This window comes from Diospyros lotus, chromosome 12, assembly GCF_014633365.1.
Source record: "Diospyros lotus cultivar Yz01 chromosome 12, ASM1463336v1, whole genome shotgun sequence".
NCBI classification, from domain to species: domain Eukaryota; kingdom Viridiplantae; phylum Streptophyta; class Magnoliopsida; order Ericales; family Ebenaceae; genus Diospyros; species Diospyros lotus.
The window spans coordinates 18856317-18928405 of NC_068349.1; the positions used below are offsets into that span (position 1 = coordinate 18856317).

General features: G+C 35.5%; 3 protein-coding genes and 1 non-coding gene across 5 annotated transcripts; 2 read left to right on the top strand and 2 right to left on the bottom strand.

Annotated features, from left to right (window-relative positions):
- Positions 1 to 4141: 4141 nt before the first annotated feature.
- Positions 4142 to 8487, bottom strand: LOC127787281 (probable WRKY transcription factor 56). 2 transcript variants are annotated; one of them, XM_052315250.1, is made up of 2 exons: positions 8026 to 8487; positions 4142 to 4437 (listed from the first exon to the last, which is right to left on the bottom strand). In XM_052315250.1, the coding sequence occupies exons 1-2, from the start codon at positions 8451 to 8453 to the stop codon at positions 4248 to 4250; spliced, it is 618 nt and encodes a 205-aa protein (XP_052171210.1). In that variant the 5' UTR covers positions 8454 to 8487; the 3' UTR covers positions 4142 to 4247. The 2 variants fall into 2 exon arrangements, with proteins under 2 accessions (XP_052171210.1, XP_052171208.1); XM_052315248.1 differs by having other exon boundaries at positions 4142 to 4440.
- A 9802-nt stretch (positions 8488 to 18289) lies between these two features.
- Positions 18290 to 29024, top strand: LOC127787545 (endoglucanase-like). Its single transcript, XM_052315602.1, has 9 exons — positions 18290 to 18324; positions 26404 to 26557; positions 26986 to 27198; positions 27312 to 27512; positions 27629 to 27706; positions 27831 to 27983; positions 28068 to 28173; positions 28282 to 28448; positions 28635 to 29024. The coding sequence occupies exons 1-9, from the start codon at positions 18290 to 18292 to the stop codon at positions 29022 to 29024; spliced, it is 1497 nt and encodes a 498-aa protein (XP_052171562.1).
- LOC127787738 (small nucleolar RNA snoR111) lies at positions 20651 to 20768 on the top strand. Its single transcript, XR_008020203.1, has one exon. It is a non-coding gene; the product is annotated as a small nucleolar RNA snoR111 (small nucleolar RNA).
- Positions 29025 to 30745: 1721 nt separating the features above from the next.
- LOC127814201 (serine/threonine-protein phosphatase PP1) lies at positions 30746 to 58298 on the bottom strand. Its single transcript, XM_052355543.1, has 4 exons — positions 57798 to 58298; positions 32297 to 32856; positions 31581 to 31781; positions 30746 to 31152 (listed from the first exon to the last, which is right to left on the bottom strand). The coding sequence occupies exons 1-4, from the start codon at positions 57973 to 57975 to the stop codon at positions 31138 to 31140; spliced, it is 954 nt and encodes a 317-aa protein (XP_052211503.1). The 5' UTR covers positions 57976 to 58298; the 3' UTR covers positions 30746 to 31137.
- Positions 58299 to 72089: the final 13791 nt, after the last annotated feature.

Consider the following 72089-nt stretch of genomic DNA (forward strand, 5'->3'; position numbering starts at 1 on the left):
GGCATGTGACATGTTATGTTTCGATGTGTTTTCACGTAGATGCATTGACATGTTATGTTGAGATGCATACATACATAAACGTTACCATCCATTATGCATTGCATATGTTTGAGAGTACGAACAAGCAACGTAGGCTCAAGCCTGAATGAAAGTTGTTACGTCAGCTCAGGCCAGTATGAATGTTGTTAAGATCTTGTCGGCTCAAACGGTCAAATGGTAAAGGACATTGTTGCATTTTTCACTCACGCATACAAATTTATAAATGTATCCTTAGATAATTCATCATCTAACCCAAGTAATGCCCCTGGAATATTCAAACTTTCCAAATGGAGATTGTAGCGGATACGAAGATGAATGAGGCATGAAATGATACTTAGCAAAGTGTATGATGAATTGAATAATGTTATGTAGCCCATGTATTTAAGTTCTACTGGTTTGTACTCTGAACGTTTTGAAAGTCCATAATGTAAGATATGATTTATGATTGACGATTGAGGAATGATAATATATAACCCTATTTAGGGTTAATATTATTTGAGAACTTATGTTATGTATTAAGTTATGTTGAGAACTTATGTTCCATTGATGAATAGCCTTGTATTGAGGATTAAGTTCGAGAAGCGATGATGTAAGAGTTGATTTATAATTAATATTAAGATGTCAGGTTCGATTCTAGATTCCGCATTTGATGCATATGATGATTCTCTTTTGAGATAAATATATGAAAATTTTGGGATGGAAAAGAACAATTATATGGTTTAGTCATAGTTTTAAATATAAAAAATTTATTATTCCAGAATTGTCTCACTTTATAACATGACCGAGAAAGTGGGGAGTTACAAGTAAAATATTATCTTTGGAACATGTTTCATGAATAAGGCATGCTCACATGCACATTTGACAAATTCAATTTGTGTAAAGTAAGCATCAATCTTGGGATTCCATGTCCTCAATGCTTGTTTAACCCATAAAGGGCATTTTTTAATCGTTATACCTTATCTTCATACCCTTTTTGACTGAATCCAAGATGTTGCTTTATGTAGACTTCTTCTTTAAGATACCCATTCAAGAAAGCTAATTTCACGTCCATTTGGTACATCTTCCACTTTTTCTGGGTTGCTACTGAGATAAACAATCTGATTGTATGAAGCCAAGCTACTAAAGCAAACATTTCATCATAGTTAACTCCATATTTCTGCTTGTAGCCTTTTACTACCAATCTCGCCTTATGCTTCTCAACTTTTCCTTTTGCATTCCTCGTGGTCTTATAGTCCCACTTAACATCTATAGCTTTGTGCCCTTCAAGTAGTGTAGGAAGCTCCCATGTATTGTTTTTGCGAATAGCATGTTCCATTGTTTTCCTCCATTTTGATTCTTGGTAAGCCTTCTCAAATGTCAATGGATCAAAATCTAAAAATAAGTAGAACATTGAATATTTATCATCCAACCCAATTGTCACTACAAAAAAAATGGCATTTAGCGACGGTTTTTTTTTTTTTTTCATTTAACAACGGTTTTAACCGCTGCTAAGTAATTTAGTGATGGTTTTGAAAATCGTCATGAGCATTTAACTGCGATTTTCAGCAACCGTTTGGGTAACTACTGGTAAGTCATATATTTTTGAGACGGCTTTTAAAATATTTAGCGGTAGTTTTGGAATAGCAGCAAAAAATTCTAAAATATTGAATTTTAACCACCGCAAAAATTTCAAAAATTTTAAAATTCAAAAAATTTTGAATTTTTGACAACCCTTGCTCGCTCGCGCCAAGTGACAATGTTGGAAATTAATTTTCCAACCTCCTTCTCCCCTTTCCTGGTTTCGAACCCCAGGACCTCCCCTACGCACATACGCGCACAAAACCATCTAACTAGCAAAGCTTCCTAGTTATATATTTGCGCATATAAATTATATACAAATGGGGTTTTTGTTAAAATGAGCAAAATAAGATGTATCAAGATAAGTTTGGAATGCATTTCGAATTAAGATATGGAATGATCAAGATAAGACTGGAAAGCATTTCAAGATTTCTATCAGAGTGTTTGTTAAATTTTTTGGAATCCATTAATAATTATATTTTTTCTTTTTATGTGTTTGTTAATGCATATGATAAGTACCAAAATAAGAGTTTTTTTACCAAAATATCCCTATTATTAAATTTATGATTAAAATACTATTTTATGATTAATATGAATTGTCAAAAAAATTAAAATTAAAATTAAAATTAATATTTTATTTTATAAATTCATGTTCAAAAATAAATTTAAAAGGAGTTGAAAAGTAGAAATAATTATTATTAGAATTACAATAATTCTACCTAGATAATTAAAAATGGCCAAAACATATTTTCATAATAGATAATAAAATATAAAATTAAATAAAATAATTTAAAAATTGGTGAAATGAATTATATTAGTTAATAAAATATATATAGAGAGAGAGAGAGAAATTTAAATTTTAAAAATCAATTAAATGAACAATGTCATTTAAATTTTAAAAATTATCAAAACATATAACAATTTAAAAATGTATTAAATAATATTAATTATAAGACTTAAATAAATAAGTTTTTTTAATAAATTTAAATCTTTAAAATGCATTAAATGGCATTAACTATCCTACAAGAGGCATATAAGTAATTGAGGCTTATTTTGGAAAAACCAAATAAATTTATCCAATGTGGGAGGTCGGATAAATTTATCTTGAAAGAGAGAGATAAGAGGTCACGTGAGGTTTTTTTCAGAAATGGTCAGATAAATTTAACAAACATGTTAGAAAGACCAAACATCCGAAATACTTCCCATATCTAATATTTTCTTCCTCTTATCTTGATTAACAAACACCACCTAATCCAACCACTATTTTCCACAATTATATTTTATATTTTTTAATACAAATTAAACATAAATTAATTGATTATTTTTTGAAAGAATAGTGGAATAAATTAAAAATAAATTAATTTATTTAAATTAAATAAATTAATTGATTAAAAAGAAAAATAAGATTTTATATAATTTTGTTAAATTTCTTTTTTATTTTTTTAATGAATTTTATTTAATTTTAATTTTTAATTATTTATTTTTTCTAAATTTAGCAAAGTTAAAATCGCTGCAAAATTAAAATTTTCAATGAATTTTACGACAATTTTTTTAAATCGCCACAAATGTTATTTAATTTTAATTATAAAATTATTTTTTGAATTTAACTACGATTTTTTGAAAATTGCCACAAAATGAAATTTTTTAGTGAATTTTGCGATGATTTTTTCAAAATCGCTGCAAATGTTAAATTATTTTTATTTTGTAATTATTTAATTATTTTTTAAATTTAGTGGCGGTTTCTCAAAAATTGTTGTAAAATTTAATTTTAATTTTTAATTATTAAATTATTTTCTAAATTTAGCGACGATTTTTAAATTAAATTTTTTAGTGAATTTTGCGGTGATTTGTCAAAATCATCACAAAATGTTAAAAAAAATCATTGCAAAATATCATGTTTTGTGGCCATTTTTAAGACCACCACAAAAAATTAATTTTTTTGTAGTATGTTTGAGTAGTGTCGTAGATATCTTGAATACTCCTTACCTTCCTTGGGTTTGGAGTGCTTGATTCACCAACTTCCATATAATCCTAGACTTGGGCTGGTTATCCATCTTCAGTAAGTTGATCTTTTTGCTTATCTACAATAACTTGGTTCTTCTTTTCAACCTTCTAGTCCCATATTTGCTTCTCATTGAACTCAACATCCCTTGACCATACAACATTTTTAGTAGTGGGGTTGTAAAGCTTGTACCCACTTAATTACATTTGCTTCATAGCCCAAGAAGATGCATTTTTGACTCTTATCTTCTAGTTTTATCCCCTTTTTTTTAGTGTTTTGGCATATGCAGCATTGCCAAAAACTTTGAGACGATCAACTCTGGGTTTCTTCAAACTCCAAGCTTCCTCCAGTGTGATATTTCCAAGGCTTTTGGTGGGAAATTGATTCAGTAGGTACACAATACACGCAGTTGCATCACCCCAAAACTCTTTTGGGACACTTTTTTCTTTTAGCATGCTCTAACACTAAATGTTGGTAGATCTGAGATTTTCCACTCATACTCTCTCAATCACGTTGTGTGTGACACTTGGAATTCTTGGAATTCTTGTAATTAGATCTGAGCTTCTTCTGACACTTGGAATTCTTGCTTGTACATGCAAGTTTAATATTTAACACGAGAGAAAGGTAAGCTATAAACAACGTGTAGAAATTAGGGTTTTAGAAATGGGAAATTAAGGAGGCGAAGTTGGCTGAGGAGAGGAGCCAATGTGTCCATGAGTTTTTGAGAGGGATGGTTGTGGATGCCCTCATACGTTGTCACAACAACACTTGTATCTCTTGATAGCCGTTGGATCTGTTTCTTCACGTTGCATGTATGATACGTGCACCGGTAATAGCTCCTTCTTGGAATTGCAGGGTGCACAAGATATGTTAGGAATTTAAATTGCAAAGATAAAAAAAAATAATAATATAAATCTAATTTGGGTAAATTTTTAGTGCCTTTCCACAGTAAGAACCCCCTCCCCCCCACAAAGGCCTCCACCAAACAAAAGTCTTGATTTATTTGTTCTAGGCAGAGAAATATAAAACAAAATGCTGTTAATGAATTAGGTGAAAAATAATTAGCATTTTGTTCATTAGTCATATCAACCTGACATATAACACCAACTACGTACATCATTAATTGATGTCGACTGCATAAATAGATCTCTAATAATATCACTATTCAAGTTACATTTTGTCTTAGATGTGTGTTTATATATCCATCTTCTTCTCACGTCTACATATATGCATATGTACCCAAGCCATTTTGAATCATAATTCTAACATCTTATTATCACTAGCTACCACTCAATCTTATTAATTATATATGTGGCCTTTTTTTTTTTTATGTTTACTTGTATAATTGCACATTTACTATAACATTCTCATTTCGATTAAGTTTATATTTTACACATGTTGCCACTTAATGTCCTTGTAGCCATCTGATAGTGGTTTTCTTTTTCACCCTAGTTGGGAATAGATAATTTATAACAAAGTTTAGATTTCAAAGATATAGAATTGCATATATATATATATATATATCAATTTTGCCATAATTTCTTTATATTTGAAGCCCCACCTTTTTCTAGCCTCAAGTAGTACTGTTGTAAAAAAAAATTAACTTTTTTTTTTTCAATTTTACAAGTGAAAAACGTAAAGGACCAAACATCTCATGCATGAGAAGTATGAGCTTATAAGTTCAAAACATTTCAAATTCTTTGGTTGTGGATATTTATAGTGTTATTTTTTGTAAGACTCGTTTAAAATTATAACAAATCTAAGAGCACTTCACCTATTTTTCTTTTTTCTTTTTTTTTTTTTGGTTGTCTTCCTTAATCTTTTTTAATAGGTACTTGTTCCATTATATTCATCAAGCTTAAATGTACTTTTTTTACATGATTAGATTATCTTAATTATATTATACGCATGGTATTATCTTTAATAATTATGCTCATTTTTAATTTTATCTTTTTTATATGATTGCATGTCATCTCCATCATACCCATATTTTGTATGTCTTTATGCTTTAATGTCCAACATTACAAGCCATAGGCACAATAAAGTTGGTTTAATTTTATAATTATCTTATAATTTTTTTAACTTCTAACAAAATACTTGTTTTCGGCTTATCAACTTTAACAATTATTAAAATTACCTCCAACCACCATGCATGTGGCTTAGGTCATATGCGTGGAGACCTTTATAGTTTATTTTTGTCCTTAGATATCCTTATTACGTGATTACCTTTCTGTTAAAACGCCTCCTCTATTAATTTTTGACGTAAATGATGTTAATTAAAATCAAATTAAATTAAATTTAACCAATCCTATATTAATCTCTCTTTATTTATAAAAAACAAAAACTTAAAAAAAAAAACAAATCTTGTAAAACATAACATGGCTTCTCTTTTTTTTCAGAAAATAAGGATTGACAGTGGCAAAGGGCATAGACATGCTATTTTTTTTATTATTGTACCTTGGGTTAATATTATAATATTGGTTAAATTTAACTTCATTTCATTTTCAATTACATCATTTATATTAAAGACTAATAAAGAGGGGTATGGGTAAAAAGGGTAAATCACTTAGACTTATAGGGGCAAAAAGGAAAATCATATAGAATTCCCATATAAATAACTCAAATCACAAGGGTATAAGAACAATTTTACCCATATGTAGTGGATGCATGTAGTATGAGATGCCCATTCTACCGCACATTAGTTTTAAAAAGAATATTAGTTAGCGTGAAAACTATTGCATGGTTTTTCAGTGTATAAAAAAAAAAAGGGTAAAATGGACCCAAATAATTCCTATGTGATTGGGGTTATTAAATATGATTCACCTCTATATATGGTTTTAAAATGCTTCTAGGGTCTCTAGGTTTTGTTTTTTTGGCAAAGACACTCCCCACATTATTAACTCCATTAGATTAATGTAAATTATTTAAAAGAAATATTAGTCAAATTAAAATAAATCTTAATTAAATTAAAATAAAATAAAAGAATTGACAGTTGTAACCCATCGTCGGCCGAGGGGGGGGGGGGTTTCTTGTGTGTGTATATAAAAAGAAGAGAGATTAAGAGATGAGAGGAAAAAGAATACAAAGAATAATTGACATGAGAGAAGAAGAAAATGAAGAAAACCCCATGGGTTTGGCCACCAAATCTATTAGTTCACAAAGATTATGTCAAACACTAATAAAGAAGTATTTTGAGTATAAAAAAGTAAATTACAAAGACTTTTTAGGAACAAAAAGGAAAACCATATGGAATCCCCTTGCAAATAATCTAAATCGCAAGCAACTAAGAATAATTTACCCATATGTAGTGGATGTAAGTAGTATTATGATATATTCTTCAAAATCTATGAAAAAACTAATGACATGTGTCGAATGGGCAAAATATTCATTCTATTGCACATTGATCTTTAAAAAGAACATCACTTTAGTGTGAAAACAATTGCACAATTTTTTAATGTATAAAAAAAGGGGGTAAAATGCACCCAGACCCATGTGGTTTAGGTCATTGGCCAATACAACCCCTATATAGTTTTGAAATGCTTCTATTGGTCCCCTTGATTTAGTTTTTTTTAGGAAGACACCCCTCAATTACTAACTCTATTAGATTAATTTAAATTGTTTTTAGTTAGATATTAATTAGTTTAAAATAAACCTTAATTAAATAAAAATAAATTTGTTGGAACCTATCACTAGCAATGAGACTTCCTCCAACAGTGGGTTCTAGGAGCCCATCATTGATGAATGCAACACCCATTGGAACAGCCGTTGCCGGTGGGTTCTAGTACAGATACACCCACACAGGGAGAAAGAAAAAGATGGAGTAGAAGAAGAAGAAGAAGATTAACCGACTGATAGATCTCGCCATCAATGGAGTTCAACACTCTTTTTCTTTCTCCTTGTGTGTGGGTGTGTGTACTAGAATCCATTTGTGACCAACACCTTGTCAATGGGTTTTAGCCCTAGAGCTTGCTGGGGTCCACTAGAACTGTCATTGACGACGGGTTTTAACCAGCAATTTTTTTTTATTTTTTATTTTAATTTAATCCCGGTTTATTTTTTTAACTTAATTAATATTTAATTAAAATAATTTAGATTAATTTAACAGAGAGGGATATCTTCACCAAAAAAACCTAAATCATAAAGATGAATTCAAGTATTTTCAAATCAAAAGAGGTGTCTTAGTTAATAACCCAAACTACATGGAGTGTGGGTGTATTTTAATTATAAAAAAAATAAGCAGAAGAAAACGATTAATGCACGATAGAATATATGGCCATTTCGGCCCATGCATTCAGCTGTCCATCATCGATCGATTTTTAATTAATCAGCATTCATTTTATATATTATTATTATTATTATTATTATTATTATTGTGAGAGCAGTTTGTACGTTAAGAAGCATGCAGAAGAATAATTAATGGTGGGTACCTGGGATGCATGCTATTCTTGACAGCCTTCTGCCCATATTTCCGCCACCGGTAACCGTCGTCAAGAACGTCCTCCGAACTCCGAGTATGAAAGGCCACCCTTGCCGCCTCCGGAACGCTTCTCTTGTTCCTTCCACCACCTGAACCTGATGATGATCTCCCTTTACCTTTCTTATTGCTGCCGCCGGAAGAACTACTATCTCCTACTCCTTGATGATCAATAATATCACTCCTATTCATAGATACATTTAGCGGCAGTTCAGGAATATTCCGACGATGAGGATGATCATGGCCAGTGAGGAGGCTGAACCACTCATCAATAATGTCCTCTCCAACCATCTCAAGGTCTTGCCCAGCTGGTTGGGAAAGCGGTGGAGGAAGGAGCATTGATGAGGTTGGTGGAAGTGAAGGTGCGAAGAGGTAGGGCATATTGTCGGTGGCGGTTTGAGGTGGCGCTGGGACTTCCTCAGCCATGAGCGGTGGCGGCGACGTCTTCAATTAATGTTATTGGAAGAATGTTTGGGGAATTTATGTTTGAGGCTCAAAGGTGGTGGTAGTTGGGAGAAGGTTGGACGGTACATGTTGCCTTGTGGCCATGATATATAAAATCCAACAAAACATCACCAACTTCTGTTCAACTGCCACTGTTCAAGGAGCTTTCTAATAATTTAAACAATGATATTCTATCATTTAGTATCACTTTAATATATCTCTTCCTTTTAAATATCTGGAGATAAAGTGTCTCATGTCATTTTATACAAAATTTCTTATACAGCACTACCTAGCTGGCTAGCTAGCATTAAAAAAAAAAAAAAAATCATGATATGCCTGCACATTAATGTACAAAATATTTTCTAAATGATATAACATCCTTGAGAATTAGTTTACAGATAGAGCTAATTTATCAAAATGGTTATTGGTAATTAACAAGATGGACATGTTGCAGGATTTTGTTCATCCGAATGATTTGGTCGATATAAGAATAAGAAGTGAAAGGCTTGTGTATTGTTAAACAACTATAAGAGTCTTGAATGATTAGGTGGTGATGAGAGATCAGTGTTCTTCTTATCATATATATGTATGGAATATTTTATCCAAATATATTTTTAGTCAAAGTTGTCGATATATATAGATATTGAATTCGTCATGGAAGATGAGAATTTGAGTCCGTTTAGTATTTTGTGCTTATTAAGCACAATATTTTTTTTCTGAAAAAAAAGTAACACGTGTAAAGTGCAATTTTGTTTTCAAATTGTATAGTTGTTTATTAACTTAATAACAATATTGTTGTTTTTTAAATTTTATTCTTTGTAACAAATTAGGTTTTGTATTTTAATTTGGATTATACTAACGACTAACTTTTAATCTTATTATAATTTAGTCTATTGTTAAAAATTTTATTAAAAAATTATAATGTATCAGATATATAAAATAAAAAATAAAGTAACAGCTGTCAGCGACAACCATTGAGGAAGCTTTTGTTTTTAATTGCTCTTCTTGCCTTGAATTATGTTCCTAACCTTTAGGGTAGTCAGTTCGTTCTTCCATTTGGACTTTTGTGTTCACAAATTTCGATAGCTCCCCTTCTCTGATCATAGGCTCTATCTGATTTATCAAGTCTTGACATTTGTCAGTAGAATGACCATAAGTACTATAGAATTGGCAAAAGGCATCCATCTTTCTTCCCATACGCTTGTCAGTCTTCTTGGAGAATTTAATTAGGCTCGATGCTTTAATAGCTGCTAAGATATTGGAACGTGACTCTATGAGTGGGGTGTAATCTTGAACTAGAGATGTAACTAGCCAACTACACCAATTCCAACCATTTTACCTTTGGCATTGTCTCTAAATGTGATAAATCCACCATCTTTAGGAGTGAGATTTATGAATGGATCTCTCTCACCAGTCATGTGTTGTGAACATCCACTATTCATATACCATTTGTTGTCCATTGTGACTTTCATGCACATCTGCACATTTAAAATCACATTTTAGTTTTGGGTACCCATCTATAGACACGTCCCTTGAATTTCACTTCATTTGAATAAGATGTTTTTATGACTTTCAATGCATTTACATGAGATTCATTTACAAAATTTGTGTTTTTAAAATATAAGGACCTCATGGTTTGGACTACCCCTTTAGGTATCCATATTTGCACCTCATTTCTCTTCCTAAGTTGAGGTTTCCACCTAGTTTGTTTCCACTCTCTTTTAGGTATCTTGTACCCTGATTTAGGTTTTGAATTCGTCTTTGAAATTATTGTGGTTAAAGTTTTTTCTATTTCATTATTTTGTACTAATAACTTGTTTTGAGATTTTAGTATTTTATTTTATTCTTGAAATTTGATTACATGATCATTTATCTTATTTTCACTTTCTTTCTTTAATTCTTGTGTTTTTTCTTCTAAATTCTTTATTTCACTTTTTAATTGTTCATTCTCTTCCTTGTGGGATTTCTTAGTGGTTTTTAACTCTTTCTTAAGGGAATAATATTCTCTATAAAAAGAATTTAAAGGTCTCTTGTAGTTCTTCAAACTCCATGTTTTCTCTTTTTAGCCTTGCACACATGTGCTTTTTCTTCATCAAATTGAGATGACTCATTTTTTAGTCATCCGCATCCCATGCAGCAAAGGCATGTTTCTTTGATTTCTTAAACTTCTTCTTTTATACTTTTTTTTCCTTTTTATCTTTCTTTTCTTCCAGGCAATCATATTGTAAATGCTAGATCTTTTTGCATTTGTTACAAGTAGGAGGCAAGCTCTTGCACTCCTTGCCTTTCTTTTTTCATTAGTCTTGCAAGAGTTTTTGTAAGGAGTGCAGTTTAATATTCTTCTTCTTTTTTACTAGATTTTGTTTCTTCGTTTACTTTTAATTAGGTCTAAGGTTTTCTTACCCTTTATGTTTTTATTCATTTTATTTAAAAGCAATTCATGAGTTAGCAAATTTCCTATAAGCTTCTTTTAGGTTTCTTACTTGAGATATTGCAGTCACTAAAACTTGTCAATCCAAAGATCATCTAAGAATATTCTTAACTTATCTACTTCCAAAATTATTTTTCCTAACATTTTTAGGTTGTTTATAATCTTTTAGAACTTACCATTCATTTGACTAATGCTTTCATTTTGATCGAAGTAATTTGAACTCCTCATATTATGACATTAGCAAGTTAATCTTTATACCTTTAACTTGATTCATTCCTTCATAAACTACGTACTTCCAATTTTCTCCATATTTCATGAGATGTAGAACAAACTGATCATTTTTCATATTCATTATATAGAATTGAACAAAAAATTATGTACTTAGTTTTATGATCCATTTGGTATTTTTTAATATCTTATTCATTAGGTGTAAATGTGACACCCGTAACTTACTTGCATGCTTAACAATAATAATAATATTCGAATGAACTTTAAGGTTTAACACAGAAAAACTGGAGAAACCAGACTTTTATAAACTTAAATAAAGTTTCGAACATAATAAAATTCAAAACATGTTTTGTGTAAATATAAAGTTTGACATGGAAAACATGGTTTCAACAGAAGAAAGAAAGACTTCACTAAGATGTTTTATAGCAATAGCATATATAAATATATCCGGACCTTAAAACCAAACTCATACTTCCTTTAAATTAAATAAAAATCCAAGACATGCTTTATGACATACATATTGGAAAAGATCAGAGTTCAGCCCCGAAAAACTTTGTTTCAAAGAAAACTAAAACTTAAATTCTTGAAAATTCTTTTTCAACGAGTCACCATGCTCCACTTCCACGTCCTGATCTCCTCATTCATGATCACCTGTGGGGGGGAACATAAGGGGTGAGATTACGCAAATCTCAGTAAGTACAAGAGAACTATCACACATATTTAAACATGACATGAACTTGCAACATGAACACATATAACATAAGGGGACACGATAGGTTCTACCAACTTGCAGGGGTAAGAACCTCTGTGCGTAGCGCTACTAAACCCCGATCCCATAACTTGCTCTAGAACATGAAACTTGCTTGAAACATAACATGAGGGACCACTTAAACATGATTTATGAGCGTGCTTAAATATCGTAAACAGTTCATAGTGTATTTACCTTAACTTGGTTGGAAAGGACCCAAATTCTCTAATGAGACTATTTTGCTCCTGATTCTATACCAAATTTACTCCTTCCTCTTGCAGAATTTTTCCCCTTACTCTCTATCTCAAAATCCTCTCTTCTGATTCTCTCAACCTTGCCCAAATTCCACCTAAAACTTGTGAACTACCTTAAGGCCTATTTATAGACATTTTCGGCCAATCATGCTTTGCCACATGTCCCATCATCATGAGGCCTCATTATTACCTTTCATGTCAGGCCAATAAATGCTTGTCAAATGTCCTAAAGATAAGGTTTGGAGACTTTTGAAAGCTTTGAGGCTAAGTAAGATTTTATTAGCCAATCATGCGATGCCACCTCAGGGGGGTCATTATGAGGCATCATGTGATCTTATCTTATCTTCCAAATGACCAATGGAAGCTTGCCATGTGTCCTTGAGATTTGTGTCTCCACATGTTTAATTAGATTTTCAACACTTCCATCATTACATCTCACATGGTTTAATTCATTTTTCTACATTTCTATCATTACTCCCACATGGTTAATTGATTTTCTACATTTCCCATCACTACACCTTTAACTAGTTAGCTATATTTGGTTACCTTAACTACTTAGTTTGAGATATTTTGATGAGATATTCTAAGGTTTCAAGAAATGACGCTTTGGCCCGAACTTTCCAGATAATTTTCACTTAGGCCCTTGTAACTTGGTCCCCAGACTATTTTTTAATTGCATTTTAGCCCCTAAAGAAAGGATAAATTATGCTAATACCCCAAGATTTTAGGTAAATTACATTTTTACCCGAACTTCAACATTTATGATTTTTCCCTTGGCTCAGAAACTGAATTTTTGTCTCAAGACTTCCACAATCCATTGAAATGTCCTATTTCTTCAAGTATCCAAATCTAAAAATCTTGAGTATTACATCATATTTCAGTCTATAAATCACGGGTGTTATAGTAAATGTAACAAAACTATCTCTAACAATTCTCCAAAAGTAATAGTCTATTGAAAACAAATAAGACTCCATTCTCATTTTTCTAGTAGGCATAATTTGTGTCATCAAAAAAAGGTGGTCGGGAAGGAGATGGTCATTCAATTATGGATTGGTTAGTGAATGAGGCCATTTGGATCTCTTCTAGGATAAAATTTGAGGTTAAGGACTCAAATATTTTAGAAGTCCACCTTGATACCAATTGTTGGTCCCTTAGGGAATGGTCACTCAAGAGGGGGGTGAATTGAGTGACTAAAGTTTTTACCTAATTTTTAGGGAAAACTCTTGCAAGATGACTTTATATAAAAAATATGTTTGTATAAGTATGTAGATGGGATTATTTGATATTTGATGAGATTATGGCACAAGATATAACAAATAACGAAAAGATGAGACAAGACAAGATTTGTAGTGGTTTGATGTTCCGCACACACTTGCTCCACTCTCCTAAGATCTAACCACCCTTGGGGTTCCACTAAATCTAAACACCAAGGTTTTTACCCTATCTCACCTTGAAAACTAGATACGCACCTAGATTTTTAAGGTTTTTAAACAACCAAACAATGAGTTTAATGAATACATTTTTTTTGTCCACACTTGGACACAAATAAATCAACAAGCAAAGAACTACAATCCAAGGCAATTGAATAGAAATATACAATGAACCTCATTTCATTGGAGAGAATCAGATTTAACTTTGTGAAATCTTCTTCTTCACTTGTCTTATGGCTCGTGATGGTTTGTCAATGTAGCTTTGAGAGCCTTAGATTGATTGAAGTGTGTTTGAAAGCTTTTTTAGAGCTAGATTTATCTTTTGATATTCAGGAGAACAAAACTTGTCTTTATCTCATACTTTTCATATTTATAGGTATCTTTGAAAAACCTACATAACTTTCAAAAATCTAACAATTGGATTAGGACAGTAGACTGTCCTATAGCCATAGTCAATTACCACTTGAACTGGAGTCAACGTCCAAGGAGTAAGAGTTGACTTCCATCAAGTGGGAGTCTACTATCCAAAAAAGTCTCTCACCTAGGTCGACTCTGCATAAACAAGCTTTCTGCTATGTCGACTATGGCTTTGTGTAATATCTCAGTACTTTAAAAAATAATAATTTCTGTATTTGAGATGATTTATTTATGATTTATTGGTGGTTTGTGGGTTCAAGGAATTTAATGGAGAAAAATCAAGTTATTGTGTTTTTAAATGGGAGGTGATTGAGAGTTTTTGAAAATTTTTAGGGTCTAATCTTAATTTCAAAAACTAGGAGTTGAATTAGTATAAAATCAAGTTTTGCACACATATAAGTGATAGGGCTCATAGATGGGTGGTCGCACTCGCTTAGGGTGAGTTCTCAGCCAGCAGCTTTGTGGATTCGAAACGCGGGGAAACAGTGGCGAATTTTCTGGAAGGCAACCTTGAGTGTGAAACAACGCATTTGGGGGGTGCCACATGGTGGCCATGCACTGTCCTATTGTGCCACGCGTCAACTGCTAGGCTGCCTCTGTTGTTGTCTGCCACCACAAAAACTCAAATTCTTAGTACGTATTGCCATCCCAGCCAAGTGAAATTATGTAAATAAGATTAAGTCTTGCATTAAGGAAAATTGGTACAATGAGCTTTGTGGCCAAAAGCTAAGTAATAAACCCCGAGGCTAGGGAATTAGGTCATAATGAGATTATACTGTAGTTGAAATTTGATCTTCCACCTGTAACACCCCGCTCCAACCGAGGAGCATTATAAATGTGGAAAACATCATCATGGATTTTAGGGATATATTTTTTTTCATAAATATATAATATAGCGTTTGTACGTGAATAGTACACCAGATAAGTTCCCAAGAAAAAGAGGTGGGTCACAAAGGCATACACTCAAATACCAAATATTTCCTTAGCCAAAATTTTCTAGACATGCACTTCCACTACACAACACTTAAATACATAACTTCCCCGATAATCCCGATTACCTTCTCAACACATCAAACTAAAATCATCAAGCTAAGACAGGTAATATCCTTACACAAATGCAAAAGCTAGATCGAAACCTGATATGGTATATAACCGAAATCATCTCATATATAATATCCAAAATCGTACCATCATCTAACATGACATCATCAAAATGAAAAGCACATAATCCAAAATACATGCTACGATCTACTTACAAGTTGCCATCAATCCTCGACAATTCCTTTCCCTTTGGCACCGTCGTCTCCACCTGAAACGTTGAATATTCTAGGGACAAAAGTCCAACAATTAGATGTTGAATCATCTAAGTGAGAATTCAAAAACATTTTCATAAATGTATGCAAGATATGAAACAATAGAAAATCAAGACAAAACCCAGCCTAACACAGTCCTAGCTTAAGAGGGAGCAACGTCAATGCATGAACCCCGAGAACCACCCTGTCATCATTACGTTCCCACTCAAAAGCTTACATAGCACGTCAACACAAATACTGGCCAAATGATGATCAACAACATCCTGGGAATCCACATCTATATCGAAAATAATACTACCGCGCAAGGCATCTGGGGTGGTGCCTACTCGCAGCCCCGCCATTTGACAATTCACATGGGTGGTGTCCACTCTCAGGCCAGGTTGCAAACTGGGTATTTTTCCTTGGCACGCTTCCCTAGTGCTATCACTTTTAGTGCTATCATTTCAAGTGTTACATCATAAGTTGACATCCCATCCCATATGTACAAACCGTCACCCTAGTGTAACTTCCCTCCACCAAGCCCGACATAAAAACCGAGGTGGTTATCCCAGCACACAGCCCGAGATATCCCTGTCTGATAAACACACTTAGGGAATTACGGCTACACTATCGGGGCAATATCCCCAGGTTGACATCCCATAAAAACACGCCAATGCCACAAAACATAACTCAATGCATCATATGAAACAACATTTCATGTACATAATTTATCACAAAATTCAATGCACATGCATAAAACATTTCGGGATAAACCCGTATCAAAACAATCATCACCGGTTAAAACCATTCATATGCAGCAAAACCATTTACACAGACTAAACAAGTTTAAGAGAAGAACCACTTTGAATAAACCAATTTTTGGGGTTAGAACTCTCACTTTTGACAAAATTCAGGATACCTTGAAAAACGCGCACTGCCTCGATTTGCGTGCCCGACCTCAATTTTTGTGCCAAGCTCAAAAGTCGCACCAACACTCAACCCTAGGCCTCAAAGTACCCTAATCATTATTTAAACATCAAAAATATGATTTTTCTCCCAATTTCTTTATTTTCTCCATTTTCTCTCTAAAAATTCCAAATAAATAGCTATTAAACTATTTTCTCCAATATTTCTTTACAACAAATCATACTAACCTATGAACATCAAGAAAAAATTATTGGACTTACCCGGATGCTGCATTTTCAAGCAAAACGAGGCTCTTTAATGCTAAAATCGAGACAACAAAAACTCCAACTTCAAAACTTTTTGCACAAACACCTAGATAATTATTTTCTAGGAATTTTGCAATTTTTCCATAATGTTTCTCCCCCGGACGTGCCTCCACAAGGCTGCCCACACGCCCCCACTCTCGGGCTGCTGCTAGCATGTGTTCCATACGCGCCGGTCATCTTCTTCGCGAGGATTCCGGCCAGCTCCGACGCGTTCTGGTTTTTTCGAGATTTCTCCCTCCTCTAAACTCCGTTTTGCCCCCCGTTTGATCCTACGGCTTCCTTCTTTCGCCCTCTACTGGATAATAGCTTAAAATCGGTCGATTGGAGCCATTTTTTGACTGCTCAACACGATTTTCCGGTGAAACTTATTTTTCCAATGAGGCTTTGAATCTCCCTCAACTCTCGACCAAAATGGCTCAAATTGCACGAAAATAAAGCTCAGGACATGGGAAACAAAAGTCCCTTATCTGATTCTCCCAATTTGTACCTAAATTTGCAAATATAAGAAATTAATTCTTGAAGGCATTCGGCCACTTCTATTTATAGGCCTTCCCGAGCTTCCAAACGCTCAAGGGTGCTCAATCAGACGTCTCCAAAGCCTCTACCGCCCCTGGATTGACCTATTTGCTGCAAAAATCGACCATGATGATGACTTGCAGAGCTTCCAAGATCCGACCGAAAACTTGGTCGAAAATCTTCCAAATCCGACCACCACGTGCCTGATTGTCGACCCATACCCGACCTTGATGCATCCCAGACCCATTTGGCTCTATTCCCTATGGTCAGTAGGCACTGGTCGGCTACTAGATGAGGCTAGTCGGCCATGGAAGCTTCCTTCCTCATTCCACTTTGAAAAATTATACTTTTGCCCCACCTAATTTTGTCTCTTATGCCTTGGCCCATTTTCACAAAGCCCTTGAACTTTCCATAATTGCCAATACATCCCTCAAGTCATAAATCTTCCATTTCCCCCTTGAAGATTCCAAAAATTCATCATCTCGACCTCTCTCCGGCCAATTCGAAAAACTGCACTTTGGTCCGAATCTTTATTTTAGCCTCAAACCCTTTTGTTTCTTCCAAAAACCACTGAAGGGTTGCTCTACACACCAAATATGAATACCCTCGGGGTTCCATTGACTTTTCGGAAGCCCCCTACAATTATTCGATTTTACAACCTATTTTACAGTTGTATTTTAGTTGTACTGAAAATTATTTCCGATCCAATTTCTTTCGATGCCATAAATCATTCCTTAAAATACTCGACACTACTATATCATTTTCTTTAGGCATCTCAGCTCCAAAGTACTCCCTACAGTCTATTCAATCAATTTCTAGGGCTATTCTGATACCTATTTCTCTCAAATCTCATTTTTCTAATAAAAATACTCATTTCTAAACTACCCAAAGTTCTTGGGTATTACACCACCCTTGTACCATTGCCTATAAATACATCCTTTGTACAATTTCCATAATAAGTGGAGAGTAAATAAGAACGTAAAAGGGGAAAATTAGAAGAAAGCGAGTAGAAAACAAGGTAGGCACAAGAAAAGCCAAGTTTGAGTTGAAGTAATTATAGTAACACCTATTTTGTAATAGTCTTTTTTTTTTTTTTACTTATTATGCCTAATTTTGCTAGAAAAGACCTTGAGGCGTGATTTCAATGGTTCTGTTACTTTGGGAGGATTTAAGGATCATCCAAGGAGATCATAATAAGCCAGAAGTGAGTTGGATAAGGGTTAATATGTTTTTGAGTTTGATAAGGGTTAATATGTTTTTGTGCAAATTACATGATCATGACTTGCATATGATGACAAGAGAGTGTTTAGGTATGAGGCTATGGATTTGGAACTAAATAGAGCTCCTGTTAGGGTCTAAAAAAAAATCATATAGGGCTACCAAGAGATCACGATGGATGAGGTGGGCGGGCCTGCATGCATGATTCATTTCATATTTTTCTATATTTATCATAAACAACGATTTGTTATTTTACATATTGCCTACACTGAGTCTTACAACTCGCCTCCCCTATAGCTAACCTTACAGATAATCTATGACCTAGTAAGGGAAAAACGGTGGTGGTGGGCGCATTGTTGTTGGACACAGATGAAGGGTTATGTTAGGTCAAGATGGTATCTTGTTTTGAGCAGTCTAACTGCTAGCAGTTGAGGTTCTGTATAATTGCTTATTTTGTTGTTTGGGGCATGAGTTATATGGTTGTATTTTTTGTTTGTAATAAGTTTGTGTGAGGTGAACGAATATCAATCATAAGGTTCGGATTTTTAACTATTTGCTAGGAAACAACGAGTTTTATCACTACAAAAAATCAACGTTTTAGCGACGGAATTTTTCGTCGCTAAAACATAAAAATCCATCGCTAAAAAATCAACGTTTTAGCGATGGATTTAGTGACGAGCACCTTTTCGTCGCTAAAAAAGGCATCGTTGAAATTTAGCAACGGGGTTAGCTACAGGAGTATTTTAGCGACGGAATTAGTGACGAGGGTTGTACTCGTAGCTAATCAGCGAAGGAATTAGCAACAGAGTCTAAATTTTAATTTTTTATTTAATTTTTTTTATTTTTTAGCGACGGGGTTGACCCCGTCACTAAATTAAAATTTTTTATTTAATTTTTTTTTATTTTTTAGTGACGGGGTTGACCCGTCACTAAATTAAAATTTTTTATTTAATTTTTTTTTATTTTTTAGTGACGAGGTTGACCCCGTCACTAAATTTGAATTTTTTTTTTTAATTTTTTAGCTACGAGGTCGACCCCGTCCCTAAATTTTAATTAATTAATTTATTTATCTTTTATTTTTTAACGACGGGATTGACCCTGTCTCTAAATTCACCCCAAAATTCAAAATTCATTTTTAGCGACGGAATTGACCCCGTCTCTAAATTCAACCCTAAAATTCAAAATTCAACGCGCGCTAGTCCCCAGCCACCCCTCATGTGCGCCACATGACCGCTCCTCTACTCGCCACGTGATAGCACTAGGATAATACTCTCAGCAATTATCTCATGCTCTCAACAAGATTCGAACCCCTAACCTCTCATGATCAAGTATCGCGTGCAAGCCAGCCGATCTGGAAGTCTTCTTATTCATTGATGTATATAAAATATATTTATACTATTCTCTTTCAAATATTTCAAATTATGTTTTGATTTTGATTTTAATTTTAATATATTTAAAAATTATTAGTTTAATTTTTACTAATATTAATATCAGTAAAAATTATTGTGATATGTTTAAATGTAAAAATTTTAACTGTTTAGTTAATTTTTTTATTTTTTAGTGACAGGTTGACCTATCACTAAATTTTATGTTTTTATTTAATTTTTTTTATTTTTTAGCGACAATGTAGACCCGTCGCTAAATTTTAATTCTTTATTTTTATTTTTAATTTTTTATAGCTATAGGTTGACCCGTCGCTAAATTTTAATTTTTTATTAAATTTTTTTTTATATTTTAGCAACAGGGTTGAGCTCGTCGTTAAATTAAAAATTTTTTATTTATTTATTTTTAATTTTTAGCAACGCGACGGGAACCCCGTTGCTAAATTTTAAATTTTTATTTACTTTTTTTTATTTTTTTTATTTTTAACGACGGGAATGACCCTGTCGCTAAATTTTAATTTTTTATTTATTTATTTATTTATTTTTAATTTTTAGCGACGGGAGTGACCCGTTGCTAAATTCTTTTTTTTATTTAATTTTTTTTATTTTTTAGCAATGGGGTCACTCCCGTCACTAACAATAAAAAAATATAAAAAAATTAAATAAAAACCTAAAATTTAGTGACGTGATCACTTCCGTTGCTAAAAATTAAAAAACAAATAAATAAAAAAATTTTACTTTAGCGACAGGAAAACATAAAAAAAATTAAATAAAAAATTAAAATTTAGCGACGGGTCAATCCCATCACTAAAAAATTAAAAAAAATTAATAAAAAAATTAAAATTTAGCGACAGGTCATTCCTGTTGCTAAAAAATAAAAAAAAATTAAATAAAAAATTAAAATTTAGCGATGGGATTACTCCCGTCACTAAAACATAAAACAAATTTAAATAAAAAAAATTAAAACTTAGTGACAAGATTTCCGTCGCAAAATTTAGCGATGAGTATTCCATCGCTAAATTAAAAAAATATTAAAAAAAATTAGCGACGAAAATTCCGTCGCTATCTGTCCTAATTAGCGACGGAATAATTTCGTCTCTAAATTCCGTCGCTAAATACGATTTTTCTCGTAGTGTATGTAAACTTGCTCCCATGATCTCATTATGCTTTTGTAACAACTCTGAGATTTCAACATGTAGCTCGACCGAGATTCGAGTGCCTTTCGTTGCCTATTTTCTTTTGGAACTCAAGTTCTCGACGAGCAAAAGCGATGAAACCTGGATCCTACCCAGAGTGCCCTAACCTTTTGGGGGCATAGTCAACTTTCAAATTCAACCGAGGGTCATGGTTGTGACCGTGGATTATGGTAGCACCCTAGAGGTGGGGCTAAGGGCGCCACACTTTGCCACAATTAGGGTTGGCAATAGTTCTATTTGGTTTCGATTTTTACCAAAACCATAACCAAACCATTATCCATTGGTTTTAAAAATTAAAAACCATAACCAAACCATTCAGTTTCGGTTATTATCATGATTTTTTTAGTTTGATCCATATCAACAAACAAAGACAAACTCTTGCAAATAGCATTCATAAAAAAATTTTATAACTCCACAACAAACAAAGACAAACTCTAATAAAGTTACATTCTTCTACAAATTAACTTCAAACTTCTTGGATATAATTATTTGATTGGTAAAAATAAAATAATTTAAGATTAGGTTTTATTTTTATTTGTTAATTACTTTATAAAAGTTAAATATTTTATATAGTTGTAATGCATTAGTTAAAATACTTATAAAAAAATGCATTAGTCAATATATATATATATATATTATGTGTATACATAATATATTAAATAAATAAATATCTATTACATATAGAGATGGCAAACGGGCCGGGCCGGGCCAACCCGGCCCGCCACCAAGTGGCCCGCGGGCCGGGCCAAATCGGCCTGCTTAAAAACGGGCCAGCAGATTGCTGGCCCTAGCCCGGCCCTACACGGGCCCGCAGGCCAAGCAAGCCAAATGGGCCCGCCTAAATTTTTTTTTTTTTTTTATACCATTTTTGGCCCAGAGACAGGCGGCGTGAGCGAGAGAGGGCGAGGGGCAAGATTGAGAGCGAGGGGCGCGAGCGACAGAGGGCGAGCGAGGGTGACTGAGGGGCGAGGGCGGCGAGCGAGGGGCGCAGGCGACAGAGGGCGAGCGAGGGTGACTGAGGGGCGAGGGCGACGAGCGAGGGGCACAGGCGAGGGCGAGACAGAGGGGCGTGGGCGAGGGCGAGACGAGGGCAAGGGCGAGGGCGAGAGCGAGGAGCGCGGGCGAGAGCGAGGGGCGCGGGCGAGGGCGAGACAGAGGGTGAGAGCGAGGGGCGAGGGCGAGGGCGAGGGCGAGAGCGACAGAGGGCGAGGCAGAGGGTGAGAGGCGAGGCTGAGGGGGGGTTTGTGGCCTATTAGCGGGCCGGGCCAAATCGGCCCGGCCTTAAATGGGCCAGCAAAATGCTGGCCCTAGCTCAATCCCGGGCCGGACCCCAATGGGCCAGCCCGTCGGTTCAGGCCCATTTTGCCATCTCTAATTACATATATGTATGTATATTCGGTTCGGTTTCGATTCAGGTTTGGATTTGGATTTAGTGAAAACCATAACCAAACCATATCAATTGAAACAGTGTTCGATTTTTCTCCAAACCGAACTATTACCCAGTTAAACGATTTTTAACCGCATTGACCGGCTTGGTTTTTGTCCGGTTCCCCACGATTTCGATTGCAATTGTCATCCCTAACCACAATCAACTGGAAGATCAAGGGTTGACTATCCATGGCTGAGAGTCGACTCTTGGACCATATTTTAGAAAAATCTATATATTTATATCCTTGATTTGCTAGAAAATAATTTCTATGGGAAATAACAATTTTGATAATGAGTATAATATGAGAAATATTTTATAATTTGAACAAAAATAATTAAGGGTTATAATTAATATAATTTATAAAATATTATTTTTATTAATTATCAAAACTTAATTAGAAATCAAATAGAGCAAGTTGACTCAACAAATATATTTGCTATCGAATACGTCAAGATGGATAGCTGTGGCAAAATACATCCTACTTTTGATACTATGACCATTGTGCCCTCATGCTATTACGATGCACTTTGCAACTTCATTCTCAACAATATGTTGGGTATAATTGAGAAAAATAGATAAAAGAAGAACTAACTATATTACTTGTTTGTGTACTTTACGTAGCAAATTATGTAGATGCCGGCAAGAGTTGAACAGAGCAAAGAAATTAGCATTGTCGAAGGTGTAGGCCTCCATCGCCCTCGTTTCTCTCTCTACCTTCTACTTCGTCTCCATCGATTCTCTTCCCTCGTTCCTCTCAGTCGCCGCTGCCCGCAACTGACCAAGGGTTCAGGCCATTGTCGAAGGTGTAGGCCTTATCTCGGCAAGAGAGAGCGAGCATGAACAGTGCCAAGGGCACTTTGGTCCGAAGGAGCAATCTTGGCTACAAAAAGTAAAAATCATGATTGCAAATAGAATTTTCCTTCAATAAATTAATAGTGCTATTTGAAATCAAGTCAAATGTACATATATTAGATGTTTATACTTTTTTTTAGGTTGGATTCAGACTACATTCCATGTTGGACTCTAATTACTTGTCTTAATCTTATTTTATTTATTTTGTTTTGTTAAGAATGTAAAGAGGAAATTTTGGGGTCAAAAGTGTAATTAACTTTTTTTTTTTTGTCAAATTCCTAGGATTATAACATGCCAGAAAAAAAAAAGAATTTCAAATATGGGAATGGAATAAAATGACTATTCTATTCTATTCTATTCCCTCTAAAACCATTCCTTTCAACTAAATGTGACCTCAGGCTTACAATATAAGTAGCCGTGGCCAAGTCATCATAGGGGGGTTGTTTACCACTTTTATTGAAAATTACATCATACAAAACAAAACTAAACAAAAAATAATAGAAAATTAGATCACATACAAAATCTTTTGAAGTAGATAACTAAAATTGGAAAACATGATTTTCTAATATTAAAATTGGGGCTTGGTATGAGTTTTCTTCAAACCCCATATATTCATTCTCTTCTAATAGTTGGAGGGCTTTTGCATTGATGAAGCTAAGCTAGTTTTCCAACTAATTCAATCCAAGTTTTCTCTCATAATATATATAGTAGGTAGGGAAGAGAGAGGTTGAATTGAAAGTAGAGGTATTTTCGTCATTTTATTCAATCCAACAAGATCCCAATCACATTGAAACAGACCCACGTGGGGGTGCAGAGTAGTTGGAGTTGGGTTTTTATTGGCTTACGCACAAAAAATAACGTAACACGTACATACGTTGTTGTATGATGCCTTCACGCAATGGAGATAGATTATTATTGAGAACAGATAAGAATTAACCGATTGTTTGTTTGCCATATCAATATAATATAGGGCACGTACGTACGGGTATTATGACAAAAAGTTTTTATTTTCTATCTCATTAACTTTTATATTTTAGATTTTTATTGGTTTATGGTTATTATATTAGTTTTTTTGTATTTATTTATTGATTCTTGATACTTTATAGATTTTAGTTAGAGCTTCCTTCTAATTTTGTTCTCTTTACATTGAACAGTTTTCTACTTTAATTTTTTATATTCATGTCTGTGACTGTTTGATTTCATTCTACTTTATTTAGTTATTTTCATTATCTAGTACTCCATTAATTATATATATTGCCACAACTTGTGAAGATTTTCTTTTTGGATTATTTATGCTGTGTTCTCTTTGTTGTTTTCAACTCATTTTAAATTTTATAAAATATTAAAAACTCCTTCACTTTACTATTTTTAAAAACACATTTTCAAAAATAAATAAATATTTTGTGAAGCAAATCCAAAACAACATTTATTTTGGGTGTTTTCAATGAAAACTCACCCAAAACAAGAAAAACGCCCCCCCAACCCTAATGCGCAAACCCACATCTCTCATCTCTCTCATCCCTGCTTTCCTTTCTTCCTTCATCTCTTCTCGCCATGGCAGAAACCAGATCCGATTGATGTCACCAAAGAACATGGGCCTTGCGGCCTTCTCCATCATGGGTCATCGTCTTGGTCGTCATCGTTGTTCTTCGTTATCGTTTACCAATCGATGGTTTAAAACCAATGCCATGGCCGACTGGTTGAGTTGTTCTTTCTCGACTATGGCGTTGATCTCCTCTCCCATTTACTTTCGATCAGCAGTCTCTGTGGCTACTATTTAGGAAGAAAGTCGACGACGATGATGGGTAAGGAATGAGATGGGGCGATCAACGATGATGAGGAGAAAAAATAGAGGCGGCTGGCTATGAAAAGAAGACACGGTGGTGGTGGTGGCGGTGGCAGCAGCTCTAGGATGAGCAGAAAACCTTAAAATAAGAGATGAAAAAGGATAGATTGATTACTCAACTCCCCTCCCTTTGTGATTTGTTTTTTTGTTTTCTGTGTGTATTTGATTTTTTTTATTTTATTTAAATATTAAACTGAATATGTAATATAATTTTTTATTAATTTTTTTAATAATATTTTTAAGATTTTGATTTTTTTTTGTTTTATTTTATAGTTTAAAATATTTAAATCAAATTTACAATTTATTAATAAATGTTTATAATTTACTTTGAATAAAATATCATAATAACAAAAAAGAAATCGTTTTTAAAATTTCAAAGTAAACATATTTTTTAATTTTTTATTTTAAGAAATAATTTTAAAAATGACAAAAATATATTTTTTCTAAAATTTCAAAACAAATACTCAAAACATAAAATTAAAAATAAATTTAAAAATCAAAACTGAAATACGAAGGAAGACCATCTTAGTAGTTGATCTCAAACTTGATTTGAAATTTTTATTGGCTCAAAAGTTGCTTAGATTTGGAAATTCTTAAATTATTATGAATTTGTTGTAATTTATTGGGTGAGCAATAACGGAATCTTAATTCTGTTCATTATCTCCTGCACTACGCTACGTATTCCAAAACAGAAATAACCAACAACTTCAATGTATATTAATATCATGACACTTGGGATGGGACCAATTTGCTCATCCAAAGGGAGGGTCACACATGATGATGACTGACAGACAGTTGACAGAGTCTTCTTTGCCATCTCTCTCTCTCTCTCTCTCTCTCTCTCTCTCTCTTTTTACGTAATCTTTGTGACTAACCTTATCGGTTGCCAGCCACCTCGTACCAGCAGCAGGCATTTCACATTAGCAAATAAGTAGTTTTTATACGTCAAATTAATTAGCCTCATGCCTGCTTTGTCACATGTTAATTAGTACGTAAATTATTATTATTATTATTATTATTATTATTATTATTATTATTATTATTCATTAATAAATATATTTCGGTGATAAAAAATTATTACTTTTAAGACTTATTTTCCCTGTCATAAAATAATATATATATATTATCTCTTAATTAATTTGCGTCAGCCGCTTGGAACAACCTTTCATGCCATGTTCGTTGCATGAATTAGATCACCATTGACGTCTCATCCACACGCATTCGGGCTATAAATTGGAAGCTTCGTCTCGATTGATCGACAACAAGCATCAACGTCGTCACCCAAAAACCAAAAAAGACAAAAGAGAACAAACATCACGGAGCTATGGTTCGTGGGGGATCAATGGGATGGTGGGTTTTGGTTTTGTTTACAGTCTTGGCTGCTGCTGCTGGGTGCTCCGGCGAGGCTGATCATAGGCTCTGCTCTGCCTCTGCGGCTAATTATGACTACACAAGTGCGCTCGGCAAGGCCATATTGTTCTTCGAAGGGCAGCGCTCCGGCAAACTTCCAGCGAACCAGAGGGTCAACTGGAGGGGAGACTCAGCTCTCACCGACGGCGACCTTGATGCCGTATAATTTTCATAGCCTATGTAGTTTATATATACACACACACACTAACACCGGATAACTAATAACCTAAGAAGATATAAAATATTAACTTGCCTGATCGGAAGCAAGATTTGGATTTAATTACCTTTACCAGCAATTTCTTTCTTGTTATTTTATTAGTAGTAGACAGTAGACTAGGTAAATGACGACATACATGATCATATATAGTCTTTTAGGAGATATCATAAAAATATGAAATCATCCCATTAAAATATATATACTACAAATAAATTCATCAGAGATATTTCTTTTCAGCATCACATACTCTCGAATTAAGGAACAAATTTAACGGCCATGAGATTACCACACTCTTGTAAGCCCACGCATAGAGTTGATGAGGCCTAATTAAAGAATTGTTGATTTGCATTTACATATCTATGTATATATAGGTTAATTTAGTTGGAGGATACTATGATGCGGGTGACAACATTAAGTTCGGATGGCCGATGGCATTCTCAGTGAGCTTGTTGAGTTGGGCAGCCATTGAGCACCACAACGAGATCTCTTCAGCCGGCCAGATGGGCCATCTCCGGGAAGCAATCCGCTGGGGCGCTGATTTCATATTAGCATCTCACACTTCCCCCACCACACTCTACACCCAGGTCCAGTACTCTCTCTTCTAATAATTCCTAGAAATCAAGGGAAAGAATATATACAAAAATTTAAGATGATTTGATCTCATACATTAAAATTTATGATTTAATGTAATTTGTAGGTGGCAGATGGGGCCGGAGATCACCAGTGCTGGGAGCGTCCAGAAGACATGGACACTCCCCGGACACTCTACAAGATAACTTCAAGTTCGCCGGGCACCGAGCCAGCAGCCGAGGCTGCCGCCGCTCTCTCTGCTGCAGCTATTGTCTTCAAAAGGGTTGATTCCAGCTATTCTGCCGAATTATTAAGCCATTCGAAATCGGTACGTAACAACCATATATACATATACATATACGTACATTATTGTTTTCTGCTCATCATCATCATCATCAAGCTGTTGCCTATTTTCATGATCAACGTACATTTTTTGTTCCTCAGCTGTTTGAGTTCGCAGACAAGCACAGGGGGTCCTACCAGGTCTCCTGTCCTTTCTATTGCTCTTTCTCTGGCTATGAGGTAATCTCCTACAAAAAAAAGGGTTTGCCGTTGCCTCAATCTCAAATTCTATCTGTAGTGCACTCAGCTTTACTGCATTGTACATACATACAGTGATTTGAACTTATCTCATCTCTGTAATTAGGATGAGCTGATGTGGGCTGCGGCGTGGCTGCACAAGGCGACCGGAGAAGGTGGCTACCTCGACTATGTGTCGAGCAACCAGGACTGGAGCCAGGCGGTGCCGGAGTTCAGCTGGGACAACAAATTCGCCGGAGTTCAGACGTTACTAGCCAAGGTACCTACTTTAGTTTAATTTGTTGTACTAAGTTTCTTAACCAGTATTGAAGTTACTGATCATTGGGTGGGATTTTTTTAACAGGAATTTTACAGCGGAAAGTCTAATCTGGAGAAATTTAAGATGGATGCCGACTTGTTTGTTTGCTCACTTATGCCTGGGAATACTGCACAGATTCGCACAACACCGGGTAACTATATATGTATTTCCAGATTTGGATTATTCAGGGGTTCGAGTTGGGCAAACAAACTCCAACGCCTTCAATTGTTTTTAAGGATGATTGTTGCTTGGCTTGCAGGTGGGCTTCTGTACACCAGAGATAGTAGCAATCTCCAGTACGTATCAAGCGCTACCATGGTGCTATTTATCTACTCCAAAATCCTTGAGGCAGCTAAAGTTGAAGGAATTCAATGTGGTTCTGAGCATTTCTCTCCCACTCAGATCAAGTCCTTCGCCAAATCACAGGTACGTACAGATCACATATATATATATAGAACAAGGAGGAAATTAGGGATAATTGTGTGTTATGTACAGTTTTAATACCACCTTGTAGGATCATATCAATAACATAATCCATAGAAATGGATAGAACAAAATTGAAAACTTTCACAATCCTCACAACTAGTCCATACGTTTATTACGTGATTTTAGGTGGATTACATATTGGGAGACAACCCAATGAAGATGTCATATATGGTGGGGTTTGGCGGCAAATACCCAACGCAGTTGCACCACAGAGGGGCCTCCATTCCGTCAATTCAAGTTCACCCAGCCAAAGTGGCCTGCAATGAAGGCTACGCAAACTGGTATCCTTCCTCCAAACCGAATCCAAACATCCATGAAGGTGCCATAGTTGGAGGGCCAGATTCCAGTGATCAGTTCAGTGATTTGAGATCCGCTTACTCTCATTTGGAGCCCACAACCTACATGAATGCAGCTTTTGTGGGCTCAGTGGCTGCTTTGGTTGGTGAAAGTGGAGCTGACCACTGTTGGCAAGTGCCGGATCTTAATGGAACCACCGGAGCGGTTGAAGATGTTTAGTATGCTAACTAAGTGGAGTTACATTTAACTTGACCGAATATGTCAAGATTATTATTATTATTATTGTAAGGCCTTTTTATGTTTTCCTTTTTGAATTTTTGCGGTGGTTAATTGTTATCCACTACATCTAATTTAGTTTTAAATAAAAATAAATAAATCACTTGCCTGCACAAGTTGTATTTTTGAGATATTTGAAAACTACTGAATAATTTGCAATATTCTGAAGAGAAACCGGGGCTTAGTGGTGGCGTAGTGAAACAGGTTGCAAGCCAAGGAGTCCTTGGTTTAGGGTGCGGATGCGTAAGAAATGAATTTTGTTAGCTTTAGAGGTACAATTAATATTTGATGATAATAAAAATATTTTATATTTTAAAATTGATAAATACTTGATTTTTTGGAAAAAATTAAATATCCTAATTCTAAATTTTTTATCTTCTCCAAAATATACATGCTTGAAAATATCTCAATCTAAAAATTTTTATATTAATAAAATTAGTTGTTTGGTCAACCAAAATTATAAATTTGAGGGCCAACATTAATGCTTAAAAGTATAAAGGTCTACATTTTTACCGGTGATCCAACACACTTTACAAAATCTAACCTATGTTTGAATTGGTCACTTGCAATTTGAAACTTGACTCCCTTACAGTTCATCCAAGCTTATTTATTTTGTTAAATAAATAAACTTGAATAGAATTTTTAGACTTATTTAGTAAACGAATAGAATTTTGAGCCTTCAAAGTAGTCCACTCGACTCGTTTGAGCTTATCAAGTTTAATTCATTTACAAATTCACTTATTTTTAGACTTGTTTTAAAATAATGTATTTCTTACAATTTTATTTTTTGTCAAACTATTTGTATTATAAAAAATTTTAAAAACATTAAAATAAAATAATTTTACGTGTTCTACTAATTTAAAATATATATTAAAATATAACTAATTTAAACATGTTTTAAATTTAGAACTCATAAAAAAATTAGTTTTGAAGTTCGTTTAAATGACCTGAGCCTTAGTAATACTTTGAGGAAGGAAAATTCTTAACAAGGTGAACACAAGTCTAAATACAAGCTTAAAAAGAGTTTTGAGTTTTAGTCCAAATCTAACAGAGTTCTTAATAAATAAGCTTGAACCTAGCAAAAATCAACTTAGCTTGCAAGCCTAGAAAAGAGGCACGATTCTATTCTACCTCATAGGAACAATTTTAAGATTTTAAATAAAAATAACGCCATAAATATTATTCAATATGGCATTTTAATAAATATGCATCTATTTAGTAGTAAATGCCAAATTCTGCCATTAAATAAATAATATAAAATAATGAATTTGTAATTATAGGAGCAGCTCTAAGCACCTAGTTTTATGAGAGAGATGAGATTCAACTGCTGATCTTGGCAAAGTCGTGTGTTGAGGTGTAAATGTTTTCTTCAAAGTTTAAGCTGGGCCGGGCCGGGGCCAACCCAACCATAACTAGCCTGCGACGATAGAAATTTAGGATAGAGAAAGAGAGAAGAATTGAGGGACACAAAGTAAAATAAAACAAACTGCCAGACGCTGCCAACGGCCGAAATATAACCCTACCGGTGCTGGAGTTCTATCAGCATGGTTGGATTGACACCCCCCAACCCCAACACGGCTGGGACTCAATAGGAGACGAACCATTCACCTTCCGCCAACGAAACCATGCATTCCAGCGAGAGAGAGAGAGAGAGAGAGAGCGAGTGAAGCACCAGAAATAAAGGAGTTCAACAGAAAACGGAAACATCATCAAAAGACAGATTCCGACCGCACGGGGAGCCAGTTTTAACCTAATGAAGACTATTTTCATCTTACAAACAAGATGATCCAGAAACCTAACTTGATATTTAACAGTGGGGTCTTTGTCTTTGGCTTTCCCAGCAATGCAAGTTACTGGCGGGCTTCAAATTAGTCATGTCCTCCATTGATCTAAAAGACGGCACACCTGACCGATCAACTTTGCGGATACGAAAACCCCCATAGCTGTCAGAATATACATCAGATAGCAGTCCAACATTACGCACCCATCAAACATGCTGGCCGATCAGCTATTCTCTTCTGATCATATCGGCAAGTGGTGGGGGTGAATCAACCGTTTAACCTTTCCCTCCCTGAAAGGAAAAAACAGCTACATTTTAGATTGAAACCAGAGAACATGTCTCTTAACCATGCTGAAAGTTCATGTACCAATGCAATTGGGGATATGCCCACTATCATCTAGATAATCAACTTAATTTGACCACCCATTGCCCAACATTCAGCACTAGAATAAGTTACCATTGGAGACAATCCTATCCAGCAAATGCAGAAGCAAATATACCCCATAAAGTAGAATGTGTAACTTTTGAGGTGTCATTTAATGAGTAACTTGAGATCTAATAGGACGCGGAAAGGGCTGGCTGGTAAGGCCAAGGCCTCTCTTTTTTCAGTTCACCAAAAACTGCAATGGCTATCAGACTGCCCTGTCCCCAATGCTGAGAGACGAGAGTTATCAAGGTATTTTCATTTTCAGTCTTTACAACACAGTAACATCTAATACCTTGTGTGGCGGTGTTCCCGGTCTCAGCAATCCCATTTTCCCTTTCTTCTCTGAAGGTTTAAGAATCTGAAAGGAACATGTAAGTGTATCATCCACGCTCATCATTGCACCTGCATTGTCAAACTCACCACAGTAATTGGGCGCTGAGAATATGGTGACAAGCTGCCGTTTAGCAAAAAATTCATAGCCATCTTCAACCACCTGCCAAAAAATTGAAAAGATAAAAAGGCATGAGTGTAAATTAATTTAGGAAAAAATTTTTTAAAAAAAAAAAAAAAAAGAGAGCACTAGGCAAAAACTTTCGATTAGCCATCCTCGTAACACATAAAAAAATGCCATGTATTGCAGTTCCAGCATTATCTGTACATAATTTATATAGGCAATATAGCAAGATTACCAGTTCATAAGGCACTAGGGACATAAAAATATGAAGAAAAAAAAAGTAATTATTTCACATATCTATATAATATATTTGCCTAATTAATATGTATAAAATATCCCCTTTCCATTGACGTGTCCAGTAGCATTGCGTGCTAATGTCTTTCAAAGCTGTCATGTTGAGTGCCCATGGCATATCATCCCTGCGTCTACCTTTTGGACAGCTCTACATCCAAATCATATGCACCAAAGACAGTACAGTCTTAATTTCCCAAGTTCACACACCCTTGAAAAAAGTAACAAGAATTGACTTAAAACATCTTTCAGTCATGTTTTACCTGGTGAGCTCGGCAAATGAGATCAAGGTCATGCTTCTGAAGGAATTCAGAAACTTTGTCAGCCCCAAATGTATATGACACACCCCTGTCATTCTCTCCCCATCCTTCAATATCTTTATCAGGGTCAGCCCACAAAAGGTCGCAGAGAAGGCCCTGATCTGGCACATCAACAGGACGGGCTATGTTCCTGATTTGATCCAAGTTTTTTAAGTCGGGGGATAGTCCACCATGCATGCAGAGAATCTTCTCATCAATAAGAGCAGCAACAGGCAAGCAGTTAAAGCAATCAGTAAACGTCTTCCAAAGACGGATGTTAAACCTCCTTTTACACTCGTCATAAAACCCATATATACGGTTAATGGATGCACATTCATGGTTACCCCTGAGAAGGAAAAAGTTTTCCTTGTATTTGATCTTGTATGCAAGGAGAAGGCATATTGTTTCTATGCTCTGCTTACCACGGTCCACATAGTCCCCCAAAAATAAATAATTTGCTTCAGGTGGGTAGCCCCCATACTCGAACAGTCGTAGAAGATCAGAAAACTGACCATGAACATCTCCTGAACAAGTAATACAAATAACTCTACATCACTATCTTATAGAATCAACAAAAGAGAAGTACATTTGAAATACACCTGCAATACCTGAACAAGCAGGATTAATGCATATAAAAAATCCATACACGATTAACTTACAAAAGAAACTCTCCACCAACAGGTCAAGAGATGATAAACAAAAATCATCAATTCATATTTATCAATGAGAAAATGACGAAAACTCCAATACAACAGCATTAATTTTTTGACCAACCACAGTATGAAAAGATCCAGGAAATAGTTCACTGGTTAATCATGCAAGTTTCTGACCAAAAGCAGTTAAGGCACAGGTAACAGCAATGGCTGATAAACTGTTGAGTTAGTCATCATTCAGTTAATTGATAAACATAGAGAAGCCAACTAGTCTTAAAAACAGGCTATACTTTCAGGTGTGATGACAACTTAAATCTGCCAGATTTCACTCATCAAGTTCAAGGTTAGCCCCTTTACAAACAGAATAACAAAACCTGTTAAGTTGTTCAATAGACCCAAGAGAACTCGGAAAGCAGATAAAACCAATAAATTACTCTGGGTGGTTAGCAAGAGTGTTTCCACTCAGAGTTAGTAGCAAGAACAGCTGCTAGTCAATGGAGTTAGTAATCTTGTAGTCCATGAAGACGCCAAGCAAAACTCGGGCTTCACAGCTCAATGATAAAAAGGCTACACTTTCAGCCCCCAAAACCTAGCTCAGCATGATTTTGCTCATCCAAGTTCAAGATAAGCCCCTTACAAATGGAAGAGCCAACCTGTTAAGAAGTTCAACAAAACAAAAGAGACTCTCAACTCAGTAACCAATTAATTGCTCTAAATGATCAAGTTAGCCATTGGAATAAGTAGCACTAAAGTTGCATAGGTAAAAATTGAGAACCCAGGTCCACTGTAGTGACAGTTGAATTAGGAATGGACAACCTTGCTAACCTTAGATTCATGAGCACATTTAACATTTCCAAACCTAAAGAACCATGTGTCAAGGGCATCAACACAGGTTTCTGAAGTTAAACAACCAAATATCGATCCAGGTTAAAAGAAATATATATAGTTGGCCAGAAAAAAAAAAAAGAAAATAATGGACTCAGTTTGTCCAGTAAGCAATAGAGAGAGAGAGAGAGAGAGAGAGAGAGTCAACTGTACAATGTCATGCCAAAATAAATAAAAGGCAGGCTTACTTAAGAATTATTCTATCATTCAAAAACATAGTGAAAGAAAAGAAATTATAGCAAGCCACCCTTCATGTGACCTTGAAAAGATCTTCATATCCTGTGTATGATTTATCATTATCAACCTTCAACAGGTGATGTCCTGACTGATTATATGTCTACATGAAATACTAGCCTGAGCAGAAGTGAAATGGAGAGGATCAACTTTTTCACCAAACCCTATTAATACAAACTAAAATTTCCAAAAACCAGCCCCTTGTTTTTAAGTGGTGTTCTACAGATACAAGTTGGATTAAATACTGTCCAAAAATGCATGCTTAAAAATAACCACGATGAAAACGGCAAACACAAATAAAACAGTTCATGTCTTGGATTAGTTCCACAGCTTCACAGAGACACTTCAGTCCAGTGATGATTCCCAAACTTCAATGATTTCAACGATCCAAAAACTTCATTTTGAATTTTTTTTTTTCTTTTTTTTTCTGTAATAGTGTCCAGTACACAATACACGTGACTTCAATTTTAAAGTCATGCCCCCAAATACAAATTCTGTGTAGGACTGCATATTAGAAATATGTTTAAAAGAGACAAGATATGGAAAATTTTAGTTCATAAGAACTGGTATTAGTATAGAAACTTCAAGCATCACACAACATTTATTAGTGTTGTAATGAAATAGAGGTCTGGTCTAAACAGCTATTCCTACAAATTGCATTTCTCAAAATATTTTACCATTACATAAAAAATTAGACAGTTGTGATGAAACTATTGAGCATCCATAGAACTCTAAGGGTAATTAGTGTGCAGGAAATTCAAAGAAATGCCAGGTCCTACAACTAACATTCCCCAAAGGACTTTCAGTGACACCAAACAAAATAACTGCTTAAAGACATTAATCCCTCCATGTTGTGAAGTACATGTGCCACAATATTAATAGCAAGAAATTATGTCTCACTTGTCAACCAAAGCAACTTGATATTAGAATCATTCAATATTAATGTGTGGCCATTAAAAGCAATCTCAAAAAGCTAATCTTCTACAAAGCAAGGACTTCTCATTTTAGGTGCCTTAACCATGTCTGACATCTAACAGAGATAGATTCTTGTAGGAAATGCAATATGACATGTCTTAATTTTTTTCTTTTTGGACACATTTAAAACATGCAATGGATATATGTCATGAGTTGGGCATTTACTTGATGTCATGACTAAGTATTTAATATTGTTTATGTTGGAATCTCGGGTAAAGATAGCAGGCAAGACAGCTGTTACAGTTGTAATATACGGTTATTATGAAAAGGTTGACCGTAGTGATGCAAGACTACAAATGGCTGATTCTATGGCAGTAATCAAGGAAGACAACATAGCAATTAATCTAAAATAATCGTGTATATATATAAGCTGTAATTAGGATGCTTCTTGTATATACATTCCTTATGTATTCTTTCCCAAACTGTAAATTCTGAAGTTATAAATAGAGAATAATTCAAAGAGGCAAAATGTCTTTTTGCCTACACTTTCAAAGTCTAGTTACTACTACTCTTACATGGTATCAGAGCCACAACTAGGCCAGTGTCACAACCTAGGATTGAGCTAGGGTCTAGAAAGGAAATTGAGAAGAATTCGAGAGAGAGCTGAATTGGAGGGAGAGACTGAGCAGAATTAGAGAGAATAGAGGCAAAACCGGGGAGATTGAGAGAGAAGTGCAAGGAAAGAAGTCTGAATTCAATATTTTCTTTCATCATATCCTTCTCTACATACTTATAGCCTATATATAGGCTGTCTATATGAAAGCAGATTCTAGAAACAGCACTCATGTGCTCTCAACAGAATAAAAAACATCTCCTAACAAACAATTGTAGCTCAATTACATTACTGCCCCCCTCTATTGCCCTTGGGAACTTCACAATTTCCCCCTCCTTGAAAGATTTCTTGTCCCCAAGAAACTTATTACCATTGAGCCGTTGTTATTCATCCAATTCTAGATTTCTTTCTCTATTTTATTGTTCTTTTTTTCTTTCTCCTTCTAGGCTTTTTCCTTTTTTTCTTTTACGTTCCTGTTCTCTTGCTCTTCCTCTGCTGGGACCAGCACCAAAAACTGGTCTGCTCCAGCTGAAATGACAGCAAGACTGTCATATTGCTTGGGATCAAACATATTCATAACAACAATGAGATATTTTCCTGCTAGAATTGTTGTCAATCATCTTGACGCCTGATGCAAACAAAGACTTGGACTCCTTAGCCCTCTCCAAAGCCAAGAGCAAGGAAGCAGTATGCCTAGAACCTTCATTCTCAGGACTAGGCCTCTAAAGGTTCCATTCCTGAATATTATCCGGTTCTTCAGATATTGGACTAGGCACCTAGGCAACTGTAATGGCCTTTGCTTCCTCTACAATTCATTGAATAATTCCTCATTTTTCTCCTGTAACTTCTCAATAGGCACATCTTGATCTATCAGCTCTTCTTCTAGTTTATTAACAACTGTAATCGAATTCATCTCAACAAATTTCTTTCCCAGTAGAGCCTCAATAACGACTCTGGTAGCTGTCATTCCTACTTTGTCATCATAGATTGTCTGCTCCAATTCAAGTCTTTCCTCAGCTGCAGTAGAAAAATTCCGAAAAGACAAACTGCCTTCCGAAACTTTTCTTTTTAAGCACTCAAAATGTTCCTTGGAAAAACATTCAGCTGGAATACTAAACTGGAACATCTGTGAAAAGAATCAGTAAGTCATCCAACTTGTGTTTGAGGTCAACGAATTGATTGCATCCTTCCTGGATTTCTTTTCTTGTTGTAGCACATTCTTCCTTGAGTCCTTTTCTGATTGAGGCCCATTCTTCTTGATACTAACTCCCTCCACCTAAATCTGTCCTAAGCCTGAAGGTAGCCTGCAGATTGCTTGACTCACAACTGAGGACCGATTGGAAATTAATCGCCGAGAAGCATTAGGAAGCAACGATCAAGTACTGTCGAGAATTAATAGTTGGGGAGCATCAGAAATCAACATCGAACCAAGAGTTGCTACTCCACCTTCAAATCCGAGTCGAGAATTGATCTAAGGAACTCGCCTAGCCTACTTCGACTTTAACAGTCAAACATGGATTGCTGGAGTTCCAACCAAGAATCGACCTTTAGGCATTGCCTCTCGGAGTTTCTGCTCGCCGTCAATTTGATTGCTACGATTTGCATTGGACAGGGATTGCCTGGCTCTGAACAACTTCGATCAGATTTGCTACTCGCCGTAGACTTGATCACTCAAATTTGCTGCTCGCCATCAATTTCAGAAACCTTCTGCACAACTCTAAAACCAAAACTTCTGAAAACTGCTAGCCTATTAAATTTTCGAAAATCACTGATCTAAACAACTTCGATCAACTTCCAAGAAACAATAGGCTTCTGCAATTTGCCTAAGAGAATTTGAGCTTCCAAAAACTGGTGGCTCAAATACCAAATGTCACAACCTAGGATTGGTCTAGGGTTTAGAAAGGAAATTGAGAAGAATGAGAGAGAGAGAGAGAGAGCAGAATTGAAGGGAGAGACTGAGCAAAAATAAAGAGAATAGAAGAAAAACAGGGGAAATTGAGAGAGAATTGTAAGGAAAGAAGTTTGAATTCAATATTTTCTTTCATCATATCCTTCTCTACATAGTTGTCTATCTGAAATCAGATTCTAGAAACAGCACCCATGTGCTCTCAACATAATTAAAAATATCTCCTAACAAACAATTGTAACTCAATTACATTATTGCCCCCCCTCTATTGCCCTTGGGAACATGACAACTAGGTGCAGAAAAGACAATAGTTTGTGCAAAAATGTTACAAGAGGAAGTTAGATCATCTTGTGTTACAGGGCTAAAATGCCTAGCGAGGGACCTAAAACTGCAGTACACACTGAAAATCCATCCTTGTTGATTGGTCCAGTGAAACTAGATGGAGGTAACTATCTAACATGGTCCTGCTCTTACAAATTGTTCATCAAAGCCCATGGATCGGAAGACTACATCACTAGCATGAAAAGTTAAAAACCTACCATTGGATATATACAAGCCCGACAATGAGAGATAGAGAACTCCCTTGTGATGTCTTGGTTGGTTAACTCAATACAGCCAAACATTGCCAAGGGATATCTACTGCTTGATACAGTAGGAAAGATCTGGAATGCTGCATCCCAGACCTACTCTCAAGTAGGACATGATGCACAAATTTACAAGATCCAAAAAAAGGTATATAAAATTAAACAACGTGGGTGGTCAATCTCTCAATACTATGTCAAATTAAACAGTCTATGGCAAGAGATAGAATATTATCAAGATTTCCAAGTGGAATGTCCTAATGATGCTTCTAAGATCCAAACAATGATTGTTGGAGGATAAAGATGCGGCCAGTCCTAAAGGATTAAGGAAAGATGAGATGAGAGGAGGATAATTCTCCCGAATTATCCTCAAGCTAATGTATGATATCTTGTATATTATTTGTAGATTAGTTAAGTTATTTTTATCTTGTAATCTTGTGCTAGAATTTAGGAGTTTATCTAGTAGTTGTAAAGTAGGAGATAAATTAGGAGATAAGTTTGTATCAAACTAGGAAACTTGTGTATATAATTCTAGCTGTTAATGGAGGAAAGCTACAGTAGTTTTCATTGATCTACCGAATTTCTTCATGATATCAGAGCTAGGTTCTGAGTTTCTGTGGCCAACGATCATTTAGAGTTCTAATTGTAAAAGAACTCTTTAACTTGCACCATGGCTGATGATTCAACAGCCAGTACGGAAACTTCTATCCCTCTTCCAACAAAGAGCAGTCCAATCCATGCAACTTCTTCACATCCTCCCGCAGCCTTCGATGGATCTTCCCTATAGATTACGTTACACAAGATGAATGGAACTAACTTTCGAGAGTGGTCCCAATCAGTCATGCTTGTGATTAAAGGAAAAGGAAAGGTAGGCTATCTAACCGGAGAAACCATAAAACCTAGCCAAGATTCAGCAACATATGGAGTATGGGAAGCTGAGAATCTCATTGTCATGGCATGGCTAGTGAATTCAATGGAGCCGAAGGTAGGAAGAACTTACCTCTTCTACAAAAGGGCAAGCGAAATTTGGAATGCAGTTCGAGAGATCTATTCAGGTCTTGAAAATACCGCTCAAAGCTTCCAAGTTCGATCTACCATTTGATCAACAAAGCAAGACAACAACACAGTAACTGAGTATTACAATACCTTGACTGAATTATGGCAAGAGATGGATCTCTTCCATGAGAACACATGGGAATGCTCGGCTGATGGAAAGAAGTGTAATAAGATGGTGGAGAAAGAAAGGATATTTGACTTCTTACATGGTCTAAATTCAGATTTGGAAGAGGTAAGAGGACGATTGCTTAGGACTAAGGCCTTTCTCTCAATGAAAGAAGTGTTTGTTGAGGTCAAAAGGGAGGAGAGTAGAAAGAAAGTGATGCTACCTAGTGATTCAGCTAACGAAGGAATGTTACAAAGTTTTCCTTAAACATATCTTGTGGCCAATCATCTATCACGGCTAAGGGAGAGATGCAGCGAGAGAAACAATGGTGTGACCATTGTAACAAGCCCTATCACACTAGGGACACCTACTGGAACTTGTAAGGAAAACTAGCCAATTGGAAACCGAGGAACCAGCGAAACGAAGTGTAGTCTGCCTATATGATGGAATCTGGAAAAGGGAATTTAGCGTCAATCTCTTTAACCCCAGATCAACTAGAAGTCCTCCAGCAATTGTTGAATCAACAGTTGCTAAATCAGACCAAGATGCAGAAGACAACCGAAAGTACGGACAACAATAGCAATCAGGTGGTATCCTTGGCTAAACAAGGTAAGATCAATCACTCTTTATTCTCCAAAAGGCTGTCTACAGGGATTTGGATTATAGATACAGAAGCATCAGATCACATGACATGTGATTTTGAAATTCTATCCAATTTTAAATCTTGTGATCAGAATATTACTGTATTTATGGTTGATGGAACTAATTCTTTAGTCCAAGGAAGGAGCACAACTTATGTAGCTGGGCTAAGATTAGAATCAGTTCTTTATGTGCCAAATTGAAGAAGTAACTTGCTGTCAGTAAGCAAGATTACTCAAGATAAGGACTGCTCAGTGATATTCTCTTCTTCCCATTGTGTTTTTAAGAACAAATCTTCAAGGAAGACAATTGGCAAAGCTGAAGAGAATGGAGGTCTGTATCAAATCTCGAAACTTGATCACTAAAAAGAGTTTAGGTCATTTGTTCAATCCTCTTTAGTTGCAGTTTCAAAATCTGATTTAATGTTATGGCATGAAAGAATAGGGCACCCTAGCTTCGAGTATATTAAGAGTCTTGTACCCTTCAATTTCTATCAATAAAATTCAAGATTTCCATTGTGAACATTTGGGGACCAGTCAGACTTCCAAGTCTAACAAACACTCGATGGTTCATCACCTTTATTGATGATCACACACAAGTTTGCTGGGTCTTCCTCATGAAGGACAAATCTGGAACCTATATGGTTTTCAAGAGGTTTCATCTCACGGTCAAAAATGTTTTCCAAGCTTCCATTCATATTTTAAGAAGTGACAATGGTCGAGAATACTTCTCAAATGACTTTAATCATTATCTAAATGAGCATGGTATTGTTCACCAAAACTCTTGTCCATACAACCTTCAATAAAATGGGATAGCCGAGAGGAAGAATCGGCACTTACTTGAGACAGCTAGGGCTCTTATGTTCACCCAATCAATCCCAAATTCTTATTGGGGAGAGGTTGTTCTTACAACATCATATCTCATAAATTGTCTCCCCTCAAAGACCTTGAATTGAAACTTTCTTCTAAGGTCTTCGGGTGTACCTCATTCGTACACCAAAACCAGTTAAATCCATCCAAGCTTGACCCAAAAGCACTCGAATGTGTGTTTGTTGGATACTTTCCTGCTCAACAAGGCTATAAGTGCTACAACCCGCAAGTTCATCATTTCTTGGGATGTCTCCTTTCTCAAGAATCATCCTTTCTTCCACATACCACTCCAAATGAAAATCCAGCAAACAATTGGAGTATAATCATCTCAGTACCTCTCAATCCCCTTACTAGCCTACTTCCCTCCACTGAAGCTCATTAGCCTAGCCCCACCCATCCTCCAGCATCTGTCTCCCCATTCCTATATCGTCAAGGGGGGAGAAAGAGGAGACCAAAATTCCACAGGGTGATCAAGACCTGACTAACCCTCTAAAGGTCTATTCCAGAAGACCTAAGGCTGCTACTCTTCAACCAACCAATCTGTCCAACCTGGAGGTAAGTCCAGATAAGACAAGTGATACTGATGTCAATATACAACAATAGCTTGCTAATGATCTAAGTGTTCCAATTGCCTTGAGGAAAGGTAGAAGGATTTGCACCAAGCATCCTATTACTGATATCATCGGGTACTCAAAACTGTCTCCCTCCTTTAAGGCATTTACTTTCAATTTAGACAGTGTAGCTATTCCTATAAATGTTTATCAAGCATTGCAAGATAAAAACTAAAAAAAGGCAATCATGGAAGAAATGGCAGCCTTGGAGAAAAATAGTACATGGGAAATTATGGATCTTCCGGAGGGAAAGAATGCAGTTGAAAGCAAATGGGTGTTCACTCTGAAGTATAAGTCAGATGGAAGTTTGGAAAAGTATAAGGCAAGGCTTGTAATTCAGGGGTTCACTCAAACTCAAGGCTTAGATTATGAAGAAACTTTTGCTCCCATGGCCAAACTCAATTCAATCCGAATTCTACTGTCTTTAGCAGTAAACCTGAACTGGAAACTACACCAATTGGACATCAAGAATGCCTTTCTAAACCGAGAATTAGAGGAGGACATTTACATGAGGATACCACCGGGGTTTGAGAAAGACAATACAAGAGATAAGGTATGCAAATTGAAAAAATCTTTATACGACCTAAAGCAATCACCTATAGCTTGGTTTAAAAGATTTAGTGACACTCTATACAAGCTGGGATATAAACAAGGACAAGCAAATCACACCCTCTTTACAAAAACTGGGAAGGATGGAAGGAGAACAATTTTAATGGTCTATGTGGATGATATTATCATCACAGGGGACAATAACCAAGAAATTGAGAAGCTAAAAGAACAATTAAGGCAGGCCTTTAAAGTAAAAGAGCTGGGGGAACTACAATACTTCCTTGGTTTGGAAGTAGCAAGAAGTAAAGATGGTATTTTTGTATCCCAAAGAAAGTACACTCTTGACTTGCTAAAAGAGACGGGCAAACTAGGGTGTAAACCAACAAGCACACTACTAGAACCAAATTGGAAGAACAAAGAAGGAAAAGAAGAGCATCCAGTGAACAAAGGCATGTACCAACGATTGGTAGGCAAACTCATTTATTTGTCTCACACAAGGCCGGACATTATCTATACTGTGGGTATAGTTAGCCAATTCATGCATTCTCCAACTAGGAGGCACTTGGAAGCAGCCTATCATATCCTTAAGTATCTTAAGGGAACACTAGGTAAGGGTCTGCTATTTACAAAAACCGAGACAGAGGTATAGTAGGCTATGCAGATTCCGATTGGGGCAGGTGTTGTGGAAGATAGCAGATCCACATCTGGTCATTGTACAAAATTATGGGGTAATTTGGTGACTTGGCAGAGCAAGAAACAGCAAGTGGTAACTCGTAGCAGTGCTAAAGCAGAGTATCACTTAATCCCTCAAGCAATTTGTGAGATGGTATGGGTGGAAAGGTTGATGAGAGATTTGTCTATACCGGTGTCATCTCCTAAGTTTCTCTATATTGATAGCAAATTAGCTATCAACATTGTCAACAATCCAATGCAGCATGACTGGATGAAGCATATCCGAATTGATCGGCATTTCATCAAACAAGAGCTGGAGGATGGCAACATCAAGCTAACTTATGTCCCAACAGAAGATCAACATGCAAATATTTTGACCAAAGCAATGGGAAAACAAGGCTTTGAATCAATAAGAAGCAAGCTGAGAATATTTGATATATATTCCTTAGCTTGAGAAGGGGTGTTGGAGGATAAAGATGCGGCCAGTCCTAAAGGATTAAGGAAAGATGAAATGAGAGAAGGATAATTCTCCCAAATTATCCTCAAGCTAATGTATGATATCTTGTATATTATTTGTAGATTAGTTTTAGTTATTTCTATCTTGTAATCTTGTGCTAGAATCTAGGAGTTTATCTAGTAGCTGTAAAGTAGGAGATAAATTAGGAGATAAGTTTGTATCAAACTAGGAGACTTGTGTATTTAATTCTAGCTGTTAATGGAGGAAAGCTACAGCAGTTTTTATTGATCTACCGAATTTCTTCAATGATCAATAAAGAAAGAGTATTTGATTTTTTTTGCCTGGGTAAGGGTTCAGATCTTAGGTAGAGAGACTTTCCCCACCTTGAAGCAGGCTTATTCTTATGCTCACCAAGAAGGGATCAAGAGAATTGTTATGCTCCAGCATACTGCAACAAACAAATCAGCTATGATGGTGAAACCATCACTTAACAAAACCTCTATCGACTGCAAGAGTGTCACTAAGAATCTACTGAGGTGTGAATATTGTGGAAAACATAGGCACACAAAGGAGACTTGTTGGTCTTTACATGGGAGACCTACTAAGGGAAAGGAAGAAAGGCATGTGGGACGTCATCAAGTTCATCTATCAGAAACTGTCCAGACAGAAGGGGAGCCACAATCAAAACTTGAAAAACTAGTCCCTCAAGGGAAGAACTAGTTTTCATAAAGCAGGACTAAGATAAAGACGGACTCAAGCATCACTTCTACATCACACTGGCCCTGTTTGTTGCAGCTTAAAAGTTGCAACTTCTAGCTTCTAGTTTCAAAAAAGTTGGGATGTAGTGTTTGTTTTAACTTATAGAATTCTAACTTATAGCTTCTACTAGCTTTTAGAAGGGATAGAAACTGGCTTTTTCAAAGCTGGGGTACCCCAGCTTTTACAACTTCTGCTTAAATAATTACATTTTTATGATAATTTTGCCCTTATTTTTAGCAAAGAATTACTCTCTTGTCTACGCAATCATGGGTTTTTCTTTTCCACCGCCATTTCCATTTTCAAATCTCTTCCTCTCTCTCGTCATCTTCCTCTCTCTCTATATTTTAATTAATTTTTTTATAACACTTAAAACTTATACATATACACTAATTAATTTTTAAATTATCATTCTATAACTACTAAGGGTATTATGGACAATTATACAAAAATAAGTTATTTTACAGCTTATGGTATCAAACACCACAACTACTTAACTACAACTTCTAAGAAACTGCAGCAAACAGGTTCACAACTTATTCTAAGTTTTAAAAGCTATAATCTAAGAAGCTATAAGCTATATGTGAAGTCATTTGTTTTTAGATTAGTTTCTGTTCTTAGTATTCCCTTTGGGAAGTCTGTTAGCATATTTTTCATCCTGTAATTTGTAGTAGTTAGTTTGTTTCAAAGCTGCCCGGAAAATGGTTAAATCCGGTCAAGATAGGGGCAGTTAGTTGTAACTGCCTTGCCCGCCTCTATGCTTTATAAATAGGGGCTGGGAGGGCTCGGTTGTGGGTGTGGAATCTCAGGGTTATCTTGTAAGGATTGTGCGGGTGAACTAGGTCAAGAGATTCTGCATTTCTCTTGGGATTTCTTCTCTTGGTAGTCTAGGGTTTTAGACTAAGGGAAAAGAGAGGGTTTTCTAGTTCATATAATTGCTGTAAAATTGTCAAGATAGTGGAGATTTCATGGGCCTAAGGCAGTCTGGATGTAGGTCTCTTTTATGAGACTGAACCAGGATAAAATCTTGTGTCCCTTGTTGTGTTTTCTTGCTATGTTCTATTCCTATTTTTGTTCTTTCTATCGAGTGATTGTGTGTATATTGTTTGGGGATATAATCAGTGAGTCTTGAGGGGTAGTTTGCTGTAAGTGTGTGGTGGTCTCAAGAACTACACTATAATTTCTTTAATTAAGCTGCAACAAACGGGGCCACTATCCCCAAGCAAGTATAACTGGTAGTGCTCCTACTCAAGGCACTATTACAACATTCCATTCCTCAAATTTTGTAGAACAACCAACCTGGATCATAAATTTTGGGGCTCCAACCCATATGACTAGATTATCTAATTGCTACTTGACCTATACCCTATGTTCCGACACAAAAAGGTTAAAATTGCAAATGGTACCCCCTCTCTTATTTCTAGGAAAGGGACTATTAACTACAACAAAAACCTCAAACTATAATCTGTTCTTTATGTTCCTAATTTTGTAAATAACTTATTATAGGTAAGTTCTATCACAAATTCCCTAAACTGTAAAATTACTTTCTTCCTTACCCATTGTGTTTCCAGGAGGTGAGCACAGTGAAAATGATTTGACTCTAGTGGACTAGTTGATGTCTTGTACTTTTTGGACAATAAATCATTCTCTCAGCCTAAAAACCAAGCCCTAAAAGTTAACCAACTGACATCAACTAAGAAGGAGCTAATGTAATGGAATCAAAGATTAGGTCATCCTTTTTATTCAATAATAGGGAAGATTATTCCTAGTTTGAGTAAACAATGTAGTAATACCAGTATATTTTGCAAAGCTTGTGAGTTTGGTAAACACACAAGAAGTACTTACCCTACAATTAATAAAAGGAGTACTAAGCCTTCCATGATTGTCCATTCAGATGTTTGGAGACCTAGTAGGGTTAAAGCAATCATTGGATACAAGTGGTTTATTACCTTTATAGATTGCTTTAGTCAAACAACTTGGGTTTACCTTATGACATAAAAGTAAAGCTGGTCATTGTTTCAAGTCCTTTCACAAGATGGCAACTACTCAATTTAATACAAAAATTTGAGTCCTCAAAAGTGGCAATGGCTTAGAATATAAGGATGCTACTTTACAAGACTATCTCCAGAATCAAGGGATCATACATCAAACCAAATGCGTTGAGCGTTGATACCACTGCTTAGAATGGTGTAGCAAAAAGGAAAAACAGACATCTCTTAGAGATCGTCAGGCCAATGCTCTTTGCCATGCATGTCCCCAAAGTTTACCAAGGTGATGTAGTTCTTACTACTACCTATTTAATCAATAGGATGCCACTCATGACTCTCAATTTTAAAACACCTTTAGAGCTCCTAATGGGAGTCTCTCCCTATACTATCCCTCCCAAGGTGTTTGGCTGCACCTGCTAAGCTTGAAACCACTCTCCTACAATCAGCAAATTAGACCATCGAGCTCTTAAAATGTATATTCATTAGGTACTCTGCTACATAGAAAGGGTAAAAGTGCTACCATCCACCTACTTAGAAGTTTTCTGTAAGTATGGATGTCACATTTAGAGAGGATGACAGATATTTTCAATGCAACCAATCACCTCTTCATGGGGGAGAATATCAATACCAAAGTACAGGAAGAGGTGTCAATGCAATGGATTGATACTACTGGTAAAGTGTTGGATTTGAGTGAAGAAGGTGGAGAGAATGTTGTTGATGAACCCAGGCAAGAGGAAAAACTAGGGAATGTTGATCAACATCAAGAACCGAACAGACTTGGTAATGGGGAGTTTTCGACTTATTTCTGAAGGAAACAAGTCCATCAACAAAGTCTACCTAGCTAGGAAGATTCCCAGGACGTCATTGATCCAAGTAAACATTTTACTAAATCTGAACAACTTTTGCATCTAGTCAATTTCCAGCAACAAACCTTGATCTTGATGCTACTATTCCTAAAACTAAACCTATTCTTGATTCTTCATTTAAACTCTCTAATTTATATCTTCATATAGCTATCAGAAAAGGAGTTAGGAGTTGTAGACAACATCCTATCTCCAAATCTGTTACTTATAATTCATTGTCTACCTCCTATAAAGATTTTCTATCCTCTTTAGAATCAGTAACACACCCACTGATTGGAAGCATGCTATTGGTAGGCCATACTAGAAACATGCTATGGTGGAGGAAATGAAAGCCCTAATGAAGAATAATACATGGGAACTCAATGAACTGCCACCTGACAAAAAAACCAGTTGGCTATAAATAGGTTTTCACTATTAAATACAAGACAGATGGAACAATTGAAAGATACAAGATAAGACTGGTGGCTAAGAGGTTTACTCGAACCTATGGAGTGGACTATGAAGGAACTTTTGCCCCTACAACAAAAATGAACACAGTACGATTTCTTCTATCATGTGTAGCTATTCTAGACTGGGACCTACATCAATTGGATGTAAAGAATGCATTCTTGCATGGAGAGCTGGGAGAATAAGTACACATGGAGATCCCACCAGATTTCAATAATTCAAAGAAGCAAGGAAAAGTTTACAGGTTAAAGGAGGCCCTATATGGTCTAAAACAATCCCTCAAAGCTTGGGTTTATAGATTTAGCAAGGCTGTAATAAGACTCGATTATCAACAAAGTAATGCTAATCACACCATGTTCTTTAAAAGAAAGGAACACAAGCTAACTATTCTTATTGTTTATGCTGATGACATAGTGATGAAAGGAAATTACCATGACAGAATACGTCTGGTAAAGGAATACATGGGGGAAGAATTTGAGATCAAGGATCTTGGGCAGATAAGGTATTTCTTGGGAATTGAAGTAGCCAAATCAGACAAGGGCATTCTTATTTTCCAAAGAAAATATGTTCTAGATTTATTAACTGAGACAGGTATGCTAGGATGTAAGCTTGCAGATTCACCAATTGAAGTAAATCACAGGCTTAGAGCTGATGAAGGTGAAGAGGCTAACAAAGGCAGGTATCAAAGGCTGGTCAGGAAGCTAATATACTTGTCCCATGTAAGACCAAATATTGCCTATGTAGTAGAGGTTGTAAGCCAATTCATGCAGAATCCTAAGTCAATTCATAAGGAGGATGTCTACAAGATTTTAAGGTATCTAAAAATAGCTCCTAGGAAAGGTTTACTATTTTCTAACCATAACCATCTGAACATAAAGGATACACAAATGCAAATTGGGATGAATTCCTAGATAATAGAAGATCAACCTCAGGATACTGCACCTTTGTTGGAGGTAACTTAGTTATATGGAGTAAGAAACAATCAATTATGGCTAGGTCTAGTGCTGAAGCTAAGTATAGGGCAATGGCCCTAGGTGTATGTGAGTTGTTTGTTGAGCCAACTTGCTCATATTAATTAAGTTTTGATGATTAACAAAAAGGATATTTTCAATATACAAATTATAGTGTTTTTACTGATTAACAAAAAGAGTATTTTTCTCAAATATATTAATTGTAGTACCAAATTATTTTTGATTAATTTATAAAATATTTTTTCATCGTATATGTATTACCAAAAATTTTATTTTCCATAAAAATTACTTGAAAATTTTATAATGCATAAAATATTTTTTTATCCATTACTACAGTGATTTACTATTTGCTACAGTGCGAAAGCCGACCCTTTGATTTTCGAAGGTTGACCCTTTACTGTAATGCGAAAGCTAACCCTTTGAGCTTCACAGGTTGACCCTTTGCTACAGTGCAAAAGCTAACCCTTTGATCTTCGATGGTCGACCCTTCGCTACATTGATTTACTATTTGCTACAATGCGTTACAAGAAAGTCAACCCTCGAGCTTCCGAGAGTCGACTTTTGCTTGAGGGTCGACTTTTCAAGCAAAGGTTGACCCTTCCCCTTTGGAAGGTCGACCCTTAGCCTAACAGTAAAAAAAAATGACCGTTTGAAATAGTACCCCAAACACCTATAAATACCCTCAAACTCAATGTTTTGATCATTCTTTGCACATATTGCATATCCAAAGCATTCAAAAGATCTCAAACGCTCTCAAGCTAAAATCCAACCAATCCAAAACTCTCGAAACGTTATTACACAACAACCGAAGAGTAACAAGGCAAGAGGAGAAAAAGATTTTCGAGTCTACTCTGAATTTCTCCATCGAATCTAAGGTCACCAATTTATTTATTTATTTAAATATTATTGCCTTGTATAATTTATTCTTAATTGATTATTTATTTGTGTCCAAGTGTGGACAAATTATTTGTAAACATTTAAATTATCATTGAGGATTGTATAGATTTCCTAAAACCATTAAAATCTAAATGAATCTAGTTTCCAAGATAAGCTAGGGCGAAAACCTTGGTGTAATGGTTGCCTAGAATCCGTTGTAATCTAAGTGTATATCTAGTTTTCAACGTGAACTAGTTTGAAAACCTTAGTGAAATTGGTTTGGTGGAACCCCAAGAGTGGTTAGACATTGAGAAAGTGGATTAAGTGTTGTGGAGACACCGAACCACTATAAATTGTCTTGTGTCTCATTTTATTTATTCTTCTTATATATTGTGGCCTGCATTTATTATTAATCATAAACATATTCTATTATTTTTATCAAATATATACTCTCCAATAAAATCATTAATCAAGAATATTTATTAAAATTGAGAAAAAAAATTAATCACTCAATTCACCCCCCATCTTGAGTGGGCATACCCTATGGGACCAACACTGTTATAGGTGAATAATGACAAAGCTAGGATTGCCTAAAAATGAGTCACTCTTACTATATAGTGACAGTAAAGTTGCAATCAGCATTGCTAATAATCCTGTTTAACATGACATGACTAAACAAGTTGAAATTTATACACACTTCATATAGGAGAAACTAGTCAATGGACAGCTATGCATTCCATTTGTTTAGTCAAGGCATTAACTGGCAGATGCCTTCACCAGGGCTTTACACAGCAAGGACTTCATGACTATGATATCCAAGATGGGTATGGAGGATATTCATCCATTATCTTGAGGGGGAGTGTTAGAATCTCAGGTAAAGATAACAGGCAAGACAACTGTTACTACGATTATTATGGAAAGGTTGACCATAGTGGCGCATGACTGTAAATGGCTGATTCTATGGTAGTAATCAATGAAGACAACAAAGCAATCAATCTAAAATAATCATGAATGTATATAAGTTGTAATTAGTATGTTTCTTGTATATACTTTCCTTATATTTTCTTTCCTAAACTGTAAATTCTGAAGTTATAAATAGAGAATCATCCGAAGAGGCAAGATGTTTTTGCCTATACTTTCAAAGCCTAGTTGTTGCTATTCTTACAATTTAGTTTTTGGAACTTTCTTCAAGTTAAAGTCTACAAAATAATAAGTTTGCAGTTCCAACATTAAATTTTTAGTTTGTCATTATCAAAATCCAAATAGAATCCACCTGTAGGGTTCATGAATACCACAGTCCTACATGCATGCACCAAAATATGTTTGTAGTCCATTTATACATGATTTTACCAAGATGATCTTTAATTTATCTATCACTTGAACAATGTTAATATCTCTTCACATTTACTATTTGAACATAAACTACATGCCTCTTAACAATTAATTACAAGATGTTATCCCATCAAACCATGCTACAGTTGCTTCAAATCATAACTAATCAATACTAAGAAAGATTGACCAACTATAAAATTGAGATCATACTAGAAAAACTAGCACTAATATTTCACAAATTGGTAGATACACTTCATTTGAAGTTAGGGCTTGTTTATTTTGTTGTCAGTTTTTAAGTGCTTCCTCTCAGCTCTAATCTTCAAAGTTTTGCATTCAATTTAGATAAAAAGAAAATATTTTCAAAAATAAGGAAACAACCGAAAATATAATTTTTGATGCCTCTATGTAGAAGGTAATGAAATTTTTTTATCGAATACCAATATTTTTATTTTATATAGTGATTAAAATTTTATATGTTGAAACTTTTTTATTTTAGATGGTAATTAAACAATATGTTAATTCACCTAATATATTTTGCTCCCAATAAAGGATACTTTTTATTTTATTGGGCATTTGTAATAGATGCCACTTGTAGAAAAATGGAACAAAAATTTTCAAACCCACGCATTCCATAATAATATCATCATAAAAGTCAACCACCATACAACAAAGAAGAAAAAATTTTCAAACCCACACATTCCATAATAATATCATCATAAAAGTCAGCCACCATACAACAAAGAAGAAATCTAACATAAAGTATTACTATATGTGCTACATTATAATATGCGCATAAACTTTTAGCAAAAATGGACCAGACTTGACCATGACTAGTGCCAGCCAACAAATTTAGTAATACAATCATACAACATGACATAGCTGTCACAGAAAAATGACGAGTAGAATATAGCAATGGGAGGAACCAATAGCTCCAACACTCCAATTTTTCTGTAAATTGGATTTTGATGAAACTTGGGAATAAACTTTGGTGTGGTGGTAGCAGCTTTGTAGGATCAGAGCTCCAGCTAAGCCAGCCACTGAAGGTCTATGTAGCCATTCCTCAGGATGTCCGTGGGAGTCACACTCCAAACCCCTCTCCCCAACCCCCCATGGCTTTGAAACCAAGGAGACCAAGGAGAGAACAACTGAACAAGGGACACAGCAAACCCAGAGATAGGTGAGAGCTGGGGTATTTTAGTGGAGGGAGAAGCAGGGGATGGAGATGCTGAAGAGGCACCTTGAGAGAGGGAGGGGGATCCGGTCAGCAGCTTGGGGACAGGGTTGAGCAGAAATAAAAGAAATAAAGCGAACTTTGTGCTCATTTTTTGATAACAAAAACACACATCCAAATCACCAACGCAGAAATAAAAAACAGGCACACCATCTTCTTCTTTTTTTTTTTTTTAATTTTGATGACAAGAAAACTAAAAATGACAACAAAATCAAATGCCCACTTAGGCCTGTTGGTCTTTGTCATCAAGTTCATGTGTTCCTTTGAGTTAGCCTTTATAATTTTTTGTTGTTCACTTTTCTTTCTGTTAAGAAAATAAATACCAAACATTGCATTTGATAACGTTGTCTTTTTCCAAAATTTTGAAACAACTTTGCATGTGTTAAGCCAAAACCATTATATACTAAAAAAAGAAATTTCTTGAATTTTTTCCCTTTTATCCATTATTCTCCATGTGGCAACCTCTTGTTTCTTCCTCCTCCCCCTACAACCTTTTTTTTTTCTTTTGTCTACCCTTTTTCTTCATTCTCGCCCAACAAACTCACTAGGTTGTTATGATTCTTCTTCTTGTTCTTCCTCCTTCCTTTCTTCTTCTTCTTCTCCTCAAATGTCAACAAGGGTTCAACGCACCCTTGTCAATAGTGAGGTTGGCCAACCTAGATCTCAGGTCCCAATCTCACTAAACCCGAGCAGAGGAGAAGAAGAAGAAGAAGAAATGCTGAAGACTTTGAATTTTGGTTTAAAGAAGAAAATGAACATAGAAACACTGTTTTTGGTGTTTTTGTATTTTTCTGAAAATGAAAACTATATTCACTTGATTAGCAAAAATAAGGAAAAAAAAAACTATACACTTTTTTGGAAATGAAAACATTCATGAGAAGGTGTTTTCTATTTCTTTTCAAGATTTTGAAAACAAAAACAGAAAACTAAAAATGGCAACAAAATCAAACAGGGCCTTAACCATTCAAAGCAATCACACAATCAGAATTTTTCCATTTGTTACTTTAAAGTTTTCTTAGGAGGACAAAAGGATTGAATTTTAGAAAAAAAAAACAACAAAATTTACCATAATATGTTGTCTTTAAATTAACTAAATGAAAATATATATATATATATATATGTAGAAAACCATGTACAGAAATATAAGAACAGTTAGGCAAAATAATAGGGATGGTTTAATTGATTCATTACACAGTTATTTGTTTTCCTTACTTAGGCAGTTTTTTATGTGTTTAACTATTTTCATAGGGGCAGTTACCATTTGTAATATATACATATGTGCCCAATCCGAATAATAGATCAAGAAGTTTTAGAATCCAAACTTCTTCATGGTATCAGAGCATTTTTTATTAAAAAATTCCTTCATCGTCCCAATAGCGTCCTTCACCATAGCGATCTGTACTTCTTCCTCTCAAGTTCTCGTTGTTCCTGGTTCTAATGGACATTCAGTTATGATGTTCATAAGCGGCAGAAGAAAAGATGACTATCTTAATGGTGAAGCCCCTCAACCGAATTCAACAGAGTCAAAGTAACAAGACATGGAAGGCAGAACACAATATGGTAATGTCATGCTTGTCAATTCCATGACTAATGAAGTCAAAGAAAATCTCATCCACTATGAGATGGCACAAGAAGTCTGGGATGCTACAAAGGAGACATATTCCAACACTAAAGACACAGCAGAGGCGTTGTCAAGTAGACCTCTCAGCCACCCAATATTTTAGTCGTTTAAGTAGAAATTGGCAAAAACTCAACATATTCAAAGTGACCTAAACAGACAGACACTTCATAAAAAGAAAAATTGAAGGTGGATTTCATACATACCAAGAATCTACCGAAGACTACCTACCAAAGACTCAGTTTGAAGAAGTGAAAATCCAAACTAGGCTTATTTCATATTTAGAACCCAGCTTGAGGGGGCGTGTAGAAATCATGTGTAGAAATATAGGAACAGTTAGGCAATTAGGCAAAATAATAGGGACAATTTAATTGATTCATTATACAGTTATTTATTTTCCTAAGATAGGCAGTATTTCCTGAGTTTAACTATCTCTATAGGGGCAATTACGATTTTGTAATATATCTATGTGTGCGTGTGTGTGTGTCCAATCTGAATAATAGATCAAGGAGTTTTATAGTCCAAACTTCTTCAATATATTTACTTTAGTGGGCTAATTTATAAGGACTCTGTTGTGTCATTTGTATTAGATTAGGATATATGTGTAATCAGAACATTGTATTGCAGTATTTGTATTTTTCCTATCATAATGTTAGATGTATAAGTCTTCTAAAAGGTTTGTTTTTAAGGAGAATGACTGACCGGTTAAATTAGTTATTTCTGGTCAGTCGGTTAGTTGATTATTTCCATGTAATCCACGGCTCTATGGCTTATAAATAGAGATCGTGGGATAGGGATAGTTGATCAATATTAGTGTGCCTCATTCTGAGAAGGGTTAGTTCCGGTTTCTGTCTAGTGTTTGGGTTTGAGTGAGAGAGGTAGAGAAAGGCTAGGTATAGCTTTGTAATCTCTAAATTCTGCTAAGCTTTCAGGGTATATGGGCTGGGTAGAATTAAGGTTCTCTTTGTAATCATCCTAAAGAGTTATCAAGATAGTGGATTGGAAGTGCTCTACCAGTTTGGACGTAGGTCTCATTTTGAGACCGAACCAAGATAAATCCTTGTGTTTTCTTGCTGTGTTTGTTATTCTCTTGTGTATTTCAAATATCATTGTGTTCTCTAGTGTGGTAGTGCCTAGGGTGAGCTATTTGAGTTGAGAGAATCTAAGGGAGTGCTGCGATATACTCTAACAGACTCTTATGTCAATATAATCCAATGGCATAATATGTTCATTCCACATGCACATGCAATTGCTTTGCAAGTAACATGGGAAAAATCAAAAATTAATTTTGTCAAGGCTCATAGTTCACATAGGAAAAACAGCACCAATTTACAATTATGGTGGATGATAGTTCTAAGCAATGACTCAAAATCCATAGTGTATATGCAAGGATTATGTGTTATCCCTCACAAACATCATATCATTATCCATATTATCAAGAATATAGCTCCTACATGTCACTAAGTAAACTGTTAGGTTTTATCTTTGGACAGGGTTTGCCCCTATATGTAGCACAGTTCTATATAATTTTACTTGTCAAAAAAAAAAAACTCTTAAAACGCCTTTTTGTCAACACCATCAACTCCATCAAAACAAAAGACTTAATGAACTTGGATCAAAAGGTCAACAATTCATTTTTAATGCACCAAATTAATTTACTTTTAACATAGCTAGGAACAAAAGCAATTCACATTTCATAAAATCAATGTAACAAACATCTAATAGAATTTAAACGATGCAAAATTTACACTTATCAACTCCAAACAATAAACTAATTATATCTTAATTACCTAGTGGAGAGACAAAATTAGTTTACCAACATCCTGTTTGCTTCCTGTTACTAACTTGTATATCATATGCTCTCACAAGCAAAGCTAAGTGGAGCTTGAAACCAAAATACAGACTGGTAGTACCTTACACCCACATAAAGAGAGTTAAAATTTTATCAAGAACAAGCGAAAAGCCAATAGGAATCTACCTAAAACTTCACATATTCCATGTCAAACTTAGAGAATTGCATCAATTAAAACAAAAACTACAAGAAAAGAAATGAGTACCCTATCAGCAAGAAAGAAGAAATGTAAAAGGTCTGGGCTAGAGATATAAAAGAGTAGAACACAAATAGACACTCCAATCTGCTGTATAGAGCTATAGATTCTTACATTTTCGTATTTGTTTTCTGGAATAAATATATTGGAAGTCCTATGACTCTGCACCACTTTCCAATCAAATTCTCCTATTTTATTTTATTTTATTTGCCCCATTTTCTATTTTTATTTTGATTGTTTAAGTTGGGTATTGAAAATAAAATATGTGGAAGTTAATTAGAAATATAAGTATGGATAATATTATACTGAGACATGAAAATCAAGTCATAGCAAGAGAAGATCAATTTTGATATATTGAATCAATTACCCAAAAAGATTGAGAGATTAATAAAGTTGTTAGCCATAAAATTAAAACAAAATGGTTAAAACTAAAAGGTGTATCTAGCATTTTATGTGATAGTGAAATTCTATTAAACCTAAAAGGAAAATTTATAGGATGGCTACAAAACCAACTTTGTTGTATGGCACAAAAATGTTGGGTAGCAAACCATTGGCATGTGCAAAATGTGAATGTAAGACATATTACAGTGATATAAAGCCATATAAGAAGGGATAGAACAAAAAATGAGGTTTCGAAATAAGGTCAAAGTTCAGACACGATTAAATGATTTGATCATGTGAAAAGAAGACCGGTGGCGACTCCTACAAGGAGGGTGGGTAGAATGAAGAAGTTTTTAGCAGAAGAGATGGAGGAAGAACAACCCTCCCGCTCTTGTAAGAAATAAATAAGCATGATACTAGTTATAAGGACCTTATAAAACAAATGCCAACAAATACCGATAGATAGAGATGATTAGCGAGCTATTAAGACACATCAATGAAGTATAATCAGTAGCTCCATGAACATTTGTCAAGTGAAAATGCATTTAATATTATAAAACTTGATGGCAATTGCTCAGAAAATTACAGATTGGACTTCAATGTTGTGTTTCACAAAGTTTCAGGACTTAAAAAAATAAGAATAAAAGAGGACTTGATTAGAAAAAAGGTCAAAAGTAGAAAACTTTCAATAAACCTATCCCTTTTTCCCATATTTTTTTATCAGTAGTAATTTTTTTTTCTTTCTTCTCTAATTTCTTCTTCTTTGTACTCACTCAATTATCATCAAAGATGTCTTACGACTTGATAGTATCTAAAGTTACTTTAAATTCTTCAACTTTCTAAAACCATAATCTTTTTCCACACATAATTACCATATGTCATGATTTTACTAAAGCTGACACAGATGCAAATGTTGCTCTTAATATCTCCAATTTTGATTGGCAAATAGATTATGCATTGTTAGGGATAGGGATACAGTATACATGGGCAAGATAAATAGTGGTAAGAAATGGGAAGGAGAAAAGAAACGATACAAAGGTTGTTACTCATCCCTTTTTTTGAAAAGGAAAATATAAAGGTAAAGGTAATATAGCCTTGTTTCATTTAGATTAGAACGAAGAGGAATGTTAAAATAATAAAAAAATGATAATCATATCCTTCAAAAGCAAAATAGATTTATAAAATACAAAGCACACGAATTTCATTATAATGAATTATGGTTCATTACAAAGTCAAAAAAAGTAAAAAAAAAAAAAAAAACATTTGAATGCCTTGGTCATTTAAATATGTATTAGGCATTTAAAAAAGAAACCGTTAGTAAGTAAAAGTATTGTGTAAGAGTAAAGAGTCTCGTAAAAATTACACTCTTATAGAGACAAATTAATAAGCAAAAACACAATAGATAGAGTTTAAAATTTTTTTGTTTTTTGAGGTGTGTTTGAAAAGAAAAAATTAAAGCTTTTGCAGGTTCTGTTCCTCAAATACATAGATGCCATGCAGTAAACTCTTTCCTTAAGGCACAACAATATAGCTTAGGTTCAATAGAGGAAAAGAACACACACACACCCCCCCCCCCCCCCCCAAAAAAAAAAGGAAACCAAAGAAAAGTTGAAAACACAAAAGCATAACAGCAGAACATGCACACATTCATAAAAGATTTATGCACCAGACACCAATGAGAAAACGACATTTTCTTCTTTTTCCATTTCTATTTGTAATATAATAGACAGCAAACAGAGTTAACACGAACCCCCTAGAACTTATAGTAATGCTATTTGTACATGGAGTTTGTACATGAAATTACTAACATTTCTTCACAAAATTATCAGCTAACTTTTGAAAATTATAAGCACTTTTGGGAAATTATAAACATTTTTGAATTTATATACACTTTTTGGAAATTAACAGCACTTTCGTGAAGAAATGCTACTAATTTCATCAGTGTACAAACTCCATGTACAAATAGCATTTCCACAACACTTAAGCTGCAATCCATTTTCAAACAACTGGCGTGTGCGTGTGTGTTTGTGTGCGCGATCGAATAAAATACATGGTGATCAAAGTAGATAAATATTAAGCAGTATAAAAGAGCATCCAAGTATTCAGTAAAAAAGAACATCCAAGGATTCAATTAATAACTATTATCAATTCCAACTCTAATTCAAAACATAATTAAACAACACAAAAAGTCATTTTACACGTTCTTACCACAAATTTTTATTGGAGCTTCAAGCTCGAGAAGATTAGGCTGGCTGAGAAAGATTTCTTTAGAAGCGGCACAGAGCGGCCGAATCTCCGCCTCCGTAAGATGCACCTGCTTCGCCACGCGCCCGTTCCTCGCGTCAAGAAGCCGACGAATTATGTCGTCCAACAGCGCCTCATCCATCGCCGCCGGTTCAAATCAAAACCCTAGCCTCTGCCTATATATCTAACAATTCTCTAATCGATAACAACTAAAACAAGACAACGATAAAAACAAGGGAATAAGCTTTAACAAAAGCGATTTTCACGGAGAAAATATCAGAGCCGATAAATTGACAGAAATCGATATAGCGAAAAAGCGTCGCTTTCTCCGTCCATCTTCGGTATTACGTTACGTGACAAGCCTCAGACGGCGTCGGCATTCAGAGCTTCCAGTAACGGCAGAGTAACGGCGGCTCTCTCTCTTTCTCGGAGTTGCAAGACCACGGAGGGATGTATCGCAGCAGTGGCGGTGGACCCAGAAATAAATAATGGAGCCCTAAAGTTTTGAGAACCCTATCTGGGAGAACACGTGCGCAGGCACGTGAGTTCCGAATCAACTGTTCTTGGGCGGCTGGGCGTCGAAAATATCCAGATTTCTTTTTTTTTTTTTTTGTTTCTTTTTCTTAATTTCTTACATTAAATTAAAAAAATTAAAATGCTTAAAAATAAATTATGATGGATGTTTGAATAACTATGTTCCTTCTTGCCCAAAAGAATGGTCAAACGTGAGCTTGCAGCGACAAGGGAATGAACTCCAGTGATTGGCATGGCGGGGCATGGTTGACATTTACAATCATTCTAATACTCAAGTAAGTAAAAGATTAAAGTGGTAGAATATTAATAGACTCGAAAAAAACATACATTGATCTGTGATCAAGCTAGAATATATAGAGGAGTGAGGAAACCCACTTGTGCGCATGCCTGTCTTGGAGTTGCAAGGAGATGGGACTGAAAAGTTTGGCGTCGGCGAGGCTTCTTGACGAAGGCGTGGTGCTGACGAGACCTGTAGTAAATGTCGATGGGATTGGTAGTAGGCGCAGGAGTGTCAGAGTGCGTCAATGGTGATGATGGTCGCTACAGGTTGAAATTGGGCAGAGATTAGACCATGACCCGAGCAGTCTTTGGGCCTTCTAAACTAGGCTAGGCCTAATTTGGCCAATACAGTCCACAGCCCCCCATGTTGGATGTTCTAGAGGCGAGCATCCAAGATAGAAGAGGGGAAGTTGGGTGATGTTGTTACTTAATTGAGATACATTGCTGAGATAATGTCGGGGTGTGGCCTAGATGTATGACTGAGGTGGGGTTGGTCTAAATAGCATGGGCCTTCTAGTGTGCTTGAACTCTGCCCAGATCCGATGATAGAGGTGGATTTTTTGCCCTATTGCATGTTTTTAAAATATTAACTTGAGATCGAGTAAGTACATTTGTTTTTGCTGTCGAGTTTGTCTTTGTATATATATAACAAGAATAAGGGCCTGGGGGGGCATGTCAAGAGGAAAGATCGAGATGGACTCGAGGTCCGACTATGCCTATTTGATACAAGGCATGGCTTGAATGAGATTGAGTTGACTTTGTTAGAGTTATGCCCCATAAGCCAATTATATTTTCTGTAATTGATTATACTTTTCATTGGGATTCTTTTTCTTCAATCAATTGTCATTACAAGGCATTATGTTTTATTTGTCATTGATGGTTGTCGGCATTATTTATTGCTATTTACACTTGACAAAGTCCATAGATCAGATAGGCTCATGGAATATGATCGTGCATAGAGATGATGATCATGAAACATATTCCTTATAAGCCTTAATCTTAAATGTTCCTACAGAGTTATTAGGAATGAACACTAATAACTCGAATAAACTAGCACATATGATGCATGCTCAATTAGGAGAATGTCTTACTTCATGGACATTGGTGTGAGAACACTAGTGCATATATGTGGGTGCTTATTATAAGAATAAGTACACTGAATTGACCCGCTACAGAATTCCTAATGATTTTTAGTTAATGTCGAATTTGAATTCTTGTGTTGCAATTGTGCAGATTGATTCTTAGACTTGAAAAATCATAGTAGTCTTAGATTTAACTAGTTATGCGTTGGTACTTTTTGGATTCTAAATAAGTCGTTGAAAAACTGTTACTGAGCGTGGCCTTATTACATATGAAGGCTTATGAATGTCGATACAGGATTCATCACTTATCGTCATGATGAGAGGATGTCCTATGTATTCCAATGGTTTCATGACTGAGGAAATCCTTGGCCAAGGTAAGGTGAAAATCAAAAAGTGTTTTGATTTCACCTATCAAGTCATAAATCTAGAATGGATACATAGTTATTGAATGCTTAGGGTTTCGTCATAAAATCATACCCTAAATTCAGTTGGGACATTGATTGATAAAAGGATTTTACTGTACAGTAATTGTAATTGAAAAGGTCCACGTTTATTTCATCATTGACTAGGTATTTTAGAATTAATTTTAGAATTAATTTGAAATGTTTTTAATTAATCCAATGTTTAAAATTTTATGGATTTTAGAATTAATTTGATTAATTCTAAAACTATTAATTAAAGAGTTTAATTAGTTTAATAGTGGACTTAAGGGGTCACACACTTAGATCGGGCCCATTCCAAAATTAAAAGAAGAGAGAGCTAACCCAATGTGATTAAGGGGCAGGCCTAAAGTGTTTAGGGTATTCTGTGGCGTGATTAGGATTTTTGAACTCTATATATATGCCGTTTAAGAAGCTGAAAACGTGTGAAGAAAATTCAATTTCTCTTAAAAATGTCTATGGTTGCTAGCACGTCCAAGGATGTTGTGGAAGGATCGACCGTGTGGATTAACTTGGAGGAGATTGCACTTGCGTCTCTACAGATCGGAATCAGACGGAATTGAAAGCTGCACTGTCGCGGTTTCTGGTGATGATAATGTGCACCCTGAGATTAAGTATGTCACGGCAAGGTCAATCCCAACTGTATGATGTGGAATGGATTTTCTACGGGAGATTAAGTATACCAGGGAGATTTCCTAAGGTTGAGGTGTCGCGTTGTTTTGAATATATCATGCTTATAATCATACATACATTCTATAAACTGTTTATGTGCCATCACTTAGATGATTCAACATCTAATTTGGGTTCTGCCCCTGGAACATTCAAACGTTCCAGACGAGGGTTGCAACAAAGATGTGGACGTGATCGGATCGAGTTGATGAAGTATGAGCGTTATAGATGTTATTTATGTTTTTGCAGTTATGTAATCCTTATTTTGTTTGGAAGACGGATTATATGAACGGTTGTAGTATCTTACGATATCAAGTTATGTTATTTCCGTTGTGTAAAGTTATGCCTTGTTTAGTTTAGATTTATTGGTTTTAATAATTAAAAAGGCTAGACTAGGGTTCTAGGATTTTGTTAGTATGATAAGATTGTTCTTTTGGTAACACCTCATGTGTATGGATCTTATATATGGCGAAAATCCTGGTAATTCCTTATAATGACACGCCCGACGAGGTGGGGTGTTACACCAGAGGTGTCCCAATCGATGGTTTAAAAATTCGATTGAAGCTACCGCCTAGGTTTCCAGCGACCCCTCGAAACCCACTAAAACCTACACAAATGGTCACCAAACTCTTCAGAATCACTTCACCAATTTCAAGGAACAAAAATCCCTTATCCTTATCCCTCGATTCACCTTATAATTAAAGCCTTCAATTTGAGCTTGAACTTATGAAAAACTCTCGGCTTTTTGACCCTTTTTTATGCCCAAAATCGAGCCTTGAAATGCCCTTGGCCATCCCATATGATGTCTTTAATGCCTCAGATCAACCCAAAACGACCATTATATTAGCCCCCAAACTGACCTTTCAGAGCCTTAATTTTTCAACCAAGACACGATGGGATTTTTGATCAAATCTGCAGTCAATGTGGCCAATTCTTGGCTGTAGACAGGCCCTGACGAGTCTAACCCTAGCCCTGCATCCTTTTAGCCCTCCCTTGAAACCCCCACCGGTCTCAATCGGCGATAGGAGAGGTGGCCAGCAGCTGGCAGTGTTCACATTGCTAGTCTTTCAAAAATTTTAGTTTCGCCCTCTCAAGTTTCAAAATTACATTTTGGGCCCTTCTGAGAAACCCCTTGAATTTTCAAAAATTGCATATGAACTCCCGACTTTCCTTATTCATATTTTACCCTCCAAGTTTCGTTTTATCACACTCGACCAAGTTTTGAAAAATTACACATAGTCCTGAAAGTATGCTTTGATCCCGAAACCCTTTCGTTTCATCACGAAACCACTTCAGGGTTGTTACTTACGAAAAACTTGAATCCTTATAGGTTTTTGTTGACTTTTCAGAAGTCTCTTACGACAATTCGATTTTTCAGCCTGAACCATAACTGTACTAAAAACTGTTTCTAATCTAATTTCTTTCAATGCTAAAAATCATACATTAAGATGTTCATCAATCTTGTACCTATTTTCGTAGGTATCTAAGCTCCAGGGTATTCATTGTAGTTGATTCGGTCACTTTTTTGGGCTATTTGATACCAATTTTCACAAAAATTCGTATTTCTATCAAAATACTTATTCCCAAAATAATCCAAAAATTCTAGGTGTTACATTATCTCCTCCTTAAGGAAATTTCGTCCTCGAAATTTTTACATTTGACCAACCAAATCACTGATATTTGGCAAACATGGAGAACACGTCTGAGTTGTTCAAGATTGAGTGTATCTTTCATGATCAATAGTAAGAAGATCTTACCGTCACAGAATACTTTAACATCCTCAACTGGAATTGACAACAGTTGGACATGTTCGAGAAGCACAACTGGAACTACCTAGAAGATGGATCATACTACAAGAAGATTGTTGAACAAAAGCATCTATATAAGTTCTTAATTGGTCTAAGTAAAAAGTTAGATGATGTTCATAGAAGAATCTTGTCTATGAGACCAACCCCAAGGCTTCTCGAAGTCTTTGCTGAAGAGAGACGGGAAGAAAGCAGAAAGAAAGTCATGTTAGAAACCCAAAATCCATCCAACAATTTCGAAGCTACTACTCTTGTTGCCCGTGGAAGTCAACCTAAATCAAACAACGGTAAACAAAAGAATAATTGACCAAAATGTAAGCATTGTCACAAACTTGGCCACATAAATGATAGGTGTTTGGATTTACACAACAAATGGAAGGACGCAAAGATGGTAAACTAAAAAGAAAGTAGGGGGAACGTGGTGAATTCGGAAGAAAGGACTAACTCCACCAAAATATCTCTATTTAGCAAAGAAAAAATGGAATTTCCTTAGAAACTTTTTAACCAGCCACAAAGAAACCCCTCATCCTCGATCATTGCAACAGGAACTATGGCTTATAAAGGTAATATCGTTCATTTCATGCCCTCAATGTTCAAAGAAGCAATTCAAATGTGTGGATTGTAGATTCTGGAGCTTTAGATCATATGACCGGAGACTCAAGGCTCTTTAATAAATTTAGTCCTTGTAAAGAGAAGTGGACTATTCGAATTGCTAATGGAACGCAATCCTAAGTGGCTGAAGTAGGAATAGTGAAGTTAATTAAGAATTCCACCCTTCACTCGATGAGGAATATTGGCAAAGTTATATAGTGTTCAGGGTTGTACATACTCACAAGCAATAATTCTCCAAGTGGACAAGCTCTACAAATTGGTAATCTAAGTTTTTAGAGTTCTTCTTTCAATCTTTCCAATCCCAATTAAGCCATGCTTTGGCACTTTTGATAAGGGCATCCAAATTTTGTATACCTTGAATAGTTGTTCCCTTCATTATTCAAGAATAAACATTCAAATTTGTTTCAATGTGAAGTGTGTCAATTTTCAAAGCATGTTTATTTCAAAATCAGTCATATAAACCTTCTTGTCCATTTGTTATGTTTTATAGTGATGTGTGGGGACCCTCTCACACAAAACATGTTTCGGGATCTCGATGGTTTGTGTCATTCATTGATGACCACACTAGATTAACATGAGTATACCTTCTAAAAGAAAAGTTTGAGGTTGATCATGTCTTTAAAAGTTTCAATATCATGATTCAAACTCAGTTTCATATAAAAATTCAAATTTCGAGGACATGTAATGCACAAGAATATTTTAAATCTGTCTTGGGTGATTATCTTTTAACCAATGAATTATCCATTAAAGTTCTTGTCTCGACACTCCTCAATAAAATGGTATTGTAGAACGAAAAAATAAACACCTCCTTGAAATAGCCTGATCTCTCATGTTTTCAACCAATGTTCCAAAATATTTTTTGGGGATGCCATTCTCACAGCAATAAACACCTCCTTGAAATAGCCTGATCTCTCATGTTTTCAACCAATGTTCCAAAATATTTTTTGGGGGATTCCATTCTCACAGCAATAAACACCTCTTTGAAATAACCTGATCTCTCATGTTTTCAACCAATGTTCCAAAACATTTTTGGGGGGATGCCATTCTCACAGCCACCTACCTGATTAATCAGATGCCTTCTCGAGTACTTAAATTCCAAACACCACTCCAAGCACTCCTAAAAGTCTACCCACATTCTCAGTTTGTGTCCACCATTCTGCTTAAAGTTTTTGGATGTTTAGTCTTTGTCCACATCCATCCTCATAATTGTGGAAAGTTAGATCCTAAGGCCATCAAGTGTATTTTTTTGGGATACTCACCAAATTAAAAAGGGTATAAGTATTTCTCACCTTCCACAAGAAAGTACTATCATTGTATGGTTGTTACTTTCTTGGAAAACCAACCTTTTTTATCCCAATAACCACCATTCAAGGGGAGAGTGAGTTTACAAGTGAATGTCAATCTTGGAATGTTGAGAATCTCTCTAATCATACACCTTTTACATCATTGTCTCCCAATTATAGTACTAGCAAAACTCGCACAATAGTCCAGCTACCCAAAATTCATAATTCTCCTTCTTAATTCGAGTCAAATCTTCTTGAGTCTAACCCTATCAAAGTCGACTTACCAACAAATATAGAGCTTTGTGTTTACTCCAAGAGAGGAAGTGCTCAAAATTATGGAGAACTATGATTACTGACCAAACCTAACCAAGAGCCCAATTCGGATTCAATGAATAAAGGTAACATTTTTTTTTTTCAAAATATTCCTAGTGAGACACCTGGGAAAGATTTGAGTTGCATTACAGAAATGAGTGAGATCATGCATGCAACATCCCTTTCATAATTACATCTCTTACAAGAGTCTTTCACCAAATTTATGAGCATTTGTAACCAATTTGACACAATTTAGGTCCCCACCAACATCCAAGAGGCTCTCAAAGGTCCCTCATGGAAGTCAGCTGTTTTGGATAAGATGCGTGCCTTAGAGAAGAATCAGACATGGAAGTCACTAGTTTGCCTTTAGGTAAAAACCCGATTGGATGAGATTTGATTTTTACAATAAAGTATAAGGAAGATGAGAGTGTTGACAAGTATAAAGCTCATCTTGTTGCAAAAGGTTTCACCCAATCTTATGGTATTAACTACCAATAAACCTTTACACTTGTGGCTAAGCTTAAGACTATTTGGGTTCTCTTATCTCTAATAACAAACTTAGATTGGCCACTATTTCAACTTGATATGAAGAATACATTCTCAAATGGTGATTTAGAAGAAGAAGTGTATATGAAGATCCCCCTCAAGTTTTGAGACACGAGCTACAAAGAATCAAGTGTGCAAGTTAAAAAGATCATTATATGGCCTTAAGCAGTCATTGAGAGCTTTGTTAGGTTTGTAAGAGTGGTGAAGCTTCACGACTACTCCTAATGTCAAGTTGACCATACACTATTCATGAAAAGATCTCCTAGAGGTAAAATGTCCACATTGATTATATATGTTAATGATATTATTGTCACTGGTGATTTCACAAAAGAAATTGTTGGTCTAAAGAAAACTCTCACTAAAGAGTTTGAGATCAAAGACTTAGAAAATCTCTGGTATTTCTTAGGAATGAAGGTGGCTAGATCTAGCAATGGAAACTCTGTCTCAGAAAAAATATGTCTTGGATTTGTTAAAGGAGTGTGGGATGCTATGGTGTAAACTTGCTGACACTCTAATGGAAGCCACCACCAAGCTCGAAAAGTAAGAGAAGGGTGCTCTAATTGATAAGGGGTTGGTTTTTTAGTTAATGTTATGAGATAATTCATGAATGATCTAAGGGAAGAACATATGGAGGTAGTTTATAGAATCTTGAGATACTTGAAGCTAACTCTAGGAAAGGTCTTAAGAAAGGTTTCAATTGAGGGGTAGAAATCTATAGTGACGCAGACTGGTCCAGTTTAATCACAAATCAAAGGTCTACATCCGAATACTACACCTATGTGTGAGGAAACCTTGTTACTTAGAGAAGCAAGAAACAATCAGTGGCCTCCAAGAATAATGCAAAAGTAGAATTCTGCACGATGACACATGGTATTTGTGAAGGGATTTGGATAAAAAGATTACTTAAAGAACTTGAAGTCAAGACTGAAGGCCCTATGAAACTCTTTTGCAACAATCAATCTACTATCAATATTGCCAAGAGTCCAGTGCGCCATGATTCCAGACAACTTCTAAATCTTGTTAATTAGTTTGATTGCAAATTCTTAGGAGTTTCCAAGTTTAAAGATGTGTGATGGGTGTTAAATCCAACAAATAATAAATTCTTGCTCTTAAAAATGTAAATTGTTATAGTGATGAGCAAAGTCGTATCCATAGGGATTGCTTAGATCTATTCCTTTGAAAATTAAAATAAATAGAAGAAACGATTGGGGGGGTTTTGAATTTTGGAATTTAAACAATCTAAAATAAAACAAATGCAAGGATATGAATTAATGGAAAATCAGTTTAAGCAAGTATCCAGTCCAAGGTATAATCATAGAATTGATTCAAGGAATTGATCATTGATGTAAAAATAAAATCCTCCATTCTTTCACTAAATTGGTTATGGTTATTAACAAGCTCTAATAACCTATCCCTCCTTACTTTGATGATAATCAAGACAAGATCATTGATTATTTCCCTTGTTAATAAACAACCCTAAACAAGCTCTTAAGGTTTACTTTATCAACAATGTTAATTACTAGAAAGATGACCAATTCTAACCAATGAATACACAAACTCGATTCATTTAAGCTAGATTATATATCTCTATAACATAAGTTAAAAACCCATTTGTAATCAATTATGTTATTTGCCACCAATATTAGAACATCTAAACAATTACGGATTCATATTTCTAAATGGCGATATATTGTTCTGACAATTATACAACGGGCCCTTTGTATTAATTAATCGAAACAATAATTTCAACAAATATAGAAGATATATAAATAAAGAAAGAATAAGAGAATAATGAAAATCAATTCGATCTCACAATTCCTGCAAAATCAAAACTTCGATTATCCTTGTACTAGAATAAAAGTTTAGCAACCCATCAAAAATAAAAGAAAACACCTAAGGGAGAAAGAAAAGGATATGCCACGTGCGCCACTGTTGTGCCTGTGAATCTTCTACTATGTTCTCCTCAATTGCATCGCTTTGCTGCTTCTGCGTCCTTGCCTTTTGCATTGCTTTCATTAATATATATATGTGTATGCAGTGCCCTTCGTCTTCAACTCCATGGGCCTTGAATTATCCAATCACATTGCACATGCGTGGGCCTTAATTTGAAATATCATATTATTATAATATTCTTGCTTTCAATTGCACCTTCAACATCACAACTTCCTGGACTTCAATTTTAACTTCAATTGCACATGTGGCCCTTAATTAAAGTATTATATTTAGTCTTCAATTCAACTCCAATTCCAATTCTAATTCCATGCATGGCTCACTACTTCACTTTTGCTCCATCTTTCCTACAAAATTAATAAATAAAATTCATATAAAAACATGTAGGAAAATCAAAATATGTGGAATTTATTTTTTTAATTTTTATTTATTTATTTATTTATTTATATTTTATTATATTTTTAAATATAATTTATTTAGCTTTGCCAATAATGTCCCATACATCAAGAATCATCACAAATGAGTACTATAAGCATAAAACATGCTAAATTTGGCTAAATGTAAGGAAAATAAAATATAAAATTATGAGTTTATCAATGTGATTAGTTTTCCTTTTTGTATATATAAAGCTCATGTGTAGTCCTTTGATGATTAAGAGAAATTAACTTTCTCCACAATTCTAATGTTGTTTACTTGTTTCATCAAATCCTCAACCATTGAAGTAGTAACACTATAAATATCATGATGCTTCATTGCTATGTTGTGCACTTCATTTAGGGCTTTTTGGAGATTCCAAGCTTTAAGAGGGGTAAGCTCGGTATCTTGTGAGGTACTAACCAATCCACACCAAACATGCAAACTCCTATGTCTATGAGTAAAGAGTCCATCTATCCAAATGTAGTATTCAAGAATTGCCTTCATTCGGTAACAATACTTCATTATATATAAAATAGCAGTAGTTTCAAATTTCGTGTATGCTACAACTAAATTATCTTTTAGATGGAATGCATCATACAGTATGTGAATCCACTTTTCATCCACTTCATACAAAACATCATATGATGTGACTCTATCACTCTCATTCACTTGATCATGAGAACAATTGCATTTGACTTCTTTAAATTTTCTCTGAAATTTCGCAAATATTTTCTTGTGGGCACTCTCCCAACATGAGTTTCTAATGGATGGATGCACTGAAAATGGGGTTTGGTTCTCCTTGTTACCAAGCCCTCACTATCCTTTTCATCATGATGACATTATAAAGCATTTGAATACTATTCAAGAAACTGTTATGTACTTTCAATTGGGGAAGTTTGTTACATGTGAGGGTAGTAATGTAGTTAGTTGCAACTATTGGCAGATTGGGCAAGGGAGATCAGTATATAAACTGATTGATCCCTCTTATTGAAGCATCGAGAAGTTAATGAGAATTATCTCTTTCTCCCTACAACTCTCTTTGTAGGATTCATTGTCAGGCTCTAACACTGACAATTTTGGTATCAAAGCGCAATTCATGACTAAAGTTCTCTAAGAACCCAAATCGATGGTGGATTGTACACGCATGAAGAACTTCAAATCTCAATTATAGTAATTCAGTTCGACGATGTCCAATTTTCAAAATAGAGCCGATTTATTGGATATTGGATCTACTTGGAATCATAAAGTGATTATGGCAGTTGATCGAAAGTTGGAAAGCTCCATGGAAAGGCTAGAGCGGAGATTAGATAGAGCCATCTCACAGATTTGGGAGGAGATAAGAGTGTAATTCAAGGATCAGCTTCAATAGTTTATGGCGATGTTCACTTGCCAAAATTTTATAAGAATCTCCCTTGACTTTCCTCATAGAGAGAGGACGAATCTCATCTTACCCGGGCATGGGGTGAACAATCGAATGATCAGAACCTCTAAAATTAAGGTGGATCCTATAGAAGTAAGAAAGACAGTGGTAGATAGAAAGCAGGAGGGCCAGGCTATCCAAAACCAACTTGGGTTTCCTATACCCCAGATGGAGATTCCATTGTTCGAAGGGATCAACCTAAGGTGATGGTTGAGGAGGTGCGAACAAATGTTTAATCGGTACAATATACCAGAGGGATAGAGAGTAACCTTGGTCATGACTTATTTCAATGATATAGGGGATGCTTGGTATCAAGGATGGTTGAGGGTAAGAGACGATTCTACGTGGGAGAAGTTTGCTAAGAAGTTGTGTGAGAAGTTCAATGAAAGAAGTATGATGGATATGGTGGAAGAATTCAACAAGCTTAGGCAGTGTGGGGAGGTGCATGCCAATTAACTTAGATTTGAAGAGTTAAGATCACTCATGCTCAACCATAACCCCCATCTATTCGATGCTTATTTTGTTTATACTTTTGTCAATGGTTTGAGTGATTTGCTATGGCCAATGGTGAAATGATACAACCTCAAATGATTAAGCAAGCTACCGAGAGTGCCATACTGTAGAAATTAGTGATAGAGGCCTTGATGAAGAAACAAAGGCAACAATCTAGAGAGGTAATTCTAGGAATAACATCATAGGGGAGTAAAGGGTATGGCAAGGAGATTGTTAGATTTTAAGGCCAAAAGTTTGGGGGGCCCAAGCTCTAGCCACATGATGCAACCACAAGGTGGGAGATTGATAGAACAAAGGAGGCAGGTAGGGCCATGCTTTAAGTGTGGAGACAAATACTATCCTATTTAATAATGTAAGCAAAAACTTCTACTTTTAGAAATAGAAGATGGAGTGGTGATTGAGGAGGGATAAATAAGTGAATCAGTTGAGTATGAAGGTAAGGACAATGGGGAGATATCCATACAAGCGTTGAAGGGCTTAACAAATAACATGATCATCAAAGTAGAGGGAAGGGTGAAGGATTGTAGCCTCATGATTCTAATAAACTGTGAGAGCACCCACAATTTTCTAGATAAGGGGACAACTCAGAGATTGAATTGTCAACTCACAGGTACACAACCCCTAAGTGTGACAGTGGCCAATGGGAAAAAAAATATTGAAGTTAGCATGCATCGACTTCTGTTGGGAGATGCTGGGAGAGGAATTCGAAGCTAAGTTGAGATTACTAAGGTTGGGGGGTTGTGACATTGTGTTGGGAGTGGATTGGATGAAATGAGTGGGCCCCATAAGCTTTGATTTTAAAAAGATAGTGGTATTATTCGAAAAGGAATGGAGGAAAATGACCCTTACAGGTGGCAAAGAGACTGGGGCTTGCAAGATGATCACAAGCAAGAGGCTACATAAAGTGTTTAGAAACAAATGGGCTCAGATTTCACAATTGATTTCAGTTTAGGTAGTAGAAGGATGAAATGTTAAAATGAGCTGGAAGGGGAGTTTCTACTGACGGTCAATACCCTTACATGGAAACAAGAAAAAGGTACATGATCTAAACCTCCTTGATAAATTGTTGGTTGAATTTGAGGATCTTTTTTGTAAAACCCACAACCATACCACTTAACCGATTGTTTGACCATTTCATCAATCTCAAACCAAACGCCGAACCCATTAACATTCGATCTTATAGTTACCCCCAAACCAAAAGACAGAAATTAAAAAAATGGTCTAGGAAATGCTACCCAAAGCCATAATTAAACCAAGCCAAAGTCCTTTTGCCTCACTTGTTTTACTTGTCAAGAAAAAGGACAGATCATGGCATTTTTGTTTGCACTACCACCAACTCAATGCCATGACCATATAGATAAGTTTCCTATACCCCTTATTGAAGACCTGATAGATGAATTAAAACATGCCAAATTCTTTTCAAAACTTGACCTCCACTCGGGATACCACTAAATTCAAACGAAACCTTAGGATATACCCAAATTCGCATTTAGAATGCACTAAGGCCACTATGAATTTTTGGTGATGCTATTTGGGCTCACCAATGCACCAGCTACCTTCCAATCCCTAATAAACTGTATCTTTGAACCTTACTTAAGGAAATTTATACTAGTTTTCTTTGATGATATATTGATTCATAGACCCACCCTCGATACCCACCTAAGAACTACATTTGAGATCCTCAAGTCTAACCATCTCTATGTCAAAAGGTTAAAGTGTGCTTTTGGCCAAGGGTAGGTGGAGTACCTGGGGCACATAATCTCGGTAGCAGGGGTAAATATAGATCTGAGAAAAGTAGAGGCAATGACTACATAGCCTTGATCGACCATAGTTAAGGCTTTAAGAGGGTTCCTGGGGTTGACAAGATATTATCGCCAGTTTGTGAAGAATTCTGGAGTTATTAGTAAGTCCCTAATGAAGCTACTGGGAGCCTAATGCAGAGACAACCTTTGTAGGATTAAAGAAGGCTATGAGTAAGGTCCCAGTCCTTAGGTTGCTTGACTTTACACTACAAGAAAAAATCCCATTTGCGATAGATTTTTTAACCGATTTACCGACAAAATACTGATTTCGCGACGAAATTTTCGATTGAATGTGTTGGTCGGAAAACAGCTCGTCGGTAATTTTTATTGACAGAATACCATGTCAGTCGCAAAAATACCAACCGAGTTAGCGACGGATTATATTTCTGTCGCTAAATTAATAAAATTCATTTAATACCAAATTAGCGATCGATATATCCTGGTAGTATTTTGCGATTGAAATTACCAACAAATTTTCAATCTCTAATTAATTAGTTAATTTTTAAAAGAGATAAATAGTAAAAATTTTACCAACCGAAAATCCGTCACGAATATGTTAGAAAATATTATGCATGCAAAGGTGAACCGGGTT

Bases quoted from the DNA above. Each gene is read 5' to 3' on its own strand.
- LOC127787281 (XM_052315248.1), bottom strand. From the start codon at position 8,453: ATGCCCTACCTCTTCGCACCTTCACTTCCACCAACCTCATCAATGCTC. The intron at 4,441-8,025 runs GTACCCACCATT...TGCAATTCCAAG, and splicing joins AAGAATAGCATGCATCCCAG to AAGGAGCTATTACCGGTGCA.
- LOC127787545 (XM_052315602.1), top strand. From the start codon at position 18,290: ATGTTTTTGAGTTTGATAAGGGTTAATATGTTTTT. The intron at 27,513-27,628 runs GTACGTAACAAC...TTTGTTCCTCAG, and splicing joins TATTAAGCCATTCGAAATCG to CTGTTTGAGTTCGCAGACAA. The intron at 28,449-28,634 runs GTACGTACAGAT...ACGTGATTTTAG, and splicing joins AGTCCTTCGCCAAATCACAG to GTGGATTACATATTGGGAGA.
- LOC127814201 (XM_052355543.1), bottom strand. From the start codon at position 57,975: ATGGATGAGGCGCTGTTGGACGACATAATTCGTCGGCTTCTTGACGCG. The intron at 32,857-57,797 runs GTAAGAACGTGT...TTACTTGTTCAG, and splicing joins AGCTCCAATAAAAATTTGTG to GAGATGTTCATGGTCAGTTT. The intron at 31,782-32,296 runs GTAAAACATGAC...ATTTTTTGGCAG, and splicing joins TCATTTGCCGAGCTCACCAG to GTGGTTGAAGATGGCTATGA.